The sequence below is a fragment of the Hyperolius riggenbachi genome, chromosome 3 (genome assembly GCF_040937935.1).
Source record: "Hyperolius riggenbachi isolate aHypRig1 chromosome 3, aHypRig1.pri, whole genome shotgun sequence".
NCBI lineage: Eukaryota > Metazoa > Chordata > Amphibia > Anura > Hyperoliidae > Hyperolius > Hyperolius riggenbachi.
The window spans coordinates 203,802,105-203,874,193 of record NC_090648.1 but is presented as its reverse complement, the minus strand read 5'-3'; positions in this window follow the sequence as shown (position 1 = coordinate 203,874,193).

Below are 72,089 nucleotides of genomic sequence, written 5' to 3'. Positions count from 1 at the left end.
CAGTGCTGCCGTCCTCTCTGGTGGTCGATCGATCACTGTGACCACCAGGGGAGGAGGCAGCCTGTATAATGCACTTTGTTTACCTAACAAAGTGTATTATACAGTTTCTATTGGGCTGTTTAAAAATGTACAACCCGCCGGCGCTGCTAATTGGCCGGCGTGTTGATGTCACGGGTGGGCGGAGCCTAATGCTGCGATCGCCCGCAATCTCCTCCCCCAGGTGCCGCCGCCGCTCAGCGTTACGTGGTCCTGGGGGGTGCCACCTTGCCACCGCCAATTGGTAGTGGGCGGTAGGCAAGTGGTTAAAGTGTACCTGAGATGAGTAAAAAAAATAAAAAGTTTTATGTATTAGCTCGGACTTCCTCCAGCCCCCTTCAGGCTGCTCGATGCCTCGCCGTCTTCCCACTCATCCTGGATCCGCAGCTAGGCTGCACGCATATTTTGCAAGTCGGCGCCAGTTGGCGCAGTCCGGCTGTGCGTGCTCCCCCATCATGCTTCTGTGGCCGGGAGCATTCTGGGCCTGCGCAGAAGTATTATGCAGGCACAGAACTCACCTGGCGACTGGAGCACAATGGGGCAGCCCATTTTTATTCATCTCAGGTTTACTTTAAATAGTAATTTACCTCTGAGTGCTGACTTTAAAACACCCATGGTACCTTATATTCAATTAAGAATTTTATTTAAGGATATGTTCACAGTGGTACGTTGCGGTGAAAATTGTCGCACTGCAATGCAACACCTATGTGATGTCAGCTCGGTGCAGCTTAAGGGCGTGCAGCATCGTTACCGCAAAATGCACGTTAAAAGTGGCAATGAAGATACTTTTCATTCACTGTGTGCTTCACTGTATGCGACACGGATAACTGGCGGCCCGACTTTCCTGTGGCCCACTGTGAGCCTAGCCTGAACATGGATTCACAGTGATCAGTTGCATAAAGCATGAGTTATAATGAGTGTGAACTGCAATGGAGTTAGAATGACGTGATCTGTTACAACGCAGGGATGTGAACAGGCCCATAGAACTGTATGGGCAGTGAGTTGACATGCACAATGATTCTGCAACGCAACTTACCACTGTGAACTAGCTTGTTTTCCACTGCATGTGTTCCAGTCTGAGTTCTTGAATGAATGCCTTTGGTGACAATTGCAAGGACACCATGATTATAGTGTTTACACTAATACAATTCTTTTTTTTCCCAAATGGAAACATAGTGCATTCTGCATTTTTCCAGGGTTTGATCTAAAGTCAAAGGGAGCGCAAGAAAATTTCATATGAAACGCAGTGCTATTAGATTTTCCTGTGATTTTCCTGTTTCATTTTATTTCTTTTTAACTAACAAAAAAATTGCATTGTGAAAACAAACGATTGCACGAAAAAGCACTTATATTTTCAACCCTTAAACCGTCACCCTTTCCATCACTCTTCTATTATAAGACAACATACACTGAAGAGCAAGAGCTGGGTGACAGTAGGTGTAAACCAGCACAGATGTTAAATTACAAGTCACACAAATAAGGCAGCGCTCACAGGTGTGCCTGGTCTCAAGTGGCACAGAAAGTTAGATAACACCGCTCCAAACTTCAATTTGTTCTTAATCAGGTGACCACAAGAGCACAGACCTGTGGTCCACGCCCTCCTGTCCTAACCGCAAAATCAGAGAAGTTAAACCCCTTCTAGTAAACAAGCCCACACTGCAGCTCACAAACAACAGGCCTGTTTCTGTACTAAAGGGCCCTGCTTTCAGAAACGTTTCATGTTCAAGTTGTGACATTTATGCCTACAAAGGGTTAACCGTGGTCCTAGTTAGTCTGTATCATTCATGTTTCATAATAAGGCACAGCACTGTACTTACTGATGACTGCCGAGTAATCTTTGTCGTATTTATTGTGGTTTATCTCGACTGTTGAGAAATGTCTCATTTCCCATAAGTACACCGGCAGCTGCCTGTTCTTCAGTGTGAAAAACATGAAGTGATACATACTACTGCAGCAGAGGTTACTCACGCACACTGGAATACAAGATGGATTTTATAGGAATTGTACGCACCTACCATACCAGGGCCATGAATCGCTTTTTCTCTTTCTCAAGGCATTGCTGTTTTTTAATCATACATTATTGCACAGTCAGTCACAGAAGAGCTTTCCGTGTCAGATCTCAGCACTTTCAGAAGGACTAGTTCAGATGCACAGCTGAACGCTCTGTAAAACGTCATACATACGCTAGATAAAACTCGGCTGAGGCAGCCGATGGTGACAACTTCTGCTGAGACTCTAGCGTGTGTACAGCGGCCCCTGACATCTTGGCCAGTGATCAGACTGGCGAATAGATTTGACCTGTCATCATCCGAGAGCATTGATCTCTCCACTCACCTCACTGGCTGTGTGACGTCACTTCTGCGCAACTCTGTCGGGGCCACCGCCCTCCTGCATAGCAACTGTACGCTTAGCAATGCATCTCTACAGCCTCAGCCCTGCAATGTGGCCCGAGGGATCAGGTCCTAAATTCTGCCGGGGCAACATGCCTCATACATGTCTTAAAGTATACCTGTAGTGAACAAAGTGCCCCAAATTGTGAGAAAAAGCGGAAAAGCCGCTGCGCGTTCTGTCAGCAAGGTGGCTGATTCCGCGTCCAACACGCCGGTTTGCACGCGGAGGCATGCGTCGGGTAACATGGCAGAACGCGGAAAAGCCGCCGCATGTACTGACAGCGAGGCGGCTGGTTCCGCGTCCAGCGCGGCGGTTTGCACGCAGCAGCGTGCGTCTGGTGTGGCTGAGTCTGTTAGTTCACACAGGTTTAGGAATACGCGCGCGCGCGCTGAGAGGCAGAACTTTTATGACGGCCAAGAGGGGACCAGCTGACCAGGCTGGTCAGCTGATGCCAGAGCAAGTTTCTATTGGTCCATCACTTAGAGGTGGCGCCAGAGAGCGCTACACTATATATAGTTGCTGCTGGCCAGTCACAAGTTTTCTGCCGTTGCGAACACTACGTGGAAGCACTCAGACCTTAGTCAGATCCTGCAGTGTGTTTGAACCAGGTGGACCTGGGAATTCACACTGAGCCAGATTATTTGTATTTTATTTCGTTTATGCTTAGACCAGTTCCAGGGTGTAGAGACCACGGACCTCACACCCAGACTAGGGAACCTGTGTTATCAATCTCATATAATATCAGACAGCGCTTATATGAGTATTTATTGAGAGGAATTGGGTTACCCTTAATCAGGTCCAGCAGCTATCATTTTTGGCGCAACACTTCTTCCTTTTATTTTTTCTCCTGTGTTACCAATCTGTTTATGCTTAGACCAGTTCCAGGGTGTAGAGACCGCGGACCTCACACCCAGACTAGGGAATTTGTGTTATCAATCTGTTATACATCAGACTAGTTCCAGGGTGTAGAGACCACGGACCTCACACCCAGACTAGGGAACTTGTGTTACCATTTTTTTATACATCAGACTAGTGTTGGGCGAACATCTAGATGTTCGGGTTCGGGCCGAACAGGCCGAACATGGCCGCGATGTTCGGGTGTTCGACCCGAACTCCGAACATAATGGAAGTCAATGGGGACCCGAACTTTTGTGCTTTGTAAAGCCTCCTTACATGCTACATACCCTAAATTTACAGGGTATGTGCACCTTGGGAGTGGGTACAAGAGGAAAAAAAAATTAGCAAAAAGAGCTTATAGTTTTTGAGAAAATCGATTTTAAAGTTTCAAAGGGAAAACTGTCTTTTAAATGCGGGAAATGTCTGTTTTCTTTGCACAGGTAACATGCTTTTTGTCGGCATGCAGTCATAAATGTAATACATATAAGAGGTTCCAGGAAAAGGGACCGGTAACGCTAACCCAGCAGCAGCACACGTGATGGAACAGGAGGAGGGTGGCGCAGGAGGAGAAGGCCACGCTTTGAGACACAACAACCCAGGCCTTGCATGAGGACAAGAAGCGTGCGGATAGCAATTTGCATTTTGTCGCCATGCAGTCATAAATGTAATACAGATGAGAGGTTCAATAAACAGGGACCGGAAACGCTAACCCATCACAGATGTTCATTGTTCATGTTACTTGGTTGGGGTCCGGGAGTGTTGCGTAGTCGTTTCCAATCCAGGATTGATTCATTTTAATTTGAGTCAGACGGTCTGCATTTTCTGTGGAGAGGCGGATACGCCGCCGATCTGTGACGATGCCTCCGGCAGCACTGAAACAGCGTTCCGACATAACGCTGGCTGCCGGGCAAGCCAGCACCTCTATTGCGTACATTGCCAGTTTGTGCCAGGTGTCTAGCTTCGATACCCAATAGTTGAAGGGTGCAGATGGATTGTTCAACACAGCTACGCCATCTGACATGTAGTCCTTGACCATCTTCTCCAGGCGATCGGTGTTGGAGGTGGATCTGCACGCTTGCTGTTCTGTGTGCTGCTGCATGGGTGTCAGAAAATTTTCCCACTCCAAGGACACTGCCGATACCATTCCCTTTTGGGCACTAGCTGCGGCTTGTGTTGTTTGCTGCCCTCCTGGTCGTCCTGGGTTTGCGGAAGTCAGTCTGACGGCGTACAACTGGCTAGAGGAGGGGGAGGATGTCAATCTCCTCTCTAAAGTCTCCACAAGGGCCTGCTGGTATTCTTCCATTTTGACCTGTCTGGCTCTTTCTTCAAGCAGTTTTGAAACATTGTGTTTGTACCGTGGATCCAGAAGGGTATAAACCCAGTAATTGGTGTTGTCCAGAATGCGCACAATGCGTGGGTCGCGTTCAATGCAGTCCTAGGCCGAAGAGGTCATAGCCTAGGGTCACAAAACCTGTTTATTTGGGCAATTTCAATGGTGGCGAGTCTGACGTACATAAATCGCAGCAATGGCCGTTAGCAACGTCTGAATCTCACGAAATGTCTCATGCAGGTAGAAGACATATTGTTAGACTTGGGCTCCAAAGATGGGTTCCCTACATCTCTGCAAACCAGAGTTACAGGGCTCCAAATTTGGTAAAATCCCCCATAGGCTTTCATTGGGCCTCCTATTTACAGTTCCAAAATCTCACATCTTTTCAAAGGGCAATTACTCAGCAGTGGCAAATTTTCTAGCATTGTAGGGACCCTTAGGGGGAACATGACTGGTGAGTTTCGGGCCCCTAGGCCAAAGAGGTCATAGCCTAGGGTCACAAAAACCTGTTTATTTGGGCTATTTCAATGGTAGTGATGGTGGCGTACATAAATCGCAGCAATGGCCGTTAGCAACGTCTGAATCTCACGAAATGTCTCATGCAGGTAGAAGACATATTGTTAGACTTGGATTCCAAAGATGGGGTCCCTACATCTCTGCAAACCAGAGTTACAGGGGTCCAAAATTGGTAAAATCCCCCATAGGATTTCATTGCCTCCCTATTTCACTTTCCAAAATCTCACATCTTTTCAAAGGGCAATGGCTCAGCAGTACCAAATTTTCTAGCATTGTAGGGACCCTTAGGGGGAACATGACTGGTGAGTTTCGGGCCCCTAGGCCGAAGAGGTCATAGCCTAGGGTCACAAAAACCTGTTTATTTGGGCTATTTCAATGGTAGTGATGGTGACGTACATAAATCGCAGCAATGGCCGTTAGCAAAGTCTGAATCTCACGAAATGTCTCATGCAGGTAGAAGACATATTGTTAGACTTGGATTCCAAAGATGGGGTCCCTACATCTCTGCAAACCAGAGTTACAGGGGTCCAAAATTGGTAAAATCCCCCATAGGATTTTATTGCCTCCCTATTTCACTTTCCAAAATCTCACATCTTTTCAAAGGGCAATGGCTCAGCAGTACCAAATTTTCTAGCATTGTAGGGACCCTTAGGGGGAACATGACTGGTGAGTTTCGGGCCCCTAGGCCGAAGAGGTCATAGCCTAGGGTCACAAAAACCTGTTTATTTGGGCTATTTCAATGGTAGTGATGGTGGCGTACATAAATCGCAGCAATGGCCGTTAGCAACGTCTGAATTTCACGAAATGTCTCATGCAGGTAGAAGACATATTGTTAGACTTGGATTCCAAAGATGGGGTCCCTACATCTCTGCAAACCAGAGTTACAGGGGTCCAAAATTGGTAAAATCCCCCTTAGGATTTCATTGCCTCCCTATTTCACTTTCCAAAATCTCACATCTTTTCAAAGGGCAATGGCTCAGCAGTACCAAATTTTCTAGCATTGTAGGGACCCTTAGGGGGATCATGACTGGTGAGTTTTGCCACTGCTGAGCCATTGCCCTTTGAAATGGTGTGAGATTTTGGAACGGTAAATAGGAGGCCCAATGAAAGCCTATGGGGGATTTTACCAATTTTGGACCCCTGTAACTCTGGTTTGCAGAGATGTAGGGACCCCATCTTTGGAATCCAAGTCTAACAATATGTCTTCTACCTGCATGAGACATTTCGTGAGATTCAGACTTTGCTAACGGCCATTGCTGCGATTTATGTACGTCACCATCACTACCATTGAAATAGCCCAAATAAACAGGTTTTTGTGACCCTAGGCTATGACCTCTTCGGCCTAGGGGCCCGAAACTCACCAGTCATGTTCCCCCTAAGGGTCCCTACAATGCTAGAAAATTTGGTACTGCTGAGCCATTGCCCTTTGAAAAGATGTGAGATTTTGGAAAGTGTAATAGGGAGGCAATGAAATCCTATGGGGATTATACCAATTTTGGACCCCTGTAACTCTGGTTTGCAGAGATGTAGGGACCCCATCTTTGGAATCCAAGTCTAACAATATGTCTTCTACCTGCATGAGACATTTCGTGAGATTCAGACGTTGCTAACGGCCATTGCTGCGATTTATGTACGCCACCATCACTACCATTGAAATAGCCCAAATAAACAGGTTTTTGTGACCCTAGGCTATGACCTCTTCGGCCTAGGGGCCCGAAACTCACCAGTCATGTTCCCCCTAAGGGTCCCTACAATGCTAGAAAATTTGGTACTGCTGAGCCATTGCCCTTTGAAAAGATGTGAGATTTTGGAAAGTGAAATAGGGAGGCAATGAAATCCTATGGGGGATTTTACCAATTTTGGACCCCTGTAACTCTGGTTTGCAGAGATGTAGGGACCCCATCTTTGGAATCCAAGTCTAACAATATGTCTTCTACCTGCATGAGACATTTCGAGAGATTCAGACGTTGCTAACGGCCATTGCTGCGATTTATGTACGTCACCATCACTACCATTGAAATAGCCCAAATAAACAGGTTTTTGTGACCCTAGGCTATGACCTCTTTGGCCTAGGGGCCCGAAACTCACCAGTCATGTTCCCCCTAAGGGTCCCTACAATGCTAGAAAATTTGCCACTGCTGAGTAATTGCCCTTTGAAAAGATGTGAGATTTTGGAACTGTAAATAGGAGGCCCAATGAAAGCCTATGGGGGATTTTACCAAATTTGGAGCCCTGTAACTCTGGTTTGCAGAGATGTAGGGAACCCATCTTTGGAGCCCAAGTCTAACAATATGTCTTCTACCTGCATGAGACATTTCGTGAGATTCAGACGTTGCTAACGGCCATTGCTGCGATTTATGTACGTCAGACTCGCCACCATTGAAATTGCCCAAATAAACAGGTTTTGTGACCCTAGGCTATGACCTCTTCGGCCTAGGACTGCATTGAACGCGACCCACGCATTGTGCGCATTCTGGACAACACCAATTACTGGGTTTATACCCTTCTGGATCCACGGTACAAACACAATGTTCCAAAACTGCTTGAAGAAAGAGCCAGACAGGTCAAAATGGAAGAATACCAGCAGGCCCTTGTGGAGACTTTAGAGAGGAGATTGACATCCTCCCCCTCCTCTAGCCAGTTGTACGCCGACAGACTGACTTCCGCAAACCCAGGACGACCAGGAGGGCAGCAAACAACACAAGCCGCAGCTAGTGCCCAAAAGGGAATGGTATCGGCAGTGTCCTTGGAGTGGGAAAATTTTCTGACACCCATGCAGCAGCACACAGAACAGCAAGCATGCAGATCCACCTCCAACATTGATCGCCTGGAGAAGATGGTCAAGGACTACATGTCAGATGGCGTAGCTGTGTTGAACAATCTATCTGCACCCTTCAACTATTGGGTATCGAAGCTAGACACCTGGCACAAACTGGCAATGTACGCAATAGAGGTGCTGGCTTGCCCGGCAGCCAGCGTTATGTCGGAACGCTGTTTCAGTGCTGCCGGAGGCATCGTCACAGATCGGCGGCGTATCCGCCTCTCCACAGAAAATGCAGACCGTCTGACTCAAATTAAAATGAATCAATCCTGGATTGGAAACGACTACGCAACACTCCCGGACCCCAACCAAGTAACATGAACAATGAACATCTGTGATGGGTTAGCGTTTCCGGTCCCTGTTTATTGAACCTCTCATCTGTATTACATTTATGACTGCATGGCGACAAAATGCAAATTGCTATCCGCACGCTTCTTGTCCTCATGCAAGGCCTGGGTTGTTGTGTCTCAAAGCGTGGCCTTCTCCTCCTGCGCCACCCTCCTCCTGTTCCATCACGTGTGCTGCTGCTGGGTTAACGTTACCGGTCCCTTTTCCTGGAACCTCTTATATGTATTACATTTATGACTGCATGCCGACAAAAAGCATGTTACCTGTGCAAAGAAAACAGACATTTCCCGCATTTAAAAGACAGTTTTCCCTTTGAAACTTTAAAATCGATTTTCTCAAAAACTATAAGCTCTTTTTGCTAAATTTTTTTTCCTCTTGTACCCACTCCCAAGGTGCACATACCCTGTAAATTTGGGGTATGTAGCATATAAGGAGGCTTTACAAAGCACGAAAGTTCGGGTCCCCATTGACTTCCATTATGTTCGGAGTTCGGCCATGTTCGGCCCGAACCCGAACATCTAGATGTTCGTCCAACACTACACGTGACCCGTTCGGCCAATCACAGCGCTAGCCGAACGTTCGGGTAACGTTCGGCCATGCGCTCTTAGTTCGGCCATATGGCCGAACAGTTTGGCCGAACACCATCAGGTGTTCGGGCGAACCCGAACAGGGTGATGTTCTGCAGAACCCGAACAGTGGCGAACACTGTTCGCCCAACACTACATCAGACTAGTTCCAGGGTGTAGAGACCAAGGACCTCACACCCAGACTAGGCATTGTTTGATATCTGTTATGACTTATTGCTTTCCTGACTACTCCTCTGATCTCTGATTCGGTACCTCGCATATCTGATACTCTGTTGCCAAACCCTGCTAGCCTTGGATACCGAATCAGCCTTCTGTCTATGTACCTTATCTGACCGTGTGTTGCCGACCTGGCTTGCCCGACCTCGAGAGCTATCTCTACTATTAAGAGATAGTCTCCAGATCACTCAGTCACATTTATCTTGATTGTCACTCACTCTCTGGACCTTCCTTCTTCCAGCCTGACTCCACCCCTTGGGGAGTCTCAGGCTACTGGAAGGTTTCCTTTTCTCTAGAGCAGTATTGCCCATACTGTTGCTTATTTCCTGTGCTATACTCAAAGTACTACCGTTACACCAAACACTCACATTATCCAGGTGTCCAGAGGTTAGCAATATATCTGTATTATCGGTGATTCTGCAGATCATCAATAATCAGGTATATACTGTATCTGTATTCTTGGTGATACTGCAGATCACCAATAATCAAATTCTCTCTGCGTGCTGACACCGATCGTTACACGAATTAGCAACTACCTTGATAGAGGGAAGCCTCTGGTTTCTCCAGAGGCATCCACCCTCTCCCTCCACATCGCCATTCCAGTGCTGAGAACCTTCGAAGACTGGGCAGTGTATTCAAAATGGACAAGTTGAAGACTGCAATATAACAGCATATAAGGGACATCTAGCACTCTTAGAATGTAATCGCCTCAGGATATGCTGACCGCCAGCAGCACACAGACTCAGTCTGCCCTGCTTTCTGTACACGTCGCGGCGGGTGGCTACAGACTGGCATTGGCATGCAGTGTTGCGAGGAAAGAGCCAGTCACTCACTTCTCCACTCGCCTCCAGTGCCAAAACTTTATTTTACGCCTCTGTCATGCATTTCTTTGTCCAGCCCTATTTCCTATCATGTGATAAGCCTGTAATGCACCGACAAGTCACATATGAGAGATGCTGGCTGGACAGAGAGATGCAGGGTGTTGGCTGATGGAGAGGAAGAGGAAGCTTCGGCGCTGGAGGCGAAAGGAGAGGTGAGTGACTGGAAGCTGCTGAGGTGGGGAGGGGACCACATTGCTGCCTATACTGAAGGGGTGGGGTGGAGAAGTGGCTATCTGGCTACCATTGCTGAAGGGGGGGGGGAGGTCATCTGGTTACCAATATTAGAGTGAATTATCTGGCTACCAACACTGAAGGGGGGGGGGGTGGATGGGTGATCTGGCTACCATTACTTAAGGGGGGAGAAGAGGTCATCTGTCTACCTACTACATACTGAAGGAGGAAGGGGGGTGGAGAAGGGATCATCTGGCTACCTATACTGAAAGTGTGTGTGGGGTGGAGTTGTGGTTGAAAAGTTGTTGGTCAGGGGGCAGCTGGTGCCAGTAAAGGTGGCCACACACCATACAATTAAAAGATCCGATCGACAATTTTGATCAGTTTTCCTAAAAAAATCGAGAGCTTTTCTTTATTTTCAATCAATAAATCTGATCGGATTTCCCGCTTTTCTTCGGTTTTGGAGATTGGACATGTTGGAAATTTCAGAGCAACTTTATCAAAAATTGCATGGTGTGTGATGTGTAACGATCGGTGTCAGCAACCAGAGAGAGAATCTGATTCTTGGCGATCTGCAGTATCCCCAAGAATACAGATATACCTGATTATTGAGGATCTGCAGAATCGCCAATAATCAGATATGTCTAACCTCTAGACACCTGAGTGTGTAAATGTTTTGGTGCAACAGTATTTTTGGACCACCGGGGTAGCAGGTGGTCCAATAAGTAGAGAAGACTCTACTGCAGTCAAGGACACCCGGAGAGAGAGTCCCTGACTGCTAAGGAGCAGTGTACCCTCTGAGGAGCAGGGGAACCCTGCAAGAAGGCTGGAACCCCTATGGAGGGTGACAGTCGGGAGGTCGGACAGGCCGGGTCGGTAACAAGGTATCAGATATGCAACGTACCAAATCAGAGATCAGAAGAGTAGTCAGGAAAGCATTAGGTCATAACAGATATCAGAATAAGGTCTAGTCTGCGCTGTGAGGGCCGTGATCTCTACACCCTGGAACTATGCTAGAGAATAACACAGATGATATACAGTATTCCTAGTCTGGGGTGTGAGGGCCGTGATCTCAACACCCAGGAACTATGCTAGAGAATAACACAGATGATATACAGTATTCCTAGTCTGGGGTGTGAGGGCCATGATCTCAACACCCAGGAACTATGCTAGAGAATAACACAGATGATATACAGTCACTGGCTAAGTGTGGATTCCCAGGTCCACCTGGTTCCACCACACTGAAGGATTTGACTAAGGTCTGAGTGCTAACACATAGGCATTCGCAACGCCAGACAACCAGCAACTGAACAGCAAGAGATATATATATAGTAGAGCACCCCACAGCGCCGCCCAGCTTCCATCAACCAATCAATAGCCGAGCAGGAATCAGCTGACCGTCCTGATCAGCTGATCTTCCTCCTATTGGTATAAAGAGCCTGTCTAGCGGCGTAGCTCTCCATCTGTGTGCACTACTAGGTCCAGCTAACCCAGACGCATGTTGTTGCGGGGAACCCGCCGCACTGGACGTGGAATCCGCCGCTTTGCCGTCAGAACATGCGGCGGCCCTCACACCACTCTGCCCATGGGCACCATCAGCTCCAGACAAACCAGACGCATGCTGACGCGGACAAACCGCCGCATCAGACGCGGAATCAGCCGCCTTGCTGCCAGAACATGCGGCGGCTTTTCCACTGTTTATCACATGATGGATTATCTTGAACTTGATGTACAGTTCCAAACAATTTTTTCTGAGCTTTCAATTATTTCATTTATGATTGGGGAACAATTGAACATAGGTGTGTGGTACATTGGTCAGATATTTGAATTGTTACAATCAGTCAGAAAAGTTGATGCTATTCTTAAATTGAACTGATATATAAAAAATGTATGGTGTGTGGCCACCTTTAGTCTTGAGCAGTAAGAAGTATACTGTAAATCTGGCCCTGTGTGCAATATTCTTGAACTCATTTCGCAACGCGGGTAAGGAATCGCAAGCAGACAAAACATGCTCTTAGCTGACACAGGCCTTTTGAAGTATACCTCTCGTGAGAAATATATACATGTTGCCATTGTTGACTTCCTCCTAAAGTTGTTTCCTGCTTTTAATGCTGATCTCCTGGCTACAATACTTTCTAAATCACACACACACACTTGTAAAAGAATTTGGAAATGCCAATACTGTTACTGCCTTATATTCCTTATATTAAAGAAAATAAAACTAGGCTTTATTTAAATACATGTACAAAGATGAGGATCTGATAATAAGCACTATGGTTTGTTTTATTGTGTGTACAGTCTTCAGGTTTTCCAGTCCATGTTCTAAGATTCTGATCAGCCTACATGTGGATGTGAAATCTGCTCCTGTGTTTTACTTGCCCTTTGTACGTGACAGTGACTGTTACTTTTCCTGAAATATTTGTCATGTGGACATCTCTGATTTGCAAAGAAATTTCATTGCTTGCAAATCACAAATATTTTCCATACAGGACCCTGGGAGACCATTCATTTTTCTCAAAAAAGGTCATCTAAGTTAATAATCTTGTTTAAAAGACTGCAAGAGTACTGTGGCATTGATGGTTTAGTCCTCCGGTGGTTCTGCTTCCTGGCTGGCAGAACACTTTCCAGTCCAATCCTGTATGACTAAAATAGGGTGTGCCCCAGGGCTTGATACTATCCCCTTTGCTGTTTACCATATACATGCTGCCACTTAGAAAAATCATCTAAAACATGTTCTGACATGCCACTATTATGCTGATGACACCCAGCTTTATTTGTCATTCAAACCCAACTTGACAGACTCCATTTCAAAAGTAAAAACATGCTTAGCTGAGCTTCAGGAACATTTATCTTTACTTTGAGTTCAGACCAAGTTCAGTTTTCCTTTCACTTGTATAGTAAGCATATGGAGTGATGTCAAAGTGTACATACAGTAACATAAAATCAAAGGTCTATGTACTCTACAAACTACCTGTTTAAGAGTCCAGACTCTTTCCCACTGTCTACACTAGAGACTGCCATCACTGTGGTCAGCAATCATCTTAAATAGATTCAGTCTGTGCATGCCACTTGCAGTCTGACCTTCCGAATGATGCAAACCAAGACCTCATCTACATCAGATACTCACAATCAAACAGGAATTGTGCTCTTTGCAGAGACTTAACAGGCAAAGGCAGGTGCCAGGGGATGGCCACATTAAACACATATTAATATTTTTAATTCCAATCTATGATTTACTAAGCCCTCAGTATTACATTCGCTGAATTGCAGCTGTTTATCAAAGTTACATTGATGCACTTGAAGCCCTTATATTTGTAAGTTTTTTCTTTATTGTTATTTTTGATCAGCTGCATACCTGATGAAGTGAAATCAGATTCATGACACAAATTGATTTGTATGGGTGTTCTGATCTAACTGTTCTGCTAACTCTGAAGACAGATACAATTTCTTTGGACCTTGAATGCATTACTTTATTATTAAATGAGTTTATATATTTTTGACATTTGATTTGGTTTGCTGGGTGCCCAAACTTTGGCCAAGGAATACCATTGACCCCTTTAAGATGTTTTTTGAGGAGTCATACCTAATGTATATTATGTGTGTTTATACTATACAAGTATATTTCAACACCAGGCAACTTATTAACCAACTGTAAGTCAATTGGCTTCCTCCTGAATTGGCCATATACTACGGTGGACATATGACTATGGTAAGGATTAGAGTCCCTGCGAGGAACAGCTAGTGACAAGATTATATACTATAAAAAGTGCTGCGGATGATGTCAGTTCTATATGGCAATGGCTGGATAGTGTACTGGTACTGTACTCAAATGTCGGCTCTTCCTTCAGTAAGCCAGCACCTATTCAGTAGGAGAACTTGGGCAAGACTCCCTAACACTGCTACTGCCTATAGAGAACGTCCTAGTGGCTGCAACTCAGGTGCTTTAAGTTAACCAGGAGAAAAGCACGATATAAATGTTCTGTGTCTTGTCTATATAAATACTAAATAATAATAACAACAATAATATATATATATATATATATATATTTATATATATATATATATATATATATATATATATATATATATATATATATATATATATATATATATATATATATATACATACACACACACACATACCCTTCCCCTTTAAATGTCCCTTAAGTGCTTTGGGGTCAGTATCTGTAAACAATCAAATAAATAATAATAATAATAACCTAATTCAATATTCTTAGGCAGTAAAACATACTAGTCAAAAGAGAAAATATATAGTCTAGTCATCATGTCTAGCCTGGCCACACTAAAGGAAAGATCAACAAAGACTGCTAGGAATGAAAGCATTCATGGATACCAACATCTTTGCTTTGTGTGCTTCATGGCAAGATTCTTAAATCTCTTGGGGATTTCAATGGTAAGATGTTCCCACAGAATTCCTGAAACCGCCCAACTGCCATGGCCACTACAAAGCTAACAGATGGTGTCACACTACCTCAATTTATTCTTTATGGCAGGGATGGACACGTAAGTATAGAATGGAAGAATCCAGTCAATCCCCTTTTACAGCCAGCAGGCACATTTGAGGCATCAGACAAAATATCCTTTGTGAAACAAAGTGAAAGTTCACTTTAAAGAAACTCCTGACAAAATGGTAAAAATAAATTTATGACATGGAATGCAAAGACATTTTCATCTTTTTGTAGATGCCTTCAGACTTCGCCTTCCCCTATTTCCTTTATAGAAAGTTTATAAAAACTGCAAGATGACCACTCTTGCTCTTTACTTGTAAAAACAAAACAGAGGACACCAAGAGCCCAATAGTGCAATATTGTCTGGTAAGCTCAATATATAATGTAATGTCAAAGGTTCTTATACTCACAAAGGTGGGTTACCATCAGGTAACCACTTGACAGGCAGGTGGGGAGTATTAGTACCTGACCCCACTCAGGTATAAAAGTCGCTCTCTGTAGATAGGAAAATGGGGAAAGAACCCCTCCACCAGGGGTGGACTCAATAGTGCTGTAATATGTACGAACAGAGGCGCCAAGCAAAGTAAAACAATGTTCTAAAAATGATAAAAAGAGGGAAGTCGAGGTGGACTTACCTCCCTCTGGTAGTGGACATATATTCAAATGCAGAGTAAAAAATATACAATTTATTCACAGCTCCATAAAATTGCAAGCCGTTTCGCGGTCAACAGTCCCGCTTCATCAGGCAGTACAGGAGCATATAAAACTGGTTCAGGTCCATAAAGCATGGTTCACACGCTTTATGGACCTGAACCAGTTTTATATGCAGTACAGGAGCATATAAAACTGGTTCAGGTCCATAAAGCGTGGTTCACACGCTTTATGGACCTGAACCAGTTTTATATGCTCCTGTACTGCCTGATGAAGCGGGACTGTTGACCGCGAAACGCGTTGCAATTTTATGGAGCTGTGAATAAATTGTATATTTTTACTCTGCATTTGAGTATATGTCCACTACCAGAGGCAGGTAAGTCCACCTCGACTTCCCTCTTTTTATCATTTTTAGAACTTTGTTTTACTCTGCTTGGCGCCTCTGTCTGTACACTCTTGCTCTTTAAATTGATATTGGAAGTAATGGTGACTGAATTAGCAGTCCTGTCTTATTCAGCGGCAAGACCTGTCTGTACATCCAGCGGTACATCTGTGCCAAAAACTTGCACCTTTTGAACTTTGGTGCTGCGTTGAGCTTGAATTTCACATGATCATAATTTTGCATCAGAATTTGCAATTAGGATGGATAATCGTAATGCAAAGTATCAGGCAAAATCGTAATTTCGTGCATAACCATAATTATGTTTTGAATTCTTGTTATTGCACATAATTATGTAACAATGGGAAATTTGATTCTTTGGGAACAAGTCAAAAAATGTTTCCAAAAAGAGAAATTTGATTAAAAAAATTCAAAGAAAAAATGCTTTTCAAACTACTTAAAATGACATTTTGCTGCAGTACACTTTAATATATACTGAGTTCTGGATACACATTTTAAGAAAACGGAAAGTGTGGGTTCCCCCTTCCCAAGCCTGTTTAACCCCTTGTTTCTTGTGCAGGCTGGTATGACTAGAATATGGAGCTGGACTGTGTGGGGCTCCGTATCCTGAGCTATACCAGCCCGCATGGTCCATGATGTGGTGGGGCTCTGGAAGTGAGGGGCGGCAACACCTCCTCCTCCTCTACCCAAAGCCTTTGTCTATATCAAGGACAAGAGGCTCTTCCCCATTTCTAGTGTCCTGTATAAAATAGATATATAGAACTAAGTATGTATTAACCACTTGATGACCCACCCTTTACCCCCCCTTAAGGACCAGCGTGGTTATTAGTGATCTGTGCTGGGTGGGCTCTACAGCCCCCAGCACAGATCAGGGTGCAGGCAGAGAGATCAGATTGCCCCCCTTTTTTCCCCCCTATGGGGATGATGTGCAGGGGGGGGGCTGATCTCTTCTGCCTGCGTGTGGCTGGCGGGGGGGGCACCTCAAAGCCCCCCTCCGCGGCAAAATCCCCCCCTCCCTCTCCTACCTGTCCCCTCCCCGGTGATCCGGGCTGCACAGGACGCTATCCGTCCTGTGCAGCCAGTGACAGGACGTCCCCTGTCACATGGCGGCGATCCCCGGCCGCTGATTGGCCGGGGATCGCCGATCTGCCTTACGGCGCTGCTGCGCAGCAGCGCCGTACAAATGTAAACAAAGCGGATTATTTCCGCTTGTGTTTACATTTAGCCTGCGAGCCGCCATCGGCGGCCCGCAGGCTATTCACGGAGCCCCCCGCCGTGATTTGACAGGAAGCAGCCGCTCGCGCGAGCGGCTGCTTCCTGATTAATCAGCCTGCAGCTGGCGACGCAGTACTGCGTTGCTGGTCCTGCAGCTGCCACTTTGCCGACGCACGGTATAAGCGTGCGGTCGGCAAGTGGTTAAAATGTACCGCAGCAAAATGTCATTTTACATTTTTTTATATTTTTTTAACCACTTGAGGACCGCAGTGTTAAACCCCCCTAAAGACCAGCCTGTTTTTTCCCTAATTGGCCACTGCAGCTTTAAGGCCAAGCTGCAGGGCTGCACACTGTGCAGCCTATGGAGGGTACAGCCGTGTCACACGGCTGTCCCCAGTACAGCGCTGCTGCCGATCGCAGCGCTGTACATGTAAATAGATGCCAAATACGCCGTCTAACAGTCTCCCGAGTGGCGATTGCCGCTCGGAGACTGAAGGCGGGGCGGAGCTCCGCCCCCCCCGAGAAGGGGATGCGCACGCAGCCTGAGCGCAATCTCCTTCAGTAGCCGGCTCCAGGACCTCACGCCAATTGGCGTTAGGCGGTCCTGTGGCTGCTGCCGCGTCCACGCCCGTTGGCGTGGGGCGGTCTTTAAGTAGTTAAATTGATTTTCTCATAAATGTCAAGGTCTTGTTGAAAAGTGTTTTTACTTGGTCCTACTATTATTCCCCTATTCCCCCATGCACTCTGGTTTTCACAACAGGTTTTTTTTTTCAATTTATGCAAAAAATCATTTACGACGGTCATGTTCATAATTTAGCGGAACTTGCGGAATTTACAGATGAATTACATGACATCAATTAAATTTTGAAATCATAATTACCTGTAATTTTAGTTTTTTATGTAAGCGAAATTAGCACATTACGATCATCACTACTGTGGTGTAATGATCCATTCTGGGAGATGTAGTCCAACGTGCTGAGATGTGATAAGTAGGTGCCTATTGTTCCTTAAAGGATATCCGAGGTAAGAAGCTATATGCAGCTTTACTTACCTGGGCTTTCCTCCAGCCCCAAGAAGCCTGTGTGTCCCTTGCCTCGAGTCCGCTGTGCTCCAGGGTCTACTACTACTGCTCCACTACTGTCTGCCCTGTAGTGGAACGCAACCCTCCAACTGTGAGAAACTGTGAGAATCCCAGACTGGAGTGCAGATAATTCATTTAATAGAAACTTGTAGTACTGTATACTGTAACATGCTAGATACACACACACACACACACACACACACACACACACATCACTTCCTGGTTAGCGGCCATGTTTTTTGTTTGTAAACACTGCCTAAAACTGGTGATTAACAGCCAGGATCGCGGCGGGGGACGGCTGAAATGGCAAAGAGGGACCCAGGAGATCACAGTGACTCGATTGGTATGTTTTTTAATGTACAAATTGGACAGAACAGATTCTCTTTAAAAAAAATGTGGATGCTATCAGGGAAGGGGTAGCAATACATTGGGCAAAACTTTTGCTGTGCCTGAGTTCCTCTTTCATTTTTTAGGCCCGTACTCCAGCTGTAACTTTTTAGGCACAGTGGCTGCCTGGTACCTTGAATATGCCCATACCTGTTTTGTAATTTGATAAATACAACTCATTTACAGCTTAGTCATGCCAAGTGAAAGGGAGGTGAGGTACACATTACAGTCCGACCAATGAAATCTCTGGGACATGTAGAAACTTGCAGGTGATTCAGCTCAGTATCCACCCAAAACTGAAATCAGTCATGGGTTGAATTTTGTTTAAGATCTTAAAAACACTTTGGATATAAAAAGACTTTGTATGCTAACTGATCTTGACGGGTCTTATTTTTCCAGTGCTTGGTGATTAACCCACTAATGTATGAATTTCATAGCAAATATGTCCAAACCAGAGATCATAAAAGATACCACATAAAATGACCTGCTATGAAGCACTTGGAGTATTCAGGAAGATATTGCACACATTGATACACATCTATCATGCTCAGTGACCTACATATCACTGCAACAAACTGGGTACTAGTCTGGCTTTCCTGCTGGCATTATAGATACATAATTAGAAAAATGTTGGCATTGGATCTTGGCACACAATTAAACTGATGTCTGACGCCAGATGGATAAGTAGGTTGCACAAATGCCTCCTTAACAAACACCTCCAGTTAGTTTTAACTGTTCCAGGAGAACATTGCCATGTCGTTTCTACAGTAACACAACAATTAACCTCCAATCATTGTGACATGCTGTGTTATGTAACATTTATTTAGATGGAGCAGTATACACAATGGTAGCACACAGCTGAGTGATCAAACATGCCATTTCGAGATGTAAAGATTGTGAATTATAGGCAACGTCCAGCTGTTGTATATTTTGAAATTGTAGTGTTTGTTATTAGTATCATGAAACACGGTTTCATTCATGGCTGTATTCCAGTCACTCTAATGTTCTGCCATTTTCACTCTAAAGACATGATTAGGCACATCAGTAAAACTCATCAATGCTGGACAACAGTACTCAAATCACACTGGTGTGTTAATAACATCACTCTACTGGCTGCACCATGACACCATCGTATAAACTGTGAAGCACTGGCCTCATACAGAATACAGATGTGCTCCACAGGCATACTTGAATTTCAGGTGCCATGGAACATTGGGCTCGATTCACCAAGCGGTGCAAAGTGTTAGCACCGTGGTGAAAAGGCCCTTATCACGCCTAAAGTCAGTTTAGGCATGATAAGAAGGGCTTCGCGCGAAGTTACCGCGCGTACGCGCGTAAGTGCGCGCGCAGCACCCGACGCTTCGCGCGAAGCTCCCATTAAACCCTATGGGACTTTGCGCGCGCTCTCACGCGCGTTCGCGCGAACGCGCGTTCGCGCGGTAACTTCGCGCGAAGAGCAGGAAAAAGCGGTGATAACTCAGTGGTGAAAAGGTCATCACGCCTAAAGTCCTTTAGGCGTGATAACTGGGTTATCACCGCTTTGTGAATCAAGCCCATTGAGTGTAGGAACATTGCCGATAGTAAAATATCAGTAATTGTTACTGATATTTTACTATAGCTAAACCCAACCCTACTTTCACACAGAACCCTCCACTACCTATGACTAACCCTAACCTCCCCCCCCAGTGGTGCCTAAACCTGACCCTCCCCAATGGTGCTTAACCCTAAGACCCCCCTGGTGGTGCCTAACACTAAGACTCCCCTGATGGTATTTAACCCTTAGACCCCCCCTGGTAGTGCCTACAGCTAACAACACTTTTTTGACCAAGGTGACTTCTCTTCTCAGTGACAATGCCTCCAGCTGCGCTGAAGGTCCTTTCTGACAGAATGCTTGAGGCAGGGCAAGACAGAAGTTGGATGGCAAATTGTGACAGCTCTGGCCACAGGTCAAGCCTGCGCACCCAGTAGTCCAAGGGTTCATTGCTGCTCACAGTGTCTACATCCACACTTAAGGCCAGGTAGTCGGCTACCTACCAGTCCAGGCGCTGGTGGAGGGTGGATCCGGGAAGGGCTAAGGCGAGATGTTGGACTAAAGAATGTCCGCATGTCTGACATCACCATGAGATTGCTAGAGAGTCCTGTCCTTGCCTGCGTGGGCATGGGAGGAGGAGGATTACTGGCAGTGGCACCTTTGTTCCGTTGTGCTGTGACATCACCCTTAAACGCACTGTAAAGCATAGTTGCCAGCTTGTTCTGCAAGTGTTGCATCCTTTTTGCCTTCTGGTGATTTGGAAACATCTCCGCCACTTTGTGCTTATACCGAGAGTCTAGTAGCATGGCCACCCAGTACATTTGTATCCATCTCCTCTTGCTCTTCCTCAGTGATGTCAGCTAAGTTCTCCTCCTCCCCCCAGCCACGAACAATACCACAGGAAAGTTGAGCAGCACAAGCCCCCTGCGACACCTGCTGCGGTTGTTCTTCCGCCGCCTCATCCTCCTCCTCCAAAACAACACCTTCCTCATCATCTGACTCCTCTTCCCCACACGACTCTTCCTCCTCCTCCCCCCTCTGTGCTGCCGCAGGTGTTGAGGAATCATCTGCTTCTGCTGAGAATTGATCCCACAACTCTTCCTCCTGTTCCTGTTCGTGCTCCTCCACAGCTTGATCCACCACGCTATGCACGGCACGCTCTAGGAAGAAAGCATATGGGATCAAGTCACTGATGGCGCCTTCACTGTGACTCACTATGTTTGTCACCGCCTTAAACGGCCCCATGAGCCTGCAGGCATATTGCATGAGTGTCCAGTACTTTGGCCAGAACATCTGCATCTCCCCAGAGCGTGTTCTTTGACTGCAGTTGTAGAGATACTGTTTGACGGCTTTCTCCTGACGGCTTTCTCCTGTTGTAGCAGGCGGTTGAACATCAGGAGGGTTGATTTCCAGCAAGTCAGGCTATCGCAAATCAAGCATCTCACCGGCAATTTGTTTCTCTGCTGAATATCGCCAAAGCGTGCCATGGCCGTGTAAGACCGCCTGAAATGCCCACACACCTTCCTGGACTGCTTCAGGATGTCCTGTAAGCCTGGGTACTTAGACACAAATCTCTGAATTATGAGATTCAGCACATGTGCCATGCAGGGTACATGTGTCAACTTTACCAAATTCAAAGCCGAAATGAGATTGCTGCCGTTGTCACACACCACGTTGCCGATCTCCAGTTAGTGCGGGGTCAGCCACTGGTCAACCTGTTTGTTAAGAGCAGCCAGGAGAGCTGCTCCAGTGTGACTCTCCGCTGTGAGGCAAGACATGTCTAAGATGACGTGACACCATCGTACCTGGCATGCAGCACAGGCCCTGGGGAGCTGGGGCTGTGTAGCTGGAGAGGAGATTGCAGCACCAGTAGAGTAGAACTGCCACTCAGCCAAGGAGGAGGAGAAGGACGACAGCGAAGAGGATGTAGCAGGAGGTGACACAAGTAGGTCCGCTGCACAGCCACGTACTCCCTGCTTGCCAGCAGTCACCAGGTTGACTCAATGGGCTGTGTAAGTAATGTACCTGCCCTGACCGTGCTTGGCAGACCAGGCATCCGTGGTCAGATGGACCCTTGACCCGACGCTGTGTGCCAGAGATGACACCACTTGCCTTTCAACTTCATGGTACAGTTTGGGTGTCGCCTTTTTTGAGAAATAATTGCAGCCTGGTATCTTCCACTGCGGTGTCCCAATGGCCACAAATTTTCGGAAGACCTCAGAGTCCACTAGCTGGTATGGTAACAGCTCCACCAGCTGGTATGGTAACAGCTGGCAGGCTAACAGTTCCACCAAGCCAGCTGTCAGACGCCGGGCAAGGGGGTGACTGGCAGACATTGGCTTCTTCTGCTCAAAGATTTCACTCACGGACACCTAGCTGCTGCTGTGTGCAGAGGAGCAGGAACCGCTCAAGGTGAGAGACAGAGTGGAGGAGGGTGGCTGTGATTGTGAAGGTGCAAGGGAGAAAGCGGCTGAAGATGATGCACCTGAAGGAGGAAGAGGAGAAGGAGAGTGGCTTTGCTTTTGTGTGCTGCTTTTCATCTGGTGCTCTTCCCATTGCAGTTTGTGCCTTTTCTCCATGTGTCTTCGTAAGGCAGTTGTCCCTATGCGGCTGTTGGCCTTTCCACGCTCAATTTTTAGCAACAGAGAGAACAGATGGCATTGCTCTGATCTAAGGCAGACACACACAAAATGTCCAAACCGCTGAGCCCCCCTGGGGTGATGGCACTATGGTGGCATCAGCAGCTGACGTTGAAGGGTATGTTGGCTGGCTGTCCATAGGTGGCGATACATGGCGCCGGACACTGCTACCAGCTGTTTCTGAAGATGAGCTCCCCCTGCTTCTTTCAGCAACTCGTCTCCTCCTACTCCTCTCTGACTCCCCCTCTGAACTGTCCCCTTAGTCATCTTGTCTCTTAGGAACCCACGTGACATCCGTATCATCATAATCATCCTCCCCAGCTTCGCTTGCCTCAGACACCTCATAAACTGCACCAACAGCAGGTGCTTCATTATCCTCCTGCTCACATGTTAAGTCCATAGTGTCGCCTAGCCTAACTCAGACATATGAAGTGGTCTAACTTGCTTAGCGCCTTCTTCTTGTTGTAACAATAATGTCTGTGACATTCATTTGACTAAAATGATGAAAAGGAGAGTAAGTATTTTATCTCCTGTGGACAATGAACCAAAAGCAACCTGTGCACTGTGTATGTAACATGAAATAATAATTATAATAAGAACCGCAATTGCAATAACTATGGGAATATTAACAACATCCCAACACTAGTACTGAATAAAATGTAGCTGTACTGGAAATTAAAGAAAGATAACTCTGGTGCAGTTTAAAAGTTCTATAAATTAGGGGAAAAATAATAGGTCATTAGCAAGGTTTAATAAACAAAATGAGACAAATTAGCATTATTAATATAAAATAGTGCAGAATTTTAATAAAAAACCTTTCAAAATTGATTTGTTGTGCAGTTGTTAAATTACCCATATACTGCGCAGCAGAGTGTAAAGCCCTAATTCTCAGGACTGTGTGGATGGCAGCAGATACCCCGGCAATCATTCTTAGGACCGATTCACATGGGCTTCCAGCCAATGCTAAACTCTTCTCTGCAAATGAGCAGAGAAGCATTTGGCATTGGTTCCCATCGTTCGGCAAAAGCATCACATTTTGACAACTTCCCCCCCAGGGGGACACGGAAGAGTCACAATTAGCTGATCCTGGTAGCTACATGTAGCATTCAGGAGGAAACCATATGGGATGGAGCGTGAAGCTGATCGTAACATCGTTCAAAAATTGGTTGTGGTGTATTGACCTTACTTGGTCAATTGAAGACCATTAGATCAACCATCATGTCTATCCCAGTATGGATCAAATGACAATCAATAAAGAAAAAAAAATTTGATAACTGCATAGTATGTACAGTGCCAGATTTACATCTCAGGAGCCTATAGGCACAGAAGTTCTGGTGTCCTAAACTTTGCCCTCCAAAGAAACCCACAAAGCTGTAACTCTCAACAGGAACAAGGGTTCCCATGCCTAACCCCACTGCTAGTGTGCTGGCTAATTCCATTCCCAGGCCAGCCTGGACATCACCTCTCCCCTGTCCCCTGCCTGGCATGCCTGTGCTCATTATCCTGGAACTGGAATTATCCTGGAAAATGTTTAGGAGTAGGAGCATAAATACAATTTTTTATCTCATCAGGTTTTTTTTTCACCTCAGGTTCACATTAAAGTGGATCCGAGCAAACGTCAGAAAAGTATTGACAATCCTGAAACACGTTTGGGCTTACCGGGATACACACAAGTCAACGGGCCTTCTGGTGCTAGACGCCGAGAAGGCCTTTGACAGTGTAGAATGGGACTGGATGTTTAGTTTACTGTCTACAATGGGCTTTGAAGGAGCTTTTCTCAAAGCAGTTCAAGCAATATATCGAGCACCCAAGGCAAGGATTGCGACGGGAGGTTTCCTCTCTGAACCCTTTCCTTTAAAAAGAGGGGTAAGGCAAGGTTGCCCCCTATCCCCACTTCTGTTCAATATTGCCTTGGAACCTCTGGCCATAGAATTGCGTTCACTCATAAAGGAAATTGAGGTGGGAGAGGTATCAGTGCAACAAGCGCTCTTTGCTGATGACATCCTTCTCTTTCTAAAGAACCCCATAGAACAAATCCCACAGGTTTTCCAAATTCTTAAAGACTTCGAATCCCGATCTGGCCTAAAAATTAACAAAGACAAATGTGAGCTCATGCCTTTGTCAAAATCGACAAACCTCCGAGGATGGCAAGGTTTGGGGGTCCGTTTAGTCACAACCTCTATAAAATATTTAGGTATTAAAATGCCGAGAGACCCGACACAAATTTACACACTCAATTATTCTGACCTCTTTCAGAAAATCAAACAGCAGCTAGAAAGGTGGACTACCCTTCCAATTGGACTAGCAGGGAGAATAGCACTCCTAAAAATGACAACAATGGGTAGACTACTTTACCCTATGCAAACAATCCCACTTCTTATAAAACACAAAGACATTAAGTCTCTAGAAAAAGCCTTCACAAAATTCATTTGGCAGGGCAAGAGGCCACGTGTGGCTCTTTCAAAACTTCAAAAAGCAAAAATAATAGGGGGAATGGGCTTACCAAACATAAGACAATACAACCTGGCCTCTCTCTTGCGCCACATCCAGGACTGGATCAAAGGCACAAGCAAATACTCTAATTTAAAACTAGAGACAGAAATAGTTAAACCCTGGTCCCTCCTTGGCCAACTTCATTTAAAAATATTTGAACTACCCCTCCGACTTAGGCAAAATGCTATCTTTAGAGATACTGTACAAACCTGGAGAGCAATACGCAAAAAGTTGCGCCTCCCATGTCTTGTTTCCAAATATATGCCCATCTGGGGTAATCCTCACTACCCGTCAAGCATCTCTCAACAACAATTTTCAAATTGGGATTATAAAGGGATAGATAAACTGGGGAAATTACTAAATATAGAAGAAGGGAGATGGTTAACACTCCGAGAACTAGTGGAAAAATACAATATCACAAAAGCTGACTTCCTCCCGTACATGCAATTGCAGTCTATGGTTCACTCACACATAGCCGACATAACTAGTGTGGCCCTGCCCACGGTGTTTGACAAAATCATAAACCCAGGAGGTCCTCTTAAAACACTAGCAGACTTTGCAAAGGCTCTAGCACAGTTAGACGAAGAGCACTGAAGATAAAATAATACAAGGACTACAAGTCTTCAGAAATCTAATTAAAAATGAACAATTTAGAACATCACATTTTCTATTTATTCATAGAGCAAAATCAAGTATCGAACCCCTCCAGCTCACTATGTCCCAGAATGTCCCAAGTGCAAGCATCCGAATGCCAATTTGTTCCATTGTATTTGGTCATGCGAATTTATCGACCACTATTGGTGAAAAGATCTTACTTTTGCGAATAACATGTGTGGAAAATCAATACAAAAAAATGCAATGTTACTCCTATTTCATTACTCTGACGAGAGAGAGGATACCAAAGAGCAGAAACCCTCGGCTCTATTTCATATCATACTAGCATCTGCTTGGAGAGTAATCTTCCAAAATTGGATCTCTGCCCAACCGCCCATGATTTCATCATTAAAGAAAGATCTAATGATAACATTTACTTTGGAAAAGCTCAATACGCTACAATCTCTGGAACTACGCACAAAAAAAATCTTCAAAACCTGGAAAAAGTACATTCTCCACTCTTTCACTCCAGCGGAACTTAATGTACTGATGGGACATTTCTCGCTAAGGTCTTGGTACTGTTTAGAGGACTTGGGAGGCACTTTAGGTGCTCTTAAACACAAAAATACCTAAATTGTGATCCTCAGAATCTTGGCCTTTAGAAAGAACAACAGCTTAAACCCTAGAAAAATGTAAAATCTTAAATACTATCTGATACTATTTCTTGCATGCCCAAACGAAGTGTACCCATAACACATTATGTAAGCACAGAGAAGAGGGGAGGGGGGATAAGGGTAGTTTTTCTTTTGTTTTCTGTTTTCAAGGTTTACTTTCAAAGTCAAACGGTGATTTACAAGTGCCTGTCATTTTAAGAAATTTGTAGAAATGAAACAAATATCACCTTCTTATATCTACTCAGATGTAAACATTTTGTAAACCTGTGGGATGAAAATTTTTGAAAATCTTTCAATAAAATCAATAAAAAAAAAAAGTGTATCCGAGATGAACTTTTACTCATTGCATAATTGTGTTCCTTTCCTATTGTTTATAGGGCATTCCTCAAGTCAAATAATTGTTTGTTTTTGTTTTGATACTCTTATTCCCTATAAACTAAATGAGCCTCGCCCACAGTTTTTCAGAGAGCCTTGGCAGTAGCAAGGGCTCATGGGAGCGCAGTCTGGGCAGGAGGAGGGGGAGATATTCCTAGCCAGAGATTTCTGAGGCAGAGGGGAGGAGGGAGGAGGAGGGGGGATTAGGTTTTTTTTCACAGAAGATGCAGATAAGCTTGCCTGTTTGTAATGTTTTGTAATGTTTACAAACAATATGGCTGCTGTCACTTTAGATAAGATATATAGACAAGTTACTTGTTATAGTTAGTTTTTCATCTCGGATCCACTTTATGCTCAGTTTGGATGGACTGACACCTTACTGGATCAGAGTTTTTGATTTTCAACATTTTGTACTGAGATGATCTCTCACCCTTTTATGTTTTGGAGTTTTTACACATTTATTCATATTAATTCTGTCTCTATTATTACCGACTCTGTACTTTGAACTGATTTTGTATTTTGTACCAACTTTGTATTTTGTATAGTGGTGTATATCATTGTCTGTATTATTTTGTATCCAATGTTTGTTCTTACTTTGTATAGCACCATGGAATATGTTGGTGCTTTATTAATCAACTAGTAGACCCAAGCCCGTTTAAAAACGGGCTCTAGGTCTATTTTTAAGGACTTCCGAAGCCAAATAAAAAAAAGTAAATTACCTGCATCATATTTTAAGGCACGGAGGACACCGTCCGCACCCTCCGTGCCGTTCCGCCGGGTCCCCGCCGCTCAATAGCCCCCCGGGCCGGCCCCCGACCTCATGGCCCGGGTCGGGCTCTCCTGCCTCTACAAACATGGCCGTATGAGCTGGCCGCGGCTGCGCAATCGGGGGGGGGAGGTTGGCCCTAGAGCTGCGCAGCTGCCCTCGCGGTTATGCGGACTGCGCAGCCGAGGCCAGCTCATGCGGCCATGTTTGTAGAGACAGGAGAGCCCGACCCAGGCCGTGAGGTCGGGAGCCGGCCCGGGGGGCTATTGAGCGGCGGGGACCCGGCGAAATGGCACAGAGGGCGCGGACGGCGTCCGCCGTGCCTTAAAATATGATGCATGTATTTTACTTTTTTTTTTTATTTGGCCTCAGAAGTCCTTTACCACCGCCCCCAGTCACTGCGCTTGCTCGCGCAACCGCCGCGCGCCCGCCTGCTGCACGCAACTGTCCGCCCACCCACCTCACTCCCTGGTCTCTCTAGCAGCCCGTTACTGCGCACATGCGCAGTAAAACAATACCAGGGACACAGGGACTCTGCAAAACTGTTGGACGCAGCGACACTTGGACTTTATTGTATAGGATAATAATACTAATAATCTTATTGATTTTATGGAACTGGAGGTTTTTTATTATGGCACCATCTGAGGGGTATTTAGGGCAATTATGCACTGTCCCAAAATGAGCATTGTTGTCTGTATGCACTTGAGCCTTAAAGGGAACCTGAAGCGAGTAAAATTATTTAAAATAAACACATGACGTAGCTGCAAATGAATATTACATACTAACCTCACCATCAGTTCCTCTCAGAAACTCACCATTTTCTTCTTACAGTGATCCCTTCCAGTTCTGACAATATTTTGTCAGAACTGAAATATACCAGTTGCTGTCAGTTATATATCAGCAGATGTCAGTTACAACTGAATGTGCAAGGTAATGTCCATGTGTCCCAAATGGCTCAAGTGGGTGATATTACAGTTTCACAGTGTGCTGACCAGGAAGCTGTTATGGGGTAATGCTCATTTTTAAAATGGAGGATAGAGAATTCCATTTATCACAGTGGACAAATGGGATGCAGGAGAGGAGAAATAGATTGAGGAGTAGACTACACAGGAGGTAAGTATGACCTGTGTATGGTTATTTTTACTTTTTATTTTCAGTTCAGGTTCTCTTTAACTTTGTGGCAATTACTGTTATTAACTAGAGTCTATGCAGTTTATGCAATAAATACTGATCTTATTTGTGCAACTATACTGGTGTGGTCTCCATTGTCTTTTTCTATTTGTTTTTATCAGTGCTAGCACCTGAGTGTCTAGTCAATAACAGTATTAACAGTAATTCTTTTGATTTGGTTAGTCTTCTCACCATCTGATTTCTACAAATAGCTCTACATTTAAACACAATTGTGATGGTACCCTTTTAGTAAGATAAATAACATAAAAAAGTACTTTTTTACGGCACATTTTTTATAATAAATTAGTACACATTTTTAATAATTAGTACTTATAAATATTCCCTCTCGTTAAGCCAAATAACAGGGGATATAAATATGTAGGTCTACTACTAAGTAATAGTCAGTAAACCACTTCTTAATGTAATCTTCTTTATACTTCATTAAAAAGTTATATTTTGACATCTTAATTCATTTCAATATTAATGAATCACTCAATTAACCTACTTAATTAACCTAATCTCCATGTATCTAAACCCACCTACCTATTGTTGCTTTTTAATGGGAATTAGGGCTGAAGGGCACACAGATTAATCATTCTGTCTAATTCTGATTTTTTTTTATTATATTTTTAACACTGTGTCAGTCTCTTTAACAAAGTATCTTCTTCAATCTCCACAGCTGAACGGTGACATACAGAAATTAACTTCTCCCATGCTCACATGGGATGTGTTTTAGGCATCACATGATTTGGACATTTAAAGGATGAGGTCTTGAAATATATTTCCACTTTTCCACTGTTCCACATCAGCCACCTTCTTGATAAACCATGCATGTATCCTACTCAGTAGGGCCGTTGCTACCATTAAGCAAAGGGGGCAATTTTCCTAGGGCCTGAGCTCTGCTGGGCCCCAAGGTACCCCCCCAACTTCAAGTTGCCATAGAGGAGGCCGTTACAGTTACAGAGGGATGGCGGTGAGTGCAGGGTCCTCATAGTCTGTGCAGGGTGAGGGGAAGCGGCTCCATGAGGAGACACCTGGCAGACCCTCTGCAGAACCAGGACGTGGGGGAACTCTGACAGCACAGGAGGACAGAGATGGCACAGGGGGGACAATGGAGGCACAGGGAGACTGATTTTGCTGAGAGAGGGAGTAAAGGGCTACTGGTCACTTTTGCTTCAGGGCCGCAATGGAGGTTGAAATGAAATGGCCATGCTACACAGTTCCTAAGGCTACAAAGACTAGCTAGACTAAACTCGGTCTGGGCGGACAGCTGGGCCAATAAAATCTAGCATGTGTTCACAAGCCTCCCCTCATTGCCTAAAGATCTGGCATGCCAACTCCTCTAAGTGCATTGCTCTGCTACACACCCTGCCCACCAGCTACTCTGTCTTACCCCATACGTTATCCCCCTTTCCTGCTCCATAGTAACAGATACATCACTAGCCTCTAGGCTAGTGATGCATATGTACAGAACTCAGCCCTGAACTGTCACCTGCTGGATTGCATACCTCAGTGTGGCCACCATTTCTACCCCCCTCTGGAAAAAATTGAAAGTACAGCCATCATTCTCCTTCCCATAAAAATGCAAGTGTGGCCATCTACCCCCCTTTCCAACACCCCAAGTGCTACCCACAAACAGACCCCCCCTCCCCCTTCCCTGTCCTTCGCATGTAGAGTAGCATAGTTGAGCATAGTCTATTATCTGCACCAGCATCTGGTCTACAATCAGCTGTACTGGTGGCTGCTGGGGAAGCACTGGAAGGGGCCTGTTTATTTGAGAGGGGAAACAGGCTCACACTGCCCCCCAGTGGCTGCAGGGGCTGCTTCTGCAGTAGTTATGCCATTGACTGTCTGCATGCATATTTTTTAACCATCATTTTTTGGGCGGCCCAGTCTCTATTTTGGAGTCAGGCCTGCCTGTCCTTTCTCCTCATTTGTCCCTCTTTAAAGAAACTCTGTATAAAAAAAAAGTCCTCTGGGGAGTACTTACCTCGCGAGGGGGAAGCCTCAGGGTCCCAATGAGGCTTCCCCCATCCCTGTAGCTGCAGGGAATCCAGAGCTGGCTCCCCCGAAGCCTCCCACAATACTCCCCCAACAAGCCTGACAAGGCTTGATATATTTACCTTGGCAGGATCCAGCGCAGGCGCAGTAGCGGTTTTTCCTTCGGGCTAGGCGGAAATAGCCAAGCTCGATCGTATCCACTCTACTGCGCAGGCACAAAATGAATTTCGCCTGCGCAGTAGAGTAGATCGATCGGGTTCTGCTATTTCCGCCTTACCCGAATGAAAAGCCGCTGGTACGCCTGGGCTGGATCGCGGAGAAGTAAATATTTACATCTCCGCACTTCGGGGGAGCCGGGCAGGCAAACAGAGCAACAGAGGCGGACAGGGGAAGCCTCGCTGGGATCCAGAGGCTTCACCCTCCCGAGGTAAGTATCCCCAAGAGGAGTATTTTTTTATTACAGAATTTCTTTAAGCTTTGATTGTACAGTAGAATCTCGGTTATCCGTAACTCAACGAATCCACAGTCTCTATCGAACAGCAAAAATCACCGGCAGGACTCACAGTGGTGAAAGACAACTTCTTAGGCCTCTTGCACACTACATGCGATTCTGATTTTTTTATCTGATCCGATTTTTGATTCGGATTAGAAACGTACTGCATGCTGCTACGTTTTTTAATAGGAATCAAAAATCGGACTTATAAAATCTCGGAATCGCATGTAGTGTGCAAGAGGCCTTAGGCTGTTTTTGATCTCTGCTGTACACACACCCAGGAAATCAGAAATCAGAAACTTTTATTTCGCCAAGCACGACTGGGTCGTGCCCGGAATTGGGCTTGGCACGTACAGGGTACTGATACCCAATATAGTTACAGATACAGGACAGGACATGCAGTAGGAACATAACATTTACAGAATACAGAACATTATCTGTCCTTTATGCGGAGGAGGACAGTGTGGCATAGGTTACAATACAAAAACAGCTGAAAGGTATGCTTAAGCTGGAGCGCCGTCTATGTGCGTAGTGCTTCAGTGCGTCGTGGTATTGTGGGGTGAGGATGGCCATTTCCATGGAGAGAGTTCAGGAGGTTGACAGCCGAGGGAAAAAAGCTGTTCTTGTGTCTTGAGGTCCTGGTGTAGATGGATCGGAACTGGAGCTTCCGGCTCGAGGGGAGCTGGTTAAAGAAGTGGTAGCCTGGGTGTGAGCGGTCGTTTGCGATCTTTAATGCTCTGGTGTTCAGCCTGGAGTGGTAGAGGAGGTCCAGAGTGGGAAGGGATCTCCCGATGATTCTCTCTGCAGATCTGATGACCCTCTGCAGTTTGAGCCTGTCGTTGGCGGAGGAGCTGGCGTACCAGACCAGGATGGACGAGCATAGGACGGATTTGATTGTGGCTGAGTAGAAGTTTGTCAGAAGTTTTTGGACCACACCGAACTTTTTCAGTTGGCGGAGAAAGAAAAGTCTCTGTTGGGCTTTCCTCTGTGTTGAGGCAGTGTTGGCGTTCCACCTCAGGTCATTGGAGATAGTTGTGCCCAGTAGGCGGACACTGGGGACTCTTTCTACTTCCTTGCCATCAATGTAGATTGGAGGTGGGGTAGAGGCGCGTCTCCTGAAATCAACGATCATCTCTACCGTTTTCACTGTGTTTAGGACCAGACCGTTCTCTCTGCACCAGCAGCATATGTTTCCGACCTGGTGGCGGTACGCCCTCTCATCATTTTTGGTGATGAGACCTACAATGGTCATGTCGTCGGCAAATTTGATTACTTTTACTGAGTCTAACGTGGATTTGCAGTTGTTCGTATACAGAGAGAACAGAAACGGCGACAGGACGCAGCCTTGTGGAGCCCCTGTGTTTGTGATTCTAGGTTGTGAGGAGATGGTGCCTAACCTGACGACCTGGGACCTGTTGGTGAGGAAGTCCGTGATCCACAGGCGTAGGGTGGGGTTTGTCTCCCAGCGCAGCGAGATTGTCTTGAAGTATTTTAGGGCTGATGGTATTGAATGCTGAGCTGAAGTCCAGTAGGAGGATCCTGGGGTAGGAGTCTGGTCTGTCCAGGTGGTCGTAGACAAGCTCTAAGCAGATGTTGATGGCATCATCGGTGGACCTGTTTGATCTGTACGCGAACTGGTGTGGATCCATCATTCCCTCTGTGGAGTGCTTAAGGAGGGGTAGCACCATGCTTTCAAAAGCTTTCATGATCACGGATGTAAGTGCCACGGGCCTGAAGTTGTTGAGGTCGAGGATGCCCTGCTTTTTGGAGACAGGGATAATGGTGGACCTCTTGAAGCACGCGGGAACTTTGCCTTCCTGGAGCGACCTCGTGAAGATGGAAGAGAGGGTGGAAGCGAGCTGACGAGCACAGGTTTTCAGGCAGGCTGGTGACACTCCATCCGGACCTGAGGCTTTCCTAGCATTTAACCTTAGCAAGTGTTTCAGTACATCCGCCTCCCTCACTGACGGTGGGGGTGAGTGCGGGCCCAGGGCTACAGTGGCAGATTGCACAGGTGGCTGTGGGGGTCCTGCAGGTACTGGCTGGTTCTCGAATCTGCAGTAGAAGTCACTGAGACTCTCTGCAAGCTCAGTGCTCGGTGTGGCATGCTGAGGGGGAGGCTTGTAGTTGGTGGCAGCCTTCAGCCCTTTCCACACGGCTCGTGAGTCATTTGAGGAGAGGTTCTGTTCCATCTTTTCTGCGTAGCACTTTTTTGCAGACCTCAGCTCTCTGTTTAGGTCGTTTCTTGCCTTCCTGTATTCTTCCTGGTTACCGGACTTATGTGCGGCTTCTTTGCTACGCCGTAGTTGTCGTAGTCTTTTTGAGAACCACGGTTTATCGTTTGGATACAGTTTGAAGGTTTTTGTTGGAATACAGGAGTTCTCGCAGAAGTTGATGTACGAGGATACATTATCTGCCCACTCGTCCAGGTTAGGCGATTCCAGAGCCTTCCAGTCTGTGCAGTCAAAGCAGGCCTGAAGTTGTAGTTTGGCTTCACTTGACCACACTTTGGAGAATTTAGTGACCGGTTTTGAGGTTTCCATGCGCCTTTTATAAGTAGGTACCAGGTGGATGATGCAGTGGTCAGATGAGCCTAGGGCTGGCCATGGTGTCGCTTTGTATGCATCTTTCAGGGCCGTGTAGCAGTGGTCGAGGGTGTTGGCACTCCTGGTGGGGCAGGTGATGTGCTGATGGAAACGAGGCAGCTCTTTGCGGAGGTTGGCCTTGTTAAAATCCCCCAAGATAATGAACAGCGAGTCCGGGAGGGCCGTCTCCCACTGCATGATGGTGTCACTGAGGTCACGCAGGGCCGCATTTATCTCTGCATCAGGAGGGATATACACACCCACGAGGACGTAGGAGGAGAACTCCCTGGGCGTGTAGTTTGGCCTGCAATTGATGAGAAGGAGTTCAAGTTCTGGTGTGCATTTCTTGGCCAGTAGAGAGGAGTTTGAGCACCAGGCTGAGCTGACGTAGAAGCAGATGCCGCCTCCTTTCTTTTTCCCAGAGAGGGTTCTGTCTCGATCTGCTCGGATGAGGCTGAAACCTGGGAGCTGGAGGGCACTCTCAGCACCTGCTGGGAAGTAGGTTGTAATTTCACTCTTACCTGTGCTGCTCTTCACTAATTAAAACAAAAAGTCACACATTGTAAGTAAACATAGACTTGTTTCTACAGTTTTGCCAGCAGAATACCCAAGCAGCTCTGGGGGACCCACAACTATTGCCAGTGATAGTTAAGTTCTCTACCCAACCTTGAAAATAGTACAGGCAGCATTACCGTACTTGTAGTGTGGAATGAATCTGATTGGATCAGGATATTTATATCAAGCTTTCAACTACTGTTTACTGCACTTTTTTATCATACGTAAATGTAAATGCATTCTGATTTCATAATAATACACAGTTTTCTTTCCTGATGCCCTCCCAATAGTACAAGAAGACCTCATTAAAGCATTACTAAGACCCTTTCCACTAAAGTACATTTAATTCTTGAGATTGGGATCTGCTTTCCCATCTGGTGACCTCTACTCTACTCTACTGCCATGCTGCCATTTCCCCCTCCCCTTTTAGCTGCCCTTATTTATCCAGGTGGGAATATAGCATGTGTGACTTCTCTAAACTCTTTGAAGCACTGTGTCCTATCCCCGATACCCCCCCCCCCCCCTCCTTTCACAGAAGTAGGATAATAAAAGCCTCTGCTAAACTTTTAAATGTAAGAAGGATATGTAAAGTGGAAGTTTTTTTTAAATAATGAGGCACACTATTACCATGCACTTTTAATGTGCCAGTGAGATGCCCTTGGTGCTAAAAATGGTGCTCGGTTCCCTTTTAGGATATACTACAGCCATTTATCAGGTCTTTTTATACATATACATACGATGTGCTCTTGGCTGCAGGACTATATTGGGTGGGAACTCGGGGCACCTCAGAGAGGGAAGAAATGAGCAAAAGGGAGGAACCAGGAAGTGTAGTATGAGAAGTCCCTTGGGGAGTATATTGTAGTGAATTCTACTCACATTCGGTGGCTGCCGAATTGCAATGAAGTCTTTTACCTGTAGGGAGAACCTGGCACCCACTTAGGTCTTTGTATTTCTGCCGGTCACACTCCAAACTGCAGTTTGGTGTAAGGTTAGGGGCTTGGGAGAGCAGGGTGCGGGGGACATCAGCTATAATGTTATTGCCTAGAGTTATGTGTGTGGGCTTAGTAATTTACTGAAACATATTATACGCAAATATTTTATTTATTGCTTGCAAGTTGAAAAATAGAGTGCAATTCTGACATCATCATCAGAATAAAATGTAGCACTATACCTTTCAGCAGCTAAGAGTATCCTGGAGGCTGGTAATGCTGGCTCCTTAGCCATAAGTAGCCCTATAGAAAAGCGTGACCTGCTTACAAATGTTCACTTGGTCTTTAAAAACCTTTATTTGCAAGTCTTTGTTGCTTCTCAGCACCACAATAGCAAGTCATTTCACAGCTTAGCACCATTCATTCACGAAATAAACCTGGTGTGGAGATTTTTCCTCAGCACTGTGGGGTCTACTGGTGCTTATCTAGAATAATACAGAGTATCTATCTGTGTATTAGATGAAATTGCAAAGACTGAGAAGACAGAACTGGATTCAGCATTGTGCCTTCACTGCCCCTCTCTGGAATGATCAAGCAATTGCTATATTGTCTTTATTATTGCGCATAGAAGAATGATATTATTATTATATAGGTAATATGTTAATCATCATTTAATAAATATTTCCTATAGCATCATGGTTTCTGGGTGTGATTTAGCACCACCTATATAGTACAAGGATGTGTGAACCTCCCCTAGTGTGGGGGAGAGTGGGGCCATAATTACATAGCAACAGTGCCCCTACTCAATCACATCTCATTCACAGGGCCAGAGATCTGCATCACACCATGATCCTTCCTGGGCTTCCCAAGGACTTCTTTTTTCTATTGAGTTGTAAAACAGTTTCATCAGATGGCATCAAATTACAGTGCTCAGAGCGGAAACACTGCAGCTCACTGTGTACAAGTTCACTGTCTATTACCCTACAGACAAGCAGCCTCATTATAGAGGAACTGTCTGCACTAGACAAACAATGCTTTTTTTCCTGCTCGTTAGGAAAATATAATGGGTTTTTATCATACATAAGTACAAGTTTACATATTTGAGTATTATGTTATGGTTTAATTGAATGTATATGAGTGTAGAATATATATATATATATATATATATATATATATATATATATATATATATATATACATATATATATATATATACAGTATCTTACAAAGTAAGTACACCTCTCACACTTTCGTAAATATTTTATTACTGGTATATCTTTTCATGGGACACCATTGAAGATCTGACACTTTGATAGAATGTAAAGTAGGCAATGCAAATTTGTTGTCTCATCAAAATAACTCAACAGGCAGCCATTAATGTCTGAATCGCTGACAACAAAAGTGAGAACTCCCCTGAGTGAACAATGTCAAAATTCTGCCCAATTAGACATTTTCCCTCCCCGGGTCATATTAATCGTTAGTGTTACGACGTCTCAGGTGTGAATAGGGAGCTGGTAGGTTAAATTTGCTTCTATCTCTCTAATGCTCTCATACTTGTCAGTGGAAGTTCAACATGGCACCTCATGGCAGAAGATCGTAAAGAGTACCTAAGGGAAAAGGGATTTTTAAAAATGTCCTTCAAGGAGGTGATAATGCCTGATCTGTATAGAATATGAAGCATGAACTTTTGCATTTTCCAGTATGCAGAATCATCGGGTAAGTGGTTAGTGGTTAGGGAGCGTGGCAGTTTGAGAGGTTTACCTGCACGTGGTGCCCCCTGCTGGTGACAGTCTACAATTACGTCTGACCAAGCCCTCTCACCTGAATGTTGCTGAACTTATGCAATTCCCGCTAGATTTGGTAATGCAGACCACTACACTTGATTGTCTGACACTTGATTGGCTAAGATGCAAAATGTTCATGTATGATACTGGAAAAAAAGTATTTTATTATCTTGCTAAGAGATGTGGAGAATAATAATAATTGTGTACATGCACATTATAAGGCCATTTACGTAAATCAATTTTCCCACTTTTTCAGTAAAATTGATCGATTGCACAGACAAATTCTATTCATTCTATCATAAACATTTTTAGAAAAAAGTACAAAACTGTATGTTTTATTTGATTATTTAAAAATAATTATCTGAAAAATTGATTGTAAGTGTATGGTATGCTGATTTAATTTTTCTAATTATTCAGTGAAGCAGAAAACATCACTGGATTTCTCTGGTCGAAAAAAAATGGAGTTGTGCATGAACATCTTTCATTTTGGGTCAGACCAGTTTATAGAAACATGTGAGCTAGTCTATCAGTAAACTGGGTACACGTGGTGAAGTAAGTGAATTTGATAGTCCTTTAAACAACAATATTTGAACTCTAATAAATAAGCACATACATATTTCTTGTACCCATGAGGAGACAGCTTCCTCTATGGAGTACAGAACTGTGAGACTGCTAAGTTATGCTACTAGGCACTTTAGTAGCATTCTTGTGCAATACGTAACCTTGGCAGAAATTTATGAAAAAACAAGGAAGCATAATGAAGATGGAAGTAACAAGACATTGTTTGTTAGAATGGGGGCGTGAAAACCAAAGAAAGCCAAAGTCAATAGTGAGACAGCAGCCTGGAGGTGGATGAGAAGGTAGAATAATGACATTTCACACGTCCGGAATTTTGCTAACTTATAGGGAAGGCAATGCTGTTAGCATTTATTTTCCATGTTTGGTATGATTGTGATAGGTAAATCTAGGAAACTAAGACTTTTTATAACTGCCTGCTATAGCCTGTTATAAGATCCTCATGTTTGGTTTGGTTATCAAAGCAGTGAGAGCGCTTGAACTGTGATTTTGGCATTAGAACATCTTAAAGCAACCCTGAAATGGAAAAATCAAACATTACGTCCTTACCTCAGCATTTGCAAACCTCTTGATAAAATGGAGGTTTTTCCAGATCCTTCTTCAGCCCACCATTCCAGCTCTGGGTTTTTATCTTCTGGCCAGGAGCATGTCCATGAATGAGCGCATCCAAACTGGACATGCGCAAGTACAGTCCACGCATGCCCACAGAAAGATGTGCTTGTGCAGGTTTTTTTTCCCCTCAGAGAACAAGCGTTTCCCTCTTTCGGGCATGTGTGAGCCATACTCGTGCATGCTCAGTACAGATGTGCTCTTTAATGGATAGTCAAGAGACTTTTCAGTGTTGAAATAAGTATGTAACTTTAATATTTTTATCACGCTTTAGGATTGCATTAAATTAGGACTGTTCATACTCAGTTGAAAAAATTATCTTTATTCCACTAAACAATTTTGGACCAAGTGCTATCCCAATAAGAAAGATGGCTATGCAGAGGTGGGACAAGGTCCTCCAGCACCCAAGGCTGAGACACCAAAGTGCGCCTCTCCATCCCTGCCACCCCAGCCATCAACACTAATTGCTATTAGACACAACCTCCCCAACACCTTAACATCTAGTTATCTGGCTTGCAGTCACTACCATGTATCCCCTTTTCTTATTTCTTTCTGCTTCAAACACAATTAGGAATGACAGCTGAATGAATTCTGCACCCCCTCCTACACTGCACCCTGAGGCTGGAGCCTCTCCAGCCTATGCCTCGGCCCGGCCCTGTGGCTATGCTATATGAGTTTAGAAAGGTGTGACAATGGGGAGAGGGAAGACAAGAGGAATAATATTTACCATGTGAGGACTTAACAACTGACCAGTGTAAACAATCACTGTAAAGTGACCACACTCCACAGCAGGTTCAGTATTGTGACCACTCAAACCAGACCTGAACTCAAAACGTTCTGCTCTAAAAGATAAGAAACAGCATAATAACCCCCCCCCTGCTGCCGCACACCGCCATGGTTAGCCGTCGCCCGTTAGCCCAGAAATCAATGAATGGGAACTCAGTTCCCATTCATTGATCTATGTCCCCATTAGAACCGCCGCAATCGTTCTAAGGTACGCATTCGCTCTTCACATTGTTTCTTGTGGCCAAATAGTAAAATTACTCCTACATACATTTTTGTAATAAACATACCCACACTTACATTTATAATTAACTACTAACTTCCCACACTCTCACAAAAATACCCAAATAAAACTTTTAATAAAAAAATTACAATAAAAAAAAATGTTACCTTAGGTATCTGAACTTTTTTTTAATATGCATGTCAAGAGGGTATATTACTATTATTTTTAAAAATCTGAGTGTAATGGATTGCGGAGACACCACCGCGCGGTCTGACAGCGAGGCGGCTGGTTCCACGTTCAGACCGGCGGTTTCTCTGTAGCAGCATGCGTCTGGTTTGTCTGAGCCTAGTAGTGCACACAGATGGAGAGCTACGCGCGCTAACAGGCAGGCCCTTTATGCCAGTAGGAAAGGGATCAGCTGATCAGGACGATCAGCCGATCCCAGCGCAGTAGGTGATTGGCTGAATGGGACTAGGCGGCGCTGAGGAGCGCTCTGCTATATATACATCTTGCCTGTCAGTTGCTTCCCTGTTCTGTCACATGGAAGGGTCAGACTGTTACCACTGAAGCATTCGTTGACTCTGGCTCAGCAGCTAACTTTATAGATTACGAGTTTGCAAAAAAATTGGGAATTCCTATACTCCCATTGGACCAACCGATTTTGGTCACTGCTGTAGATGACTCTCCTCTGCAAAGTAGACATCCTCTGTCCCGTACTCCGAATTTAAGGTTCAGTGTTGGGGTACTGCATGAGGAGAATCTGCAATTTCTGGTCTTGCGTATAGCAACCTCCACCGTCATTCTTGGCATGCCCTGGTTACAACTTCACTCCCCTCAGATAGACTGGGTTTCAGGTCAGCTAATGAGCTGGTCGACCCATTGCTATCATCATTGTTTAGCAAAAGTACCCGTGGGTAATACCAGCATTCAGGTTGAAGGTGTGCCAAAACAATACGCAGAATTTGCTCACGTCTTCTGTCCCAAGTCGGCAGATAAACTTCCCCCCCACCGTACCTTTGATTGTCCCATTGATTTGAGATCTGGTTGTATGCCTCCCAGGGGTCACCTCTATAATCTGTCTGGGCCTTTGAAACTAGCTATGCAGGCCTAATAGGGGACTGCTCTCCGTAAGATGGATAAATCTCCGCCTCTGGGCAGCGTCATATGACGTGTGCTGGCTGGTTGCCTGGTGACGGTGGGAGGGGCAGACTGACGTTTTGCTCGCTCCTCGCACACGTCATATGACGCTGCCCAGAGGCGGAGATTTATTCGTCTTACGGAGCACAGTCCCCTATCAGGCCCGCTCCTCCTAGGAGCAGAGCCTGATGTGATGTCATCTGGGGACGTGTGACCGTATTGGTCGGCGTTTGTGGACGGCTGGTTGGGCCCCGCCTCCGTGCGTTACACGGCTGACTGTCTTTACTGCTCTGCTATAGGAGCAGAAGATTGTGCTTTTTAAGTAGAAGTTCCCCATAAGGTCCGCGCGGCAGACGTAAGGGGATTGGTCGCTACAATGCGACTCTGCAAGCTGATTGGCCAATATTGAAACTATGGTGTATATATATCGCAATGTGTTGTATGTATATTTAGATGCTGGTAACACTTGACAAAGGAGGTTAGTCCTCCGAAACGTTGTACTTATGCCAGTACTTTACTTACTTTACTATTAAAGTGAAAGCGCAATTACCAGATGGTGCCGGACTTCATCTTTATATACTGAAGATCAGGACTTTAGGCTGACAGTCCTTCATTCCAGGCACATCAGAACGTCATTATCTTCACTGGAGTGCAAACTATCTCCACTGAGGAATCTGGGGAAGCCAGTATGAGAGGTGTGAGATCATTCCATGTGTCTCTTTTGAAGCCAGCAGTACACGTGGATTCCTCTCTCCCCCCCCCCCCCCCCCTGTGTTGGTGGATGACCAACCAGAGTATGAAATTGAAAAGATCCTGGACTCTCGCTTAGTGCAGAATTCCGTGCAGTATCTGGTCCACTGGAAAGGATATGGCATAGAGGAAAGATCTTGGGTGCCAGATTGTCGCATGCATGCGGAGCAATTAAAAAAGGAGTTTCATGACTTACATCCTGGGAAGCCTGGTGGGAAGTGTCCGGAGTCCACTCCTCCGGGGGGGGGGCGTTACTGTAATGGATTGCGGATACACCGCCACGCGGTCTGACAGCGAGGCAGCTGGTTCTGCGTTCAGACCGGCGGTTTCTCAGCAGCAGCATGCATCTGGTTTGTCTGAGCCTAGTAGTGCACACAGATGGAGAGCTAAGCGCGCGCGCGCTAACAGGCAGGCCCTTTATGCCAGTAGGAGAGGGATCAGCTGATCAGGACGATCAGCTGATCCCAGCGCAGTAGGTGATTGGCTGAATGGGACTAGGCGGCGCTGAGGAGTGCTCTGCTATATATACTTCTTTCCTGTCAGTTGCTGGTTGTCTGCCGTTGCGAATGCTTATGTGTTAGCACTCAGACCATAGTCAGATCTCATAGTGTGTTAGAACCAGGTGGACCTGGGAATTCACACTTAGCCAGATTACTGTGTTATTACTGTGTTATACTTTAGACCAGTTCCAGGGTGTTGAGACCACGGACCTCACTCCCAAGCTGTCAGGCTTGGTGGTGTATTCCCCACAGTCAGCATGCAACACATAAGCTGACGTGAAGGATGTACACACACCAGCACAAGGAATCAGGATATCCCCAGTTTAGTGGAGGAGAGGACTGACTCCAATAGGAGATTGTGGCGCACAGAGCCGGTGCAGATCCGAACAGCCACAAACAATGCTTTCGTGATAACGTCTCAGCGCAAGGTAGCGCTGAGCGCATAAACCAGAACTGAGGAGATCAGGACAGGTAGACAGAATGAACGCTTGCTAGCCAGCCGCTACTTAGCGACAGCAAGCGTCCACAACAAGACAGACTGGAATGAGGCAGCCAATGCGTTGCAGCGATGGCGTGCCTCACAAAGACAGGACAGGATAGTCAGGAAATAGCAGGATCAAGATAGATGAACGTAACACAGACAAATATACAATAAGTATGTTTTCCTAGCGTATTACAATTACAGCTATCAATGAAACTATTTGTAACGTCTGACTAACATATGTATATATCGGCAATGAACCGATATATGACATAAGCAGGAACACTGACTAGGACTGAAGCAATACAGGGAACAGGACTCAGAAGGATTCGCTATCTCTTCGCAGAGATGAACGCAATCCAGAAACGGTAACAGAACAGGATTCAGAAGGATTCGTTATCTCTTCGCAGAGATGAACGCAATCCACAAACAGAACCAGGAGCAGGATAACTAACTCAGCACGGGTGATCACGATACGCGCAAACTACCAAAACGTGCTGGAAAGCTGACTAACTGAACACAGGATATAAACAGTTTGTGTACGTATACATCAGCGACACTGATGTATCAACGTAACACGAATACAAGGAAAATAATAAACGTGCTGGTATGCATATATATTGGCAATGAACCAATATATGATGCAAAGACCAGCAAAGTATCTTTAGAACAAGAAACACGATCTGGGGCTGAAGCAACAGCAAGACAGGCTTAAACTGAAGCTATGATAGCCCAAGGAGCCCTGCAGGAAGCAGATCTTTATACTGAGGTCATCCAATGGGAGCAGACATGCAGATTCCCACACAGGTGAATGATAATTAGTCACAAGCTGACAGCAGGAAAAGGCAGACAAAGCTATGCAGCTTGCATGGAAAGAGATCAGAACTGCCTGAGCTGCAGCACTACTACTGCCAGCAGCACCTGCTGCAGAAGCGATCATAACACAAGCTTAGGGATACTGTGTTATTACTGTGTTATACTTTAGACCAGTTCCAGGGTGTTGAGACCACGGACCTCACACCCAAGATTAGGGATACTGTGTCATTGCTGTGTTATTCATTAGACCAGTTCCTGGGTGTTGAGACCACGGACCTCACACTCTAGACTAGGCCTCTGCTTGATATCTGTTATGACCTATTGCTCTCTTGACTCTTCTTCTGCTCTCTGATTCGGTACCTACGCATATCTGATTACCTGTTGCCAACCCTGCCTGTCCCTGGTACTTCCCAGGGACTTCTCTGCAATCCAGTCAGTGACTCTATCTCATAGGAGTCCTTTGACTGCAGTAGAGTTTGACTCCCAGCAGTTCAGGGAATCACTGGCTCTCTGGTTATCTCCAACCCTGACTAGGAGATACTCGTTATACGGTCTAGGGTCACCTGCTCCTCAGGTGGTCCAGGCTCATATACTGTTGCACCAAACACTTACACTTTATCCGGTGTCCAGAGGTTAGTTATACTTGTATTATTGGTGATTCTGCAGATCATCAATAATCAGGTATATATCTGTATTCTTGGTGATACTGCAGATCACCAATAATCAGATTCTCTCTGTGTGCTGACACCGATCGTTACACTGAGCTTGTAAATAGTGATGGATGCAAAATGCAAAACTGAAAAAATGCACCTTTCTTTCCAAATAAAATATTTGCGCTATGCATTGTGATAGGGAAATAATTTAAATGGTTTAATAACTGGGGCAAATGGAAAAATAAAATACGCGGATTTTAATTATGGTAGAATGTATTATTTTAAAACTATAATGGGCAAAAACTGAGAAATAATGATTTCTTTCAATGTTTTTCTTAATATTCCTGTTAAAATTCATTTGGAATAAAATAATTCTTAGCAAATTGTACCACCCAAAGAAAGCCTAAATGCGGGCGAAAAAAAAAAAAGATATAGATCATTTTGTTGTGATAAGTAGTGATAAAGTTATTGGTGAATGAATGGGAGGTGAAAGTTGCTTGGATGCATACGGTGAAAAAACATTGTGGCTGAAGTGGTTAAAGTGAATGGGAATCGACGTAAAAAAAAAGCCAGATACTTGCCTAAGGAGAGGGAAGGCTCTCTCCTCTTGCCAGATACTTGCCTAAGGAGAGGCCTTCCCTCTCCTCTCCTGGTCCCCATTGTAGCCCTGGCTTCCCGTAGCACCATTCGACCAATTTGGTCAAATGCTGCTGTCTCAGCCGCCGAAGGGAGTCTCTATGTTTTTCTTCTGTCCTGTGCAAGAGCTTAGGTCCACTTTAATTGGCAAACGGGCGCAGCATTAACACAGCGCGGTATTAGCTGCAGAAGATGCCTAAAATTATTGACTGGTTAGCACATTCTTCTCACCATTCACTTCTGGTAGATCCTTGATAATGGACAGATGATGTCATTACCTCTAGCTGGGTTACTGCTCAATCCAGAGCAGGGACAAAGTCCTCCAGCACCCAAGGCTGAGACACCAAAGTGCGCCCCTCCATCCCTCCCACCCCAGCCGTCACACACTGATTGCTATTAGACTAAGAGGGCTACAGGGCCCACAACCTCCCCAACACCTTAATATCTAGTTATCTGGCTTGCAGTCACTGCCATGTATCCCCTTTTCTTATTTCTTTCTGCTTCATACACAATTAGGAATGACATCTGAATGAATTGTGCGCCCCCTCCTACACTGCGCCCTGAGGCTGAAGCCTCTCCAGCCTATGCCTCGGCCCGGCCCTGGCTCAATCTTTATCCATAGGCTGACCAGAGTATTTCTTTTCTTTGTATCCACACATGGCTGGAATGTTGTGATGTTGCCCTACAATGGCGGTAACAGCTAAAGCAAAATAAATATTTCTCTGATGTGTACTGCAACATCTGAAATATTTTATCTGACACATTATTACAGTTCTCATTTGTGCTTAGACAGCTTATCCAAAAGAATGCATTGATTTTTCAGGGAAGCACAAGCAATGTCTGAATCAGGCACTGCTTAAGCTCCAGGGATTGCAGAATAATCAATACATGATCTTCTTGAATGATGTGGCTGATGCATGAGAGCTGAAAATCTGGCAGATACAAGACAGTAGATGATAGAGCTAAAATCAGAGGAGAAAAATAGACGAAACACAGTTCCTTTTCTCTCTCTCTCTCTCTCTCTCTCTCACACACACACGCGCACACGCGCACACACGCACGCACACACACACACACACACACACACACACGCGCACACGATCGGATTGGATAAAAATCGATGCAGCAAAAATCATGCACGATTTCATGATGAAATTGGCCGCATGTATCGATCGGATATGCTGCAGGATGTCGGACCAACATGCTGGATCGGTTGCGCGGTGGTAACGGCATGCAATAATGTGATGGAATGTGATGGAAACCCCCGACTGCTGTCCCCCCTCCCCCCATGTGCCTCCCCCCCAGTGCCCTGTGCAGTTACACTTTACCAGCGGCTGACCACCGCTGTCTACGCACTCCTTCCGGATTCACACCCCATGTGGTTTTGGGTGCATTACGATATAGCACAAGGGGAGTTTGATGTCTTGCTAAAACCAAAATGTCTAGCATCTCTACCCTCTTCAAAAGCCTTCAAGCTAGCCTGATAAATTCTGGCTTTGTCGTACACTTCTTCTATCAGGCAATCTTCTAACCTGTAACTGCAACCAATAGTCTGTGTCTTTCTTACAAAATTAAAATACCTGTTCTTTTGCACATCAAGCCCATGAGTCAGAGCATACGATGCACAGAGCACAATGCACTTTTCCTCTCACTATGGTTTATGGTACATGTACACACTTGCACAACCTCCCCAGCACAGTCCTAATAAGGATCTTTCTCAGCCTAGTGATCCTACTGTGTATTGGAGACGGTTTATTGAAGATTGTCTCTTCCTATGGGAGATGAGATATGAGATGAACAATCATTAAACGTTTTTGTTCATCACATCAATCACAATGATCGGAATCTGCAGTATGACGTGAGGTCATTCTTTTGGTTCTCACAAACTTTTTGAAATAAGGTTCATTATTAACCACATTATTTTAAATACACTGATTGTAACTCATATATTGCACCTTAGAGCTGCTAATATTCTTCCTGGGGATGCCATCCCAGCCAGCCGGAAAAAAAAAATGTACCATCAACTATTGATCTCACTCTAGTAGCTAATTTACTAATCCATTTGTTTACAAAAGTAAGGAATAGCAACCATAGAAAATTACCTTAGGGGGGCTTTTGCAATAATAACTTCCATTGTGTACGTTAAATGCACTTTTTTTATACTCAATGTACTTATGTGTTGCATATGTTCATGTAGCTACAGAAGCAACAATAACCCATAATCCTCTTCAGATTCTGGTTAGTGTCTTTCTGGATGCACATCTCCTTATTGCAGCTAAGGATGTGCATGTATCATGTAACCTGTGATCTGGGAGCTATCACATAACACATACAATTGTTCCCACCCCAGACATGAGGCACCAACACTGACTGCTGTAATCTGTCAGGAAATACGTCAGCCCTTTGGGAACTTTGTTACTGGTCAGAGGAATAGTAATGCTGTGCTGTCAGTATTCACAAGGAGAAGGCTTTGTGTTTCACTGCCACCTCTGTCACCCATATAATCTGCTTGGTAAAAATAAGGATTATTTCCTTTATGCTATATCCATGGAAGCGCCCATCTGTCTTTTGAGCATACTCTTTATCCCTTACAGTCCTCCCCCACATGTTTTAGCTGTGCAAGGACAGATACTAAAAGCAAGTTTTCAAAAATTCTACACACTAGTTTGCTAAACTTATAAGGAGAGAACACACAAAGAAGTAAGCTTTCTATGGAACATATTTAGGGGAGTTGATAATCTGTTTAGTATTTTTTTCTGTAATAATCATATCATTATTATTAATTTATAAAGTGCCAGCATATTACATGGCGCATATCAATATATGCTGGTGCCAGCATATTACATGGCGCATATCAATACAGTGGGTTGCAAAAGTATTCGGCCCCCTTGAAGTTTTCCACATTTTGTCATATTACTGCCACAAACATGCATCAATTTTATTGGAATTCCACATGAAAGACCAACACAAAGTGGTGTACATGTGAGAAGTGGAACGAAAATCATACATGATTCCAAACATTTTTTACAAATAAATAACTGCAAAGTGGTGTGTGCATAATTATTCGGCCCCCTTTGATCTGAGTGCAGTCAGTTGCCTATAGACATTGCTTGATGAGTGCTAATGACTAAATAGAGTGCACCTGTGTGTAAACTAATGTCAGTACAAATACAGCTGCTCTGTGAGGGCCTCAGAGGTTGTCTAAGAGAATATTGGGAGCAATAACGCAGTGAAGTCCAAAGAACACACAAGACAGGTCAGGGATCAAGTTATTGAGAAATTTAAAGCAGGCTTAGGCTACAAAAAGATTTCCAAAGCCTTGAACATCCCACGGAGCACTGTTCAAGCGATCATTCAGAAATGGAAGGAGTATGGCACAACTGTAAACCTACCAAGACAAGGCCATCCACCTAAACTCACAGGCCGAACAAGGAGAGCGCTAATCAGAAATGCAGTCAAGAGGCCCGTGGTGACTCTGGACGAGCTGCAGAGATCTACAGCTCAGGTGGGAGACTCTGTCCATAGGACAACTATTAGTCATGCACTGAACAAAGTTGGCCTTTATGGAAGAGTGGCAAGAAGAAGCCATTGTTAACAGAAAGCATAAGAAGTCCTGTTTGCAGTTTGCCACAAGCCATGTGGGGGACACAGCAACCATGTGGAAGAAGGTGCTCTGGTCAGATGAGACCAAAATGAAACTTTTTGGCCAAAATGCAAAACTCTATGTGTGGCGGAAAACTAACACTGCACATCACTATGAACACATCATCCCCACTGTCAAATATGGTGGTGGCAGCATCATGCTCTGGGGGTGCATCTCTTTAGCAGGGACAGGAAAGCTGGTCACAGTTGATGGGAAGATGGATGGAGCCAAATACAGGGCAAACTTGGAAGAAAACCTCTTGGAGACTGCAAAAGACTTGAGACTGGGGCGGAGGTTCACTTTCCAGCAGGACAATGACCCTAAACATAAAGCCAGGGCAACAATGGAGTGGTTTAAAACAAAACATATCTATGTGTTAGAATGGCCCAGTCAAAAACCAGATCTAAATCCAATCGAGAATCTGTGGCAAGATCTGAAAACTGCTGTTCACAAACACTGTCCATCTAATCTGACTGAGCTGGAGCTGTTTTGCAAAGAAGAATGGGCAAGGATTTCAGTCCTAGATGTGCAAAGCTGGTAGAGACATACCCTAAAAGACTGGCAGCTGTAATTGCAGCAAAAGGTGGTTCTACAAAGTATTGACTCAGGGGGCCGAATAATTACGCACACTCCACTTTGCAGTTATTGATTTGTAAAAAATGTTTGGAGTCATGTATGATTTTCGATCCACTTCTCACATGTACACCACTTTATGTTGGTCTCTCATGTGGAATTCCAATAAAATTGATGCATGTTTGTAGCAGTAATGTGACAAAATGTGGAAACCGTCAAGGGGGCCGAATACTTTTGCAACCCACTGTATATGCTGAAGTATAAGTGCATGTATATATCTGGAGAGGGTGGATGCAGGAGTGTTGGAGGGGTGGATGCAGGTGTGTTGAAGGGGATAGATGCAGGTGTGTTGAAGATGGTGGATGCAGGTGTGTTGGAGGGGGTAGATGCAGGTTTGTTGGAGGGGATGCATGCAGGTGTGTTAGAGTGGTGGATGCAGGTGTGTTGGAGGGGGTGAATGCACGTTGTAATAAATATTTGTTGGTTGCTATGGGCAACAACACTACACCTTTGTTCAGCACCATATCACAGAACATGTGATAACTTGACACTCATCACAGCAATAGCAATGGAGATAGAACTGTTAGACATCTTCAAAGTTTAAAGAGTTTATTCAGTAAAACCGATATACAGGTGTGTTCATCAGCAATCTTCGTTACATGTTCATTACCTCAGCGAAGCAATCAATCTGTAGTAAGTCATCTCAAGCGTTTCATGCTATTGGTGCATCCCTTGTGAATCGATCAGGCTTTATCTTACGAACATCTATTCTACGTTGTAGAAAGACAGCACTTGGCTATATACAGCATTCGGATAAATGACGTTACAAGAAGTTAGGATGTGAATAGAAGTAAAGTGGAAGTGGAAGTGGCTCTGGAGCCCATGTCGGCTATTTTATACTAGCCTCTAAAGAGTTAACTTTGACATCACCTGGCAGGGACAGACCAGTCACCCATCACCTGCAATTGGCGGGGATGCATGACACCGTCCGCAACTGCTCAGATGGGAAAAGCCAAATATGGCGCTTCATCCCCTAATACCCCGAAAATGAGGTAATATGTCCCAAGACCATTGTTTAATGTACTTTGAGAATGCTTTCATAACAATGGCTCATGTTTTCTGGTGCTTGCCGTCAGCTTGTCTGGCCTATGCACTGGATATCTCTTTTACGGCCTCGTAGAAGACAAAGCACAATGTTCTACATCGTGCTTCTAGAAATGCCTCTATTTCTCTCTAAGAGAAATCCTCATTAAAGAGAAACTCTGCAGAGCAAGTCCTTTTACTAACACCAGTTATCTAACGTAACTGTGGGCTCTAAATTTAAGCATATCATACTTAAATTCCAACACACATGTGTTGGAGGGGGTGGATTCAGATGTGTTGGAGGGGGTGAATGCAGGAGTGTTGGAGGGGGTGGATGCAGGTGTGTTGGAGGGGTGGATGCAGGTGTGTTGGAGGGGGTGGATGCAGGTATGTTGGAGGGGGTGGATGCAGGTGTGTTGGAGGGGTGGATGCATGTGTTGGAGGGGGTGGATGCAGGTGTGTTGGAGGGGTGGATGCATGTGTTGGAGAGGGTGGATGCAGGTGTGTTGGAGGGGGGGATGCATGTGTTGGAGGGAGTGGATGCCGGTTGTGTTGAAGCGGGTGGATGTAGGTGTGTTGAATCGGGTGGATGCAGGTGTGTTGGAGTGTGTGGATGCAGGTGTGTTGGAGGGGTGGATGCATGTGTTGGAGGGAGTGGATGCCGGTTGTGTTGAAGCGGGTGGATGTAGGTGTGTTGGAGAGGGTGGATGCCGGTGTGTTGAAGTGGGTGGATGCACGTATTTTTGAGGGGGTGAATGCAGGTGGCTGGAGGGGGTGGATGCAGGTGTGCTGGAGGGGGTGGATGCAGGTGTGCTGGAGGGGGTGGATGCAGGTGTGCTGGAGGGGGTGGATGCAGGTGGCTGGAGGGGGTGGATGCAGGTGTGCTGGAGGGGGTGGATGCAGGTGTGCTGGAGGGGGTGAATGCAGGTGTGTTGAAGAGCACACTCTCCACTCGCCTATCCAATCGTCAGTCCTTCCATTTTCTTGCCTTTCATGAAGCTCCAGTTGCAACAAATCAGCCCTAATACTGTCTTTGTGGCCATCACCCCATACAGCCAGTCTTAGTTTATAACTGGTAGTATCAAAAATGATGGGCAAAAAGATAGTTAATCTTGAAAAAAGTGCTGAGCTTGCACTAAAGGGAGCTGGCCAGGGAGGTGGAACGAGGAAGGAACCTCCTACAAAAGAAGGGCTCGATCACGTCGGAGGTATTGAGGAGCTGGGTCCCATCAGCTACTGCCTGATAAATGACCCTGAAAGACAAGCCCCAGACCCCATAGCAGTTACTCTGGATGATATGATGGTTTCTATATCTTTGCCCTCATGCTTACAAAGCATCCTCAGTTATTGGTTAGTTCTTGCAAAAAGGTGGGACAAACTCGGAGCATCTGCTTTCAGGGAGAGCACAAGTGTGTATTATGTTGTAGGTAAGTAACTTAGTATTATTCAGTATTTTGGTAAAAGTCACATATTTGCCTTTTCTCATGTTTCCTATTCCTACATATGGCACCTATCCCTTATTTTGCATAGCACCTTTCCAACCTAACTGTACTACATAGGTTTCAACAGAGCATCATATAGATATTCAAATAAGAGTAATCCCAGGAACAAGACTAGCCTCTAGCTATAACGAATATATCGATGTGACCTCATCAGACACACTGTACTCCTGTAATAAAAATTATGACTGATATGTATGTTTATATTAAAACTTATATGGTGGCAGTTTATTGCTGGAAGGGAACTGAATGGCGGCACCCTTTATGAAGTGACCGAGAGCAGCTAACTAGCTGCTATTAATTAATCCAGAGCCTCCGCTACAGTTATTTACAGAGAATGTAATAGTGTACTTGTTACCTTATATTACTTCATTCCATCATGAATTTAGAAAGTGTTTCAGAATCAGTGCTGAGTTTTATATGCTATTTTTGTATTCAACCTCAGGGACTTTAGTGTTTACTATAGTAAGATTCTGGCTGTAGTTAGTGATGGAATCTGTAATATTTTAATTGGAGTCTACTGGGGAAAAGGGAAAAAAAATCAGTGGAAACTGACATATCACATCGTGTAACAATAACATCTGGTGTAAGCACTGACTGCTCTCATTGAAACGCTCCTCCAAGTAATTTAAACATTTCTAGGGAACACACCCTTCTCCATTAACTCTTAAAGTGAAAGTTCACTTTTGATGAGAAATAAAGCAATCCCTTCGGCCTTGTTCACATTACGTCCATTTTTCGTATTTTACCGCAATGCACAAAGGTATTAGCCTTGTCAGCTGATGTTAATTAATGGGCTCATTCACATCTAACTTGTTTTCACATTAAAAATCTTACGGTTTTACCATTCAGTACATTTAATGTAGATGGATAGGTTTAGGCTCGGTTCACACTTGCGTTAGGTGGGGAACGGATCTATGCAAACGGATCTGATTACTGGTCGATCGGATCCATTTTCACTCCGTTTGCCTTCCGTTGCTTCCATTCTGTTTCCCCAAAATGAAAATTGCTCCTTAGAATGGTCCGTTTCTTCACTAGTGTGAAGAAACGTTTCTTTTCCTCATTACACCCAATGCAGGGCTTCAGCATCTGTTTCCATTCCGCTGGGGTCAGCAGTCTGGAAAATTGGTCCAACAGCAAACTTCCATTCAAACGGATGAATGTGAACGGATCCATAGGTTAACATTGGATCTGTTCCCACCCATTACAATCCATTCCCTTCCGTTCCGGGAACGTACCGTTTTTAACTCAAGTGTGAACCAGGCCTAAAAGTGGACCTGAACTTTTGCACAAGACAGAAGAAAAACAGAGAAATGCACCCTGTATGTATTTAGAGAGTTTAGCCTAATTTCCCCTCATCTGTGACTGATCACAGCTGTAATTTTATCTCTCAGCTGTGACAGCTGGCTGTTTCGGAAGAGCAGTTTATTTGTAAACACAGAATGTTAACTCTATGTCTGCTTCCATGAAAGCAGGAAGTAGACATTATACAGGATTTGTATTGGCTGAAACAAAGAAATGCTTTTCTATAAAGGTTATTATGCTGTTCCTTATCTTTTAGAGCAGAGAGAAAGTTCTGAGTTCAGGTCCGCATTAAATGCACGCAAATGTTCATGAATGCAATGCAAATGTGAAAATGTGTTTGTTTTTGAATACAAATGTAAATGTAGCCTAGGGCAGTTTCAAATGGAGGTCTGCCTGTGTCCATCCTCGTTGTTTACCGCCAGGATCTGCCATGTCCCGCATTGCACAAGCGCTGTGGTTGATTGAATTCTTGAAGATGCTGCATGTTGCCTTTAGCATGAGTGGCATTTGCAGCTCCATATCCCCCTAGGACCTCAAAACGTGATGCAACAATGAATCAATAGGAAACAATGACAAGCACTTTTCTGCTCAGCAACGGAAAAGTATTTGAACACGCCGAAATGAGCAGCTGGCTGTGTGAACTGGCCCGAAAATTTAGCTCTGTGTGTATACTGGCTGTAGTACCTGTATCTTGTTGTGACTTTGCCATTTTGGTTAATCTTGGTCTGTGCCTGTTGATGACCTGGTTAGGCCAATTATCCTCGATCGATAGCTCCTATAATGAACCAGCTTGCCTGATGTTTCTCAAGTCTCTCACCAGTTACTGATCTCAGCTACCCATATTGACTGTCATCTGCCCTGACCCACTACCTGAACATGATTGCTGCCAGCTCCAAACTCTGCTTAACTACTATTCTGCCTGTTCTTCTCCCACCCCAACCCAAGCATGCTACTATACTTCTGCATGCTTCTACAGATATTTTCTCTACAGCAGAGTCCCCTTTTCAGTTTCAGCTGACAGTCAACTATGGATTTGCCACCTCGGTATCCTCACCAGCTATGAATCTTATGATATCTTATCACCACTATAGGTCTGTCATCCCTTGAGAGGTGTTCTAGTGAAGATTATGGGGAACCTTAATCACCATGTTGTGGCTATGTGTTCATCACCAAATGTCAGCTGGCTCAACCTGGGAGTTTAAAACTTTTCTTATGATTATCTTATTCAAGCCTTATCTCTAAAATTAGGTTTCAGCACTTTGTAAGCAAAAAAAAACAAAAACAAATGTTGTTACTTTTCTTATGTTACTTTTTGCTCATTCAGCATTTAAAAAGGTTTTATATATGTTATGGGTAGAACCTGGAGCTTGGCCACAGGCTTCTGAACAACCAATATGTGAAGTGGTCGGCTACTGCACTCAATATGGGAACCAAACTGTGTTCAACTAACGTTTTTGGACTTTGGCTGGCAAGTACAGGAAATTACAAGACCTGACAGGCCAAGTCCAGAAGAAATGCAAACGGCAGAAGTTTCAGTGGTGGCATCTGCATTACCCAGCTCCTACCCTTGCCTCCTGTGTTCTGCTTTTCGTGTCTATCTCTGGGGAGGAAGTATTTAGGGCAGCCTATCCAGTGTGCCTGTACTCTCTCCCTCCCTGTTATGTGTGTGTGTGTTTGTGATGTTTCTGGCTTTTATTAAAGGCTGTTTTGCTGGTATTTGCTGCTCTAACACAGCCTGCAATAAGAGCCAGAGACACCACACACACAGCATGGCCTTGTCACGCCTCAGCAAGTGGTTACCCATGGCAACCCACCAGTTCAGAACTCTTCCTACAGAACTCTTTTCCCCTCTAGGTCCTTTAGACTAGAGTTCCCCAACCCTGTCCTCAAGTCCCACCAACAGTACATGTTTTGCAGGAAACCACAAACATGCACAGGTGGGGTAATAAGTCTCTCAGCAGAGCTGATTAACTAGCTCTGTGGATTTCCACAAAATGTGCACTGTTGGTGGGCCTTAAGGACAGGGTTGGGGAACACTGCTTTAGACGTACCCACACCATCTAGTGTCTGGAATGTGCCATTCATCCCTGTTTGCACCTGTGAGCACACTTCCTGGATTATGTTTAAAAGTGCTTCCCTTGTTGTGGCTCACTTCCTGAGCAATAGGTTTTCTGTGTTCCTATTCCCAGAAAGACTTATATAGGGTGACCATATTTTGATTTCCAAAAAAGAGGACGATCACAACAGCATGTGGGCGTGGTCATGGGTGGGGCCAAATATACAAGACCTTAGCAGTGTGCTGTTCAACTTCGTGGGCATGGAGGGACGTTTTTTTTTTCCAGACCACATGGTGGAGGGCCGGCCAACCACAAAATGCAATCAGATTCGCAGAAGAATTTCCCACAAAATGCAATGAGATTGGCAGCAGATTTCCCCACAAATGTGCGGACAAGGTATATGTCCGCAGTAAAGGTTAGATAGGAATATGGCCCCAGTATAGCTTAGAATCTCAGACCCTTATGCTCCTACAGGCTGGCCACACAGCAGAGTGACTTCACTGCTAACTCAGGCCCTTATGCTCCCACAGGCCGCCCACACAGCAGAGTGACTTCACTACTAACTCAGGCCCTTATGCTCCCACAGGCCGCCCACACAGCAGAGTGACTTCACTGCTAACTCAGGCCCTTATGCTCCCACAGGCTGGCCACACAGCAGTGACTTCACTGCTAACAACTCAGGCCCTTATGCTCCCACAGGCTGCCCACACAGCACCAGCGTGACTTGAATCAATTCACTGACACTGACAGACTGAACTCAGGGCTCAGGCTGTGCTGCTGAGCTGCTCCCACAGGTCACACACAAACAGCACCAGTGATCAGCCCAGCGTGAGTCCCACTGAACTCAGGCTGTCTCTGGCTGTCTCCACCCCTCTGCTCTGCAATTTGCTCTGTCTCAGTGGATGGGGGCGGCTGGAGGTGGAGCAGAGCAGCAGGAAGGGATTGACTCACTGCCTAGCCCGAGGAAGAGCCGTTTGAGTAAGGAGTCAGGAGCTGAATGAGATGAGCCGAACACTGGGAGCCCAAGCTGCAGAAGAACAGCTTGCAGAGAGAGAAGGTCCACTGAGGCTGAGATGAGCCAAACACTGTGAGCCAGCGACAGAAGAACCACTTGCAGAGATCCACTGAGGCTGAGATGAGCCGAACACTGCAAGCCCAAGCAGCAGAAGAACCGTTTGCAGAGAATCTCTGCAAATGGTTCTTCTGCCTTGGGCTCGCTGTATTCGGCTCATCTCAGCCTCAGTGGATCTCTGCAAGCAGTTCTTCTGTCGCTGGCTCACAGTGTTCGGCTCATCTCAGCCTCAATGGATCTCTGCAAGCTGTTCTTCTGCCACTGACTCGCAGTGTTCGGCTCATCTCAGCCTCAATGGATCTCTGCAAGTGTGTTCGGCTCTCCGGACAGATCAAATATCCGGGAGGACAGCCCGGACAGGTCTGAAAAAGTGGACCTGTCCGGGCAAAAGAGGACACATGGTCAGCCTAACTTATACCTTTATGAACTATTATCCTGGCTTTTGATCCTTGGCAATACTCAGACCATCCATTTGTCCTTTGCTCCTGTACCTACCGACTCGGACTGATTTCCTAATAACGAACTTCTGGCTTATCCCTGACTATGTCTTCTGTCTGTTGTACCTGTAACTCACATCGGATTATCTAGTGGAACTCAGCAGTTAACTTTAGGTGCACCCATCGTGTCTCCAGCGTTGCGCCCATCTGGCCACACCAAGGATTCACACTCCCCAGGTATGGGGGAGGTAGAAAGTAAAAGCACCGGCTACCCTTAACATCTCCTCCCTGGAGACAGAAGTAAGAGAAGGGCACATGGGAAAAGGGGTAGCGGGAGGAGCTGAGTAATGTAATTGCTGCTACTGAAACTTGTGCTGTTTTCTTAGAATCTGTCGCTGCCCTACACAAAAGCCTTGATAGCGGTATTGCCTACCCAGTTTCCCGTTCCCACATACCTCACATCATTCTTGAATAATTCACGCGGACTACCTGGCATTGGATACAATTTTCGGCCAAAGCAGCCCATTTATTTAACCAAAACATAGTTAAATATATACTTTAATACAAAATAACTCTCAACATCAAAACATATATTAACTCTGAGCACTGAGGTAAGGGGTCCGGAGGCACCACCTGAAAAAACATGAGACCCAAAAGTGGCGATGCAGCCTTTCTCCGGCCCCCGCCACGTTCTCCGGCTCAGGGACAACTGCACGCCCCCTTAAACGACATTTCCGCTGAACCGTCTCTTCTCGTAGGATTATCCCGCGACAATCCTCCACTGAATAGCACCGACCTCCAGAACCCCTTTTTCCTCCACCACAAGCGGGTGTGAAACCTCATACCCGCGAGGCCCCCAACCTCAGGGCTCGCTGGATCCCGTCCTCTATGCCTAAGGCCCATAAATCGGTCCCTATGTCCGTAAGATGCACACCATCCCTTTTTAAGAACAAATGGGTCTCCTCCTCTAACTCAAAATGCCTAATTGCCAAACCCCCATTCTTGATAAAATATTTTGCCACTTCTTTATTCAACTTCACTCTAGCCCTATTAATTTTTATAACCGATCTGGCCAACCTCCATGAAGCCCTGGCCACCACATCAGACCAGACTAAGATCACGTCTGGAAACAACGATTTGATCCGCATAAAATCAAACTTGACATCTTTTTACAATCGCCCGTGTGGATCTGGAAGCTAAGTCATTCCCCCCAACATGGAGTACTAATATATCCGGGGCCCTGTCCAATTTCGAATACCTATGCAATTCCGGCATGACCCTGGACCACACCATGCCTGGGAAACCGAGCCAACGAATACAGACCTGCTCCCTAGGGAAGCCGAGCTGCCGACCTTCAGGCCTTACATCAGCTCTCTTTGCTCCCCTGTGGACATAGGAGTGCCTGAAGATCCACACCAAGATCCGTGAACCTGCAACATACAAACAAAAAATCTAACAGCATGGGCTCCCATAGTACCTAAAAATCTAACAAACTAAATGTGGTCTAACATATGATTTATAACGGGAGGATTCCCAGCGGCCTATTTTCCGTATAATGTCTTCACTAAGTCCCCACCTGGAAGCCTCGGTGGCGGCACCTATTCTAAATGAGTGGGAGGCAAACTCGTCTACCGGGAGCCCGAGACGACCCAAGCATTTTCTAAAAATGGAGATGAATTGAAATCTGGATAAGGAGGTACCGTCTCTGTGAGCCAAAAATTGCGGAGCCTCCAAAGGCCTTGCGGCCCCAAAGGCTTCCACAGCTCTGCAAGGGCAAAGCTGACCGTTCGTCCGAAAAAGGGAGATGGACCTTCCTTTCCCTGCTCGATCCGTTTTTGAGTGCCGCAGACGAATAACGACTGAATCGTTACGGACACTAACGTCCGTGGCGAGGATGCCTCCCACTTTTGACCTACTACTACTAACCAGCTCACCAATTCTGAATGCCCCAAAGAAGGCTAAAATGAACCCTGTCCTGAACAAACTTACCTCGTACTCCGACGAACAGACCCCTTCCAACACCTGCACCAACTTCTCTAACAGCTCAAAAGACACCGGTCGCCTTGAGTCCCTAAACACCACCCCTGCCCTAAAACCCTTCACCGCCTGCCGGACTCTAAAGTCCTTTGTAGCATCCTGCAAACCTCTAATCTTAAACCAAAAAGCTAACGCAGAAAGCTTTTTGGACATAGTTGATGCCGAAACACCTTCCGAAAAACATTTGCCCACGAAATACAGCAGCAAACAAAGCCTGTCGTCATGCGATCGACAGCCGCCCACTTGGGTCATCAAAGCGTCCCACGTGCCCCATACACACGTGTACGCTGCCCATGACGATGCCAACAGGGATTGCTTGATCAAATCAGAGACTGTCCGAAAGGAATTTTCCACACTGACGATGGGCAGTCCGTCCCACTCTCGTCCGCCGAAGGAGCAGCCGCTCGGAACCTGGCCCACTGGAATCGAGAGAGGGCGTCAGCGATAACATTGTCAACCCCAGGCAAATGCACAGCAATAATATGCGTATTTAAACGCAAACAATCCAACACTAACTGCCTCATCAAACTAATTACTGGCGGGGATGATGCCGAAAAATTATTAATTGCCATTACCACCCCCATGTTGTCACAGTTGATCCTGATGGTTCTGTTGGCCAATGTCTGTCCCCATAACCGAAACGCCACCACGACCGGAAATAATTCTAACAGAACCAGGTTTTATGTAAAACCTGCAACCACCCAGGACTCGTCCCAGGCGGAAGCACACCAGCATCCTGCCAGAAATGCCCCAAACCCGATCGAACTCGACGCATCCGTGAACAGTTGCAGGTCATTGTTACTCACCGTCTGTTGAATCCTCAAAGGTTTCCTGTTAAATTCCTCCAAAAATCTGGCCCACACCTGAAGGTCACCCTTTAATTCTGCCGACAAACGAATGCGGTGGTGCGGCGACGACTTTCCCGCTGTTGCCAGTGACAATCTCCTGCAAAATATACGCCCCATGGGCATAATTCTGCAGGCGAAATTCAATTTCCCGAGCAACGATTGTAACTCCCGTAACGTAATTTTTTTGGCTTTCAACGCAGCTTTAATCACGGCCGCCAGGTCCTCAACCTTGTCTTGAGGCAACCGGCATTCCATGGCCACCGTATCAATGGTGATGCCAAGAAATTTCAAAGACGTCACTGGGCCCTCCGTTTTGTCCTCCGCCAGAGGTACACCGAACCACTCGCACACGTGTCTCATGGTGGCGAGGCCATAAGCACAATCCCTTGAATCTGCTGCACCCATGAACAAAAAATCATCCAAATAATGAATGATTGATTGCACACTTGACACCTCCCTCACCACCCGTTCCAGGAAACCACTGAACTTCTCAAAATATGAACAAGAAATTGCACATCCCATTGGCAGACATCGGTCTACAAAGTATTCACCCTCCCAATAACATCCAAGTAAATAAAAGCTATTGGGATGCACTGGAAGCAGCCGAAAGGCAGCCTCAATGTCTGTTTTAGCCAGCCATGCGCCTCCCCCCAAACGCTTCACCCATCTCAAAGCCACATCAAATGAAGTATATACCACGGATGTATTCCTGCGCAGAGAGGCCATCGTTAACCGATGATCCCCTCGGATAGGACAAGTGATGAATGAGCCTGAAGGAACCTGGTTCCTTCTTTGGTACAACGCCCAGCGGAGACACTATCAGGTTTTCCAGTGGACGATATGAGAAAGGGCCCGCGATACGGCCCGCTGCCAATTCCTTGTTCAGTTTTTGAGACACAACTCCAGGAAACTCGTGGGCCGACTTCAAATTCCTAACCGGACCCTTCTGATGACAAAGCGCAACTGCTGGGAATAACACAACCACTCTGAAAACCTGTCCTTAAAAATTCTGCCACCTCACCCTGCGGATACCTACCGAGGAACTGTTCCATCTCTTCCACTCTCACTGGCGTCGTCCCTCTTGTTTGCAGGCTCAGCTGTCTTACCCTTTTTCTGCCTAAAGCACCTGGAAGCTGGATGCGTGCCGCCGCAGGCTGAACATTCGTGCTTGAACCGGCACGATTGTCCGAAACGACAAGACCCGTCGTTAAATTGCCAGCATACTCCTTTTCCCTTGCTGGCCAGCTGTCCTGCTGAACTGGAACCGCTGGCCTGCCCGTGAAAGGGCTGTGTCACTCTAGTCGGGATCATGAGGCGCATCCACAATTCGATGTCCTTATGATCCCACCGTAGATCCGGGCGAACCGCCATACTTTGGCGAAACTGCTCGTCATATCTGAGCCGAGCGTTTCCGCCGTATGAACGATACGCATCCCCAATCGCGTCCATGTACCCGAATAACGCCGAGCAGCACTCTGGCTGCCGCTCCCCGATTACGCTTGCCAATATACTGAACGCCTGAAACCAATTCTGAAACGTTCTCGGAATCAGCCTATACCGCCGTTCCTCCTCCCTCTTTTTTTCGTCCGGCTTACCCTTGTCTAAGTTAAATTTTTCCAAAGGCAACAGGGAAAATATCTCGATATATTCCCCTTTCCAAATACGTTCTTTGACTTCCTGTTTTAAGTGTAACCCCAACTTACCCATAAAACAAACGTACAGCTCTCGGTGTGAAGCGTCCGAAAGGCGAACCAACTCCCTTCCCCCGGACGCCCCCTCAGTTTGATTACCAGATGTCTGTACCCCCACCCCCGGCTGCCCCGATGACCCCGCCTCAGCGGGTGCAACTGGCTCTGAGATAACAACGGTACCAGACGGAGCCGCACCCAGGGAGGCAGATGCAATCGGGGGGGGCCGGGGGTGAATTCGCCACCTGGGGAGGAGCAGACCAAGCTCCCACCGGTGGTACTGCCAAACTCAACATGGCCCTCAAACCTGCCCACAGAAAATACAACGCTGAGGGGACCTGGGATGGTATCCCTGCCCCCCCACCCTGCCCTCCCCCAACAGACCCAAACAACAAATTGCTAAAAGGATTGGCATTATTGGCCTCACCTGGCTGCGCCGGACGGGCGTCCTGGTCAGCCGTCAATCCGGATCCGCTGCCGCCATCTGTCTCCTCACCCTGCGAGGAATCGTCCTCTGACTGCTGCACGATGTCCCGAGCCTGGATGCTGGGCTGCCCACCCTGGTCCTGGCGACGCCGTTCCTGGCTGCTCCCACCTCTCTGGCTGCTGGTCTGGGTAGATGCTCCTGCACTCCCCTTCTTGGTCCTCTGTCCAGACCTGGACTGTCTCTGCTGCTGCGTGCGGGCCGCCGCCGCGCCCTGGGAAGAAGCGGCGCCCGTTGCCGCATTGTCCCCCTGCTTGGCTTGCTTGGCCCTCTGCGAGGAGCGGAGGCCATGCGCCGTTTTCGTTCTGCCATCCGCCGCCGGCAGGGCTGGGGAAGAAGACGCCTGTCGCGCACCGCCAGTAGTTCCTTTCTTTCCTTGTGAGCTCCTCCCGGCAGACCCCCCTGCGCTAGCATTTGCACGCTTGGCCGGGGGCGCCGGAGGGTCCGCCTGTGGACTCGCGTTGCTGCGCTGGGACCTTGGCCTCGCATCAGGGCTGAGCCGCTCCGGCGGCCTGGATTTACGCTTCGCCTGCACGGCCTCTGCCCGCTCTCCCTCTGGCTGCGCAGACGTGCTGGGGGCCATGGCGGCAAGCTGCACTTGCACCCACGTAGGTCCCCTAGCCACTGCTTCCTCCCGAATCCTTGAAACTAAATCCTCGAGTCCATCCATCCTTCGCACTCGAGGAGCAGCCAGCCAGCTTGATTCCTATCCTGCCGTCTGCTAAAGACTCCGCCTACCCCCGTCTATCTCCTACCCACGCTCAGCCCCTTCCTGCTCCTAAGCCCGGGAAGCTTCGCTCCTCCCTGCTCTATCCACTAACCACCCCTTCTTCTCCTACCACCTGGACGGCACTCTATCATGCTGGGCCCTCCACATTCCATCCTGCTCTAGCTCCGGGCCCTTTTCTTTCTTTGAGACCTGCCTGGTTCTTGTCAGGTTGCATTCTGGCCAGCCAAAGTCAGAAAGGTGTAAGTGTTTCTTGCATTGGCTGCATCAAATGGCATAGACTGAAACCTTTATTTGAAGTGAACGTTAGTCAGTTTATTTTGCCATCATTTTAAGAACGATTATTTAAATGTATTGGGCTTGATTCACAAAAGAGTGCTAACTCTTAGCACGGCCGTTTTCGTGCGAATTTTCGCATTGCACGCGGTCGCGAATTTTCGCGCTAAACGATAACGGAATTTTCGCACGAAAACGATATCGATTTCGCATGAAAATTCACATTGGCGCGCGAAAACGTTATCGTTTCACAAGAAAATTCGCAATCGCGCGCAATGCGAACATTCGTGCGAAAACGGCCGTGCTAAGAGTTAGCACTCTTGTGAATCAAGCCCATTGTATTCAAATCTGTCCATTTGTCGCCACCATAAGGATGGTGAGATTGTGCAAGGACATCAAGCTGCTTTCATGATTCTGACAGGCTATTGTCAACCTTCAAAAACTATCATAAAATAATATGGTTAGTAAGTCGAGAGTTATATATGCCAAAAGGCTAAAATATTTTAAAAACACATAATCTATTTGTTTTCTCAGTGCTGAGAACTGCATAAGCCACTAGCTTTCCTGTGCTTTCCATCTTTGATTTACCAGCCTCCTCTCTCCCCATTCATACCATCCTGCTGACATGAAAACATTTAGGCTGACTGGAGAGAATGGTTTTACTGTTCAGTGTAAGCTCACTGATGTCATGTAGCATGACACCGAGATGGAAGTAACTCCATTTAGCGGGTTTATGGAAACTGAAATGCTGTGCAGTGTCCCATGTTGTTAGTCTCCATAGAGTAATTGCAGGCAGTGACACATCTTGGCTCTACCTCTCTTCCTGCACTTCCCTTCATCAGCCAGAGGTCTAATGGGACTAAACATCTGATTATACATAAGAGCCTTTTCTCTTTTGGTACATGTTTGTGTGCTGCTTCTTTTTCTACCATAAACCCCCCTCCCTCTCCCATATAAAACAAAACAAAACAACTATACTGCCTGGATCAATGGGAATTTTTCACTTAGCCTAAGGGCCTTTTCACACTGGCGTGGTGCGGTATGGCATTTTACCGCAGCCTAACGCTAGGTCTATGTAAGTCTATGGGGTAGTTCAATTTACAGGCAGTGTGCTGTGCTGGAAGTACCGTATCTAATGCAAGCGCATACCTACGTTACCGTGCAACTTCTGCTACGACCTGCAGTGACATGCGGTGGACCAGACGTCATGTAAGTCTATGGCGACGCGTGTGTTTTAAATCAACCGATGCAAGTTTTACGCGTTGCGCATACGTAAAAGTGTATTTTGTCAATACACTTCTGCGCACATCATCGATTCGGCTACAAAAAGTGAGTGCTAGAGAAGATCTCAGGCTATCTTTCTCAGTGGTATATTAAAGTAGTCATTAAAAAGACTGCTGGTACTGAAGAATGTATTTCTGTCCACCTGTCCAAGCGCTGCAATTGCCCCAGGACCTCCGACTGCTCTCTCTTTGGGAGCCCTGTCCCTCTTTCCTCCTCATTTGTCCCTCTTTCAGGACTTTGTCCCTCTTTCTATGTAAATATATATATATTTTTCTCTACAAAAAATGTGTTTGATTGACATTGACTCTAAATTGTATTTCCATCCTTTACATTGATATATTACTAATTTTAAAATGTTAATATGAAGGAAAATGCACCAGGATAGAAAGGACCTGTGTGGTTTGAATTATAAAACAACATATTTTTCTTATGAAATCTTTATGGTATGCGTGGCTAGGGCTGTGACGAGGGCGTGATCAGGGGTGTGGCAGGGGCATTGCTTAAGTGTCCCTCTTTCTCATCTCAAAAAGTTGGGAGGTATGCACTCGCCCTGCCATCGGTATGATTGCCGAGCTCTGTGAGCTGGTCAGCAGCTGATTGCAATGGCTCCTGAGTCTGACCCTGTCATCACTTTGAGCCAATCGCATTGGCTCACATTGATGACAGGGTCAGGATCCAATGAAATCGGCTCCTGACCTGCTCACATAGCTCTACCGCCATAGCGACGGCAGAGAGAGTGGACTGGGGTGACGGGTGAACAGCGTGATCAGTGCTAGTGGCGATTTCGTGTGGTGTGACAACGACGAGCCCCGGTTGTTGGTGCCAGCGGTCTCTGGATCTTAAGGGGCCAGAGACATCTGGTACTAAAGTGGTTAAATATGTTTCAATAAAGTTTTTAGTACTGTTTTTACTTACATGTGTCAGAGTCAGTAACCACTCTTCAATCCTCATTTTTAAGCCCCTTTTCAATAATGTAACACATTGACATACAGGTAATCCCTGATTTACAAATGGCCTGCTCAAAAGGCCAGTCAAAATATGTTACAAAAATAAACTTGTTGTTTTTGAAAACATCTATTTTAAAAAATTCAAAGAAATATGGTTTCTAAACTGTGTAAAATGATATTTTGCTGCAGTACACTATACTAAAAAGCAAGTTCCAAGCTCTGCATACACATATTATACATTGTAAAGGAAACCTGTAATCCAGTGCTGGGACCATCTGAAATGTTTTACCTGGATTATGTGAAATCAGCTAAATTTCAAAATCGTAATCAGGCATAATCGTAATAGCAAAATTTTATGCAAAATTTAGTGTAAGTGAAATTAGAAAATTACAATAATCACTTGGATGAAGAAAGAGGCACAAAGGGGGACAGAAGGAGACACAAATGGGGACAGGGGGACACAAAGAGAAACAGTGGAGGCAGAAGGACACAGTGGAGACAGAGGGGGATACCAAGGGAACAGGGGGACAGAGGTGACACAGTAAGGGGACACAGGTGTCTCAGAGAGGAATACTGGAGGCATGGGAGTCCGCAGAAAATTTTCCAGTGGGGGCAAAGAGGGGGGAGGAAAAAGTGGGGCGGCGCGCTGTTGTGCCGCGCCGAACACCTGGGGTGGTGTTGTGTGCCAAATCAGATGTTTAGTCCCGCGCCAAAAAATGGGTGGGGTCATGAACCAGAATGTGGGTGTGGTCGTGGGTGGAGACAAGTTTACATGAACTAAGCAATGGTGGGACATTAGATTAGGACAGTGGTGGCGAACCTTTTGGAGGTCGAGTGTCCAAACTGCAAAGTCACTTTACTATCACAAAGTGCCAACAGCAATTTAAACTAAATACAAACGTTTTAACTCATACATGAACATTATGGAAAATCCAAGTTGAAAATAAACTGTGAAGATAAACAATTTCATCTATCCTACTCCTGAAAAATGTATTCATTTTTTTAGAACCTTCCAGTTTCATTTTCTGTTTTAAAAAGCGGAAAAAGTATGGTAGGTTTAATGCTATTGTCTCATATGATGATGATTCAGCTTTTTCCATAGTCTCGCAGTTAGCAATCATGTGACCCACAACAAGACAAATTCAGCAATCATGAGGCCCCCAACATGACCAACTCAGCAATCATGAGGCCCCCAACAAGACAAATTCAGCAATCATGAGGCCAGTGGCGTAGCTACAAACCTCTGGGCCCCGATGCGGAATCTGGATGTGCCCCCCCCCGGCAACAACAGCCCCCCCTCCCCCGACAACACCCGACGGATGCACACACATATCAAAATCCCTATAGCCAGCTATAGGTACCCCCAGTATAGGTAGTCAGGCATAGGTAAGCCAGTATAGTTGCCCCCGGTATAGGTGAGATAGGCAGGCGCCGCCGGTATAAGTTAGATAGATAGGTGCCCCCAGTACAGGTTAGCTAGGTGGGTGCCTCTAATATAGGTAGCCAGAATAGTTGCCCCCAGCGTAGGTTAGATAGGTAGGTGCCCCCAGTATAGGTTAGTTAGGTAGGTGCCTCCAATATAGGTAGCCAGTTTAGTTGCCACCTGTATAGGCTAGCTAGGTGCCCCCAATACAGGTTAGATAAGTAAGTGCCCCCAGTATAGGTTAGATAGGTAGGTGCCCCCAGTATAAATTAGATTAGGTCGGTGCCCCCTAGTATAGGTTAGATTAGGTAGCTGCCCCCCAGTATAGGTTAGATTAGGTAGCTGCCCCCCAGGATAGATTAAGTAGCTGCCCCCAGGATAGATTAGGTAGCTGCCCCCAGGATAGATTAGGTAGGTGCCCCCCAGTATAGGTTAGATGAGGTAGCTGCCCCCCAGGATAGATTAGGTAGCTTCCCCCCAGGATAGATTAGGTAGCTGCCCCCCAGGATAGATTAGGTAGCTGCCCCCCAGGATAGATTAGATAGCTGCCCCCCAGGATTAGGTTAGAATAGGTAGGTGCCCCCCAGGATAGATTAGGTAGCTGCCCCCCAGGATTAGGTTAGATTAGGTAGCTGCCCCCCAGGATAGATTAGGTAGCTGCCCCCCAGGATTAGGTTAGATTAGGTAGCTGCCCCCCAGGATAGATTAGGTAGCTGCCCCCAGGATAGATTAGGTAGGTGCCTCCCAGTATAGGTTAGATTAGGTAGCTGCCCCCCAGAATAGATTAGGTAGCTGCCCCCCAGGATAGATTAGGTAGGTGCCCCCCAGTATAGGTTAGATTAGGTAGGTGCCCCCCAGGATAGATTAGGTAGCTGCCCCCCAGGATAGATTAGGTAGCTGCCCGTCCCCATAATGGAGGGGGGGGCCGCAGCCGCGGGGAGGGCAGCCCGACCTCTCCCTCCCTTCCTCTCCCCGGGGCCCCCCCTCAGATGCAGAGTAAGCGGCTAACGGAAGCGCTATAGGCAGAACTCACCTCCGTCCCTGGTTCCAATCGCCGCTGATCTCCTCTCTGGCTGGCTCTGCATAGATGCTTACACACGCAGCTTCCTGTTTAGCCGGAAGCTGCGTGTGTAACAACATCTATGCAGAGCCAGCCAGAGAGGAGATCAGCGGCGAGTGGAACGCAGGGAGGTGAGTTCTGCCTATAGCGCTTCCGTTAGCCGCTTACTCTGCATCTGAGGGGGGGCCCCGGGGAGAGGAAGGGAGGAAGAGGTCGGGCTGCCCTCCCCGCGGCTGCGGCTCCCTCCTACCAGCGCGAACGGGCGCATGGCCCTCCAAACGGAGATGGGCCCCCCGGGCCCCTCCCCCGCCTCCTCAGGAGCCGGGCCCGGTCGCCAAGGCGACCGCTGCGACCACGGGCCCTACGCCCTTGCATGAGGCCCCCAACAAGACAAATTCAGCAATCATGAGGCCCCCAACAAGACAAATTCAGCAATCATGAGGCCCCCAACAAATCATGAGGCCCCCAACAAGACAAAGTCAGTAACCATGAGGCCCCCAACAAGACAATTTCAGCAGTCATGAGGCACATAAATAGACAGCATTTCACATAAATAGGCAGAATGCCCCCTATGTAGACACCTCTCACCTGGCAGCAGTTCCCCAAAATACACTCAATCTGACAGCAGTGGTTCCCCAAAAATAGGTAGCCCCAGGTCTATAGGTGTCCCCAGAATAGGTGGCCAGCGGTATAGATGTCCCCAGAACTGGTAGCCAGGGGTAGAGATGACCCCAGAACAAGTAGCCAGGAGTATATGTGCCCAGTATATGTAGGCAGGGGTATATGTGCCCAGTATATGTAGGCAGGGGTATATGTGCCCAGTATATGTAGTCAGGGGTATATGTGCCCAGTATATGTACGCAGGGGTATATGTGCCCAGTATAAGTAGTCAGGGGTATATGTGCCCAGTATATGTACGCAGGGGTATATGTGCCCAGTATAAGTAGTCAGGGGTATATGTGCCCAGTATATGTAGGCAGGGGTATATGTGCCCAGTATATGTAGGCAGGGGTATATGTGCCCAGTATATGTAGGCAGGGGTATATGTGCCCAGTATATGTAGGCAGGGGGTATATGTCCCAGTATATGTAGCCAGGGGTATATGTGCCCAGTATATATAGCCAGGGGTATATGTGCCCAGTATATGTAGCCAGCGGTATATGTGCCCAGTATATGTAGCCAGGGGTATATGTGCCCAGTATATGTAGCCAGGGGTATATGTGCCCAGTATATGTAGCCAGGGGTATATGTGCCCAGTATATGTAGCCAGGGGTATATGTGCCCAGTATATGTAGGCAGGGGTATATGTGCCCAGTATATGTAGGCACCGGTATATGTGCCCAGTATATGTAGGCACCGGTATATGTGCCCAGTATATGTAGGCAGCGGTATATGTGCCCAGTATATGTAGGCAGCGGTATATGTACCCAGTATATGTAGGCAGGGGTATATGTGCCCAGTATATGTAGGCAGGGGTATATGTGCCCAGTATATGTAGGCAGCGGTATATGTGCCCAGTATATGTAGTGAGGGGTATATGTGCCCAGTATATGTAGTCAGGGGTATATGTGCCCAGTATATGTAGGCAGTAGTATATGTGCCCAGTATATATAGCCAGGGGTATGTGTGCCCAATACATGTACTCAGGGGTATATGTGCCCAGTATATGTAGGCAGCAGTATATGTGCCCAGTATATGTAGGCAGGGGTATATGTGCCCAGTATATGTAGGCAGGGGTATATGTGCCCAGTATATATATAGCCAGGGGTATATGTGCCCAGTATATGTAGGCAGGGGTATATGTGCACAGTATATGTAGGCAGGGGTATATGTCCCCAGAAAAAGTAGCCAGGTGTGCCCCAGCAGGAGGGGAGCAGCGCAGAGAAGAGGGAGAGCTATGGGCACTCACCTTAGGGGGCTCTCCCTTGCTCTCCCCTCCAGAACGAAGTGTGCAGCGGCTGGGCAGCGGGCAGAACTTACCTCATCTCGTCGCGCGCGCCGGATGGATTAGCCGCTACTCTGGTCTGGTCCAGACCAGAGTGCGGCACCAGAACTTCCGGTGCAGGAGCGAGACGAGGTAAGTTCCGCCCGCTGCCCAGCCGCTGCACACTTCGTTCCGGAGGGGACAGCGAGGGAGAGAGGGCCCCCTAAGGTGAGGGAAGGGGGGGAGACATCCGCCCTTCCCCACTGTGCCCATAGCTCTCTCTCTTCTCTGCGCTGCTACCCTCCAGCTGGCTGCACGGGAACGCGGCCGGGGGGGGGGGGGGGCAGCGGGCGGCCAGGGTAGGGAAGATGCCCCATTTTGCTGTATGTGCGGACGCCCATGACTGAAGGCACATGGGGACACAGAGGCACAGTGTTCCGACTTAAAGGGAACCTAAACTGAGAAGGATATTATTTTTTCCTTTTAAAATAATACCAGTTGCCTGACTCTTCTGCTGATCTTGTGTCTCTAATACTTTTAGCCACAACCCCTCAACAAGTATGCAGATCAGATGCTCTGACTAAATTCAGACTGGATAAGCTGCATGCTTGTTTCAGGTGTGCGATTCAGCCACTACTAGAGCCAAAGAAATCAGCAGAACTGACAAACAACTAGTATTGTTTAAAAGAAACCATCCATATCCCTCTCAGTTAAGGTTCCCTTTAAAGAGAAACTCAGACCAAAAATTGAACTTTATCCCAATCAGTAGCTGATACCCCCTTGTACATTAGAAATCTATTCCTTTTCACAAACAGACCATCAGGGGGCACTGTATGACTGATATTGTGGTGAAACCCCTCCCACAAGTAACCCCTCCAACAAGAAAAGTTCGAACTTTTGTGGGAAATAGCTGTTTACAGCTGTTTCCAACTGCCAAAAACCATTCCTCTTTAAAGAGGAACTCCAGTGAACATTTTACTGTTGTCAGGTGATGTAGCTGCTGCATGGTTTTTGGCAGTTGGAAACAGCTGTAAACAGCTATTTTCCACAATGCAACAAGGTTCACAGACAGGAAACTGCCAAAAGTTCGAACTTTTCTTGTGGGAGGGGTTTCTTGTGGGAGGGGTTTCACCACAATATCAGTCATACAGCGCCCCCTGATGGTCTGTTTGTGAAAAGGAATAGATTTCTCATGTAAAAAGGGGTATCAGCTACTGATTAAGATAAAGTTCAATTTTTGGTCGGAGTTTCTCGTTAAGAACTGGTTCAGGTTAATAATTATCCACTTAAGGACCAGGGCTTTCTGCAGTGATCGGTGCTGCGTGGGCTCTCCAGCCCGCAGTACCGATCAGGATTGAGCCTTGGCGATCAGACTTCCCCCCTTTTTTCCCCACTAGGGGGGTTTCCTGCTGGGGGGGTCTGATCGCCGCCAGCTGTTTGTGATCTGCGGGGGGGGCTCTTCAAAGCTCCCCTCCGCAGCGTTTTCCGCGCTCCCTGCCTTCCTGTCCCTCCCTCTCCCTCCATGGGCTGCGCAGGACGGATATCCGTCCTGCGCATTGAAGGATAGGCTTCAGCCTATCATATGCCGGCGATCCCCGGCCAATCAGAGGCCGGGGATCGCCGATCTACGTCACAGCGCTGCTGCGCAGCAGCGCCGTATGATGTAAACAGCGGGGATTTCTTCCCCGCGTATTTACATTTTGCCGGCAAGCCGCGATTGGCGGCTCTCCGGCTGTTCACGGAGACACCCTCCGTGAACTGACATGGAAAGGCTGCTCGATCGAGTGGCCATTTCCATGGTAACCGACTTAAGACCTGCTGACGCCTATCGGCGTTAGCTGGTCCTTAAGAGGAAACCTACAGTCCCTATCTCATTTTTTAACCGAGCGCTACCTGTATATAATAATTTATATGCTGGCAGTGTACAGTGTCACTGTTAGGAGTCACAGAAAATAAGCAACGATTTCATAACAGCATTAAGGGACCACACAAAGTTGCAAATTAGAGGGTTAGCCTCTGTTTGCCATGTTGCTCTCCAAATCACATAAAATATGCCCACCCCAACACTGTACATATTTTCCATTTTCTCTCTTTTGTAAACAGCACAATGTTGGTGCTTTTACCATATGCCAGTTTAATGCATTTTGCTGCTGTTATTACTAACCATACTATTTTCCCATTGACTATTGACATGGTATTTTGGATACAAGAGCTACTGAGACCAGACAAACTACTCATGAACCAGGCATATGTGAACTACACTATGATAAATGTGTTAAAAGATGAGAACAAGGCTAGATGAATTAACAAGCCAGAATGTGTGGGATTGTGCTTTGTTACTGGAGAAATGTGTAATGCTGCTCTTTAGTTCCCCCTGCTGTTTTTTTTAGAGAATGTCTAACTCACTACTTGTATACTTGTATACATGTACTGTATACTAAACTGTATTACAGATATGTGCTATAAAATGAGATACTTTAATGTATAAAGTATCTAATTTCGTTGTTTAAAGTTTAAACAATACTTCAGGAACCACTGTTGTATTTATTATCAGTTTTACCATCAAAGGCTATTAGACTTGTATGCAGCACTCTATCTCTGAAATCTATACAGTAGGTGCATACACGCACTATGGCCGCCAACGACGGGTCCTTCAGACCCTCCCACTGGGCGGACGTTCAGCCGACAGTAGTGCGTGTGTACGCGCTGTCGGCGGACTGATAAGGCTGTCGGCTGAACGTCCGCCCAGCGGGAGGGTCTGGCGGACCCGTCTTTGCCGCCGGTAGTGCATGTGTACGCACCTTATAATTGTAATAGACCCTTCACTTTAAATTTTGAAATAATAATAATATGTAGTTGAGTTCTCATTTAAGATTCATTACCTGCAAAAAATTGAAGCTGAAGTTAAATTATAATGGTAAGCCGTTTAACCCTTCGTAAATTGCCCATGCATAACATAACATTGATTGAGATTGATTGAGAAAATGCAGTCTAGCAAAATGTATTTTCCAATAGTAAAAGGCACATTGCACTTCAAAAGCAAGTAAGCACAAATAGCATTGTGTATGAACTACAAATTCAAAGTTCTTGGAGAACATCCCATCTTAACAGATGTTATAAAGCTAAAGTTAAAAATCTAGATGTGAATTTTAGTGCAAAGCTAAAGGTTGTACTTTCCATGTTGAAAACTAAAATATCAATATACTCTTACAATATACTCTTCCTTCTTGAAAAGCAGGGGCATTAGTACTAAGACCTGGGGTATCTCTGGGCACCAATGCAGAGAACATTGTGCAATGGGCATGACAGATTGTAAGTAAGACCACCCATCCCCCAGTAAAACTTTTGACGAAGTTCTCTCTCTTGAAAGAAGCAAATTAGAACCAAACTACTGTGCAAATAGCCATAAGAGATGTAACAAAACACATGGGCCCATATGCAATTCACTTTTTCACCTGAGTTTGCTCCTAGGAGATAATTTTTCATTTTCTATTAAATTAACCAAAAATTCAATTACCAAAAATTAGGTAACAGAATACTATGAAAACTATTTTTGAGTATTTTCTTGCTTG